The 72,089-nt window shown below is 39.4% G+C and overlaps 1 protein-coding gene across 1 annotated transcript; it reads right to left on the bottom strand.

The window, feature by feature from the left end:
- Positions 1–21,984: 21,984 nt before the first annotated feature.
- On the bottom strand, positions 21,985–51,967 carry PPP1CB (protein phosphatase 1 catalytic subunit beta). The gene is made up of 8 exons (XM_027681801.1): positions 51,699–51,967; positions 39,133–39,264; positions 35,592–35,822; positions 35,136–35,240; positions 30,217–30,288; positions 26,655–26,806; positions 24,951–25,085; positions 21,985–24,329 (listed from the first exon to the last, which is right to left on the bottom strand). The coding sequence occupies exons 1-8, from the start codon at positions 51,748–51,750 to the stop codon at positions 24,225–24,227; spliced, it is 984 nt and encodes a 327-aa protein (XP_027537602.1). The 5' UTR covers positions 51,751–51,967; the 3' UTR covers positions 21,985–24,224.
- Positions 51,968–72,089: the final 20,122 nt, after the last annotated feature.

Raw genomic sequence — 72,089 nt, 5'->3', positions numbered from 1 at the left:
CTATAAGATAATACAGCGCTTCTCTCCTTTTGTAGAAACAGGATTATTTCCTCTAGCTTACTATATTTTAAGCTTATATAATGAAGCCAATACCATCATACTATCTGATGCTCAACAGTTGGGTGCTCTACTTCATCAAGTGCTTTTCCCTGTGTAGTGAATCAATCTTGTCTTTTTTGAAACCACTTTGAATCTTTCCTCAAATTTCTGTATTAGTAAAATCTGATCAAAACTTCCATAATGCAGAGAAGTCCAATGATGATAGAGTCCTAAGACCCTACACTAGGAATTTTAACATTTCTAACATCCTTCTGGTTCAGATGCAGCTAGAAGTAGTCACATTCAAACAGCCACCCATTAAAATCTAACCAAGCTTAAAATAGACAGGCTATGCAGCTTCGAAGTGAATATTTGTTTCTCTATTTTCTCTTAAGTCCTGCAATCTAATTCCTCCACCCAACTATGTAGGGTGCTTATCTCACATCTGCATAAGAGATACTGACCAACCTCAGGCAGTATCAACTTCAAAAATAGACTTTCCATCCTCTCTGGAAGATGTCAAAACATTCAAGTTTGCTTTATAATTAAAAATACAAAAAATGGCAAAATAAAATACTGAAATTGTTATTCAAAGTGCTTTGTACCAACTTAGATTGTATGCAACATCTAATATTATAATTGCAATGAGATGCTTTTGGCTTGTCAAATTAAAAAAAGGTTCAAAAGCTTTCCTTGAAATTTTAAACAGAATGTGTCTGTGTATGTGAAATACTTCTATTTTACTAAAACTGCAACTTCTAACACCAAACCTGTTTGCGTGAAAATTTTCAGCTGTTTTGCTTTAGTACTTTTTCTCCTGTCCTCCGAACAGCTGATTGTTTTCACAATTTTCAGTATAAGCAGCACATAATTAAACCTAAACAAGTTAACCACTGCAGCATGATTTGATGGGAGAGGAGTTACCTCACTGGTATCATACAGCATATTCAGGGCTCTGAATTTGATAAGAATAGTGTGGTTTAGCTTCTCCACCCAGAGTTTCAGTGATTCTGGTTTCTCCCAAAAAGACATGAACTGGTGCAAGAGTTCACATTAAAAATCACATTGACAAAACAGCACGTTCAAATTTAAAGGGAAGTTTTATATTTAACCAGCTATGCTTCTTGTCTTTGTGGTCCTGGTACATTTTACACGACAAATCATCCAGCCTTCTGATGCCCACAGAATAAAACAGCCTTTTGACACCCATCTGCCCAAGAGGCTGGGTTGAGAACAGAGGTTCAAGCTGCATTCTTCACATTTCATGGTGAAACTGTGATACTATACCACACAAGGCCTATTTAAGGACTTAATAAAACTGCACAGGTCTGTTTTATGCCCTTTGATGTTCCTTCAGGTTTAAGTACTGAAATTTAAAATTACATATATTTTCAATACATGTTTATCTGTCCACCTGATTAAATTTTAGGGGAACAATCATTAAATGAGTATCTATGTTACAATAATTTCAATGATTGTGTGTAGGTCAATTTTGAGTGCTTTTTTTTAATATAGTTTTGTAAAAGCAATCTCTACAGATATACATATTGAAACAAGTTTCTAAAAGGAATTTTGCAGGAATATTAAGCTTTGAAAGCATAGATAGCCTAGAGAGAAGAGTGTTCCCCACCCAGTACCTAGGGGACATTTCCTGTACCAGAGCAGGGCACAACTCTCTGAACATGGAGCTGCAATAATGCAATGCTAGAGTTAATGTGACAAGCTGCAGACATCACTAAAGCGAAATACTTTAATAACTCATTTCCCTGTCTCCCCTTCTGCTGCTTATCCTACAAGACAGTTCTCTGCCCAGAATGGGTCTTTACCTGGTATGGGCTTAATCTGAGTAATAGGGAAAGAAAAGCACCAGAACAAGACATAACAGATCTTTGGAAGTTGCAGCTCACCTCTATGATTTCTTGTGTTTTCCATCCTTGAATGGCTCTGAACAACCATGCTGTGAGCAGCCTTTGTCCTTTACAGATGGGACTGGTCTGGCCTCAGAAGCAACCCACTTTGTGAATAGCTCTGCTACGTGAGTCCTGATTTCAACCTGTCCTTTACAGCATACAGGCAAACAAAGGAAGAGAAAAAAGGCAAAAAAGAAACCCAACTATCTAATATTGTCTCAGTTGAAAAAATGCGAATGACTGCAAAAGCTAGGTACTTTTACAGCCAGCCACATTCCTAGTATCCCTATGCACAGTCTGTGTAATTCGTAGTATGTTTTATCCATCCTTCAGTATATCTATCTGTACGCATGCTATAGTTACCACAGGAAAGTTAAAAATACATCTAGGTGTAGCAATACATAAGGCAGATCCTCACCAGTAAAACTAGGAAATGAGTAATCCCCCACTCTCCTGAACAATTCTTCACAATGACAACTCCCTCCTTCCCACACACCTACACTCTCACACGCCTGGAGAAGCCGGGGGCGGGGGAAAGCTGAGCTTTGCAATGTTGTCTGGAAGCTCATCGGATCCAGGCTACTTCCAAATAAAGGAGGGAGCAAGTTCAAAGCCTCTGCTGATCTCTGCTATGAACTGGCATTATGCTCAGAGATGACTGTGCTTGCTGCCAAGACACGAGTCTGCTGAGCCAGAGAAGAAGGTGTACGAGCATGCCCCCCTTCAGGAAATAAAAACAAGATGGGAGGGAACCCCCAAACCTACTCAGATGGCTTGCAGTACTGGAACACTAACTTGAACTGACAGGAGACAATGGCAACCAAGCCCAAGCGAACTGCAGTGGCTTCCAAGCACTGGCAGAAGATGCTGAGGGGGAGCAAAGACTGAAGGAGGAGATGCACAGAGAGGAGGTAATCCTGGCACTGCTGTTGACATCATCATGCTTTGTGGATCTGAAAGCTGCCAAGCGGAAGCTGCTTTGCAGCATTGGCTTTTTCCCCCTCCCTAAATGTGTGCACTTTTAAAGTCTCTGGTATTCAGATCCTAGATATCATACTGGGAAATTAAGAAAGAGCCTTCCAGGAGAAGATTAGGATATTTCAGCAACTATCAGGAAAACAGAGTTGAGGATAAGCTGTATAGTTTGCCACATCATTTCTCTTCTACAAACTGTTAGAGGATTCTGAATTGATACAAAAACTGCCCAGTTTCTGCCACCAGCTTGGGCCTGAATTCTTTGCAGCATCCATCGAATGTAGAGAATCAGTTCACTGACTAGAAATGGATCTACAAACACAGACCTTGCATTTGCTGTGACAACTACAGTGACAACAGTTGAGGCAGGTCCCCTCTGTAAGCTTTATCTGGTCCTTGAACATCATTACAGCAGGGAAGAGGAATGAGGAGAAAACAGGTACTTGCATGCTTGAGATCAAAAACAACTTTAAGCAGAGATAGGTTCCTACCGCCCTCTGCTGTAACATGCTTGTAGAACTCCTGAGAAGGAAGCATCAAGCACGACAGCTTTGACGTGCACACTGGGCGTTACATTCAGACCGTATTAAAACTGTGGTGAGTGGAACAAGACAGCCAGAAACCATAGGCTTTGGTTTCTTTTTGCTGCTTTTAATTCTTTAAGTGGATACACACTGCCAATACACATACAGAAAATGGACCACAGGCTGATCAGTTCTTGGTATAATTTTATGAGGCTCTGTATTCTGGATTATTATATACCCATAATTTGCAGTTCCAATGGATAGCCCTCTCTATACAATTTTTGGGTTTTTTTTTCTTCTACTTTAGGACTTCCCAGATGTTGACCTGAACTGTACCAAATTACCGGTAAGTCTCCCTAACAAAATGCTCCAGTGAAGCTGCCTGGAGCCTCTTTTGCACTGTACAATCACTACAGCACCAGAAACACACCAAATTTTTCTAGCAGCAAAAGGGTTTGCTTTGACTGTACAACCCAAGTGGTTTATATATATTTAAAAAGGAAAAAACAAAAATAGTCTTAATTCATCATCTCAATGTAAGACAGCAATATCACTTAGGTAACAGATAAAGAATGCCGGTCACAATGCAATACTGATGTCTCTTTGCAAGTTGATCCATATATACAGAATTGCTTTCAGCTATTTTTCCAGTAGTTCTTGATGTTCCTTTAAAGCTTTGTAACTTACAGATACTTTTACAGAGCTACAGGCTTATACAGCAAAACTTGAACATTTTCCTTCATTCATTTTCTTCTGTGTTCTTTACTACTCAAACATCAAAAAGACTAAATTTACTGAAGCTGGCTAAGATATACTGTGTTTCTTCTCTTGACTCTACTGTTGATGCAAACAAAATCACTTACTATAGAAAACAAGATATTTTCAGGGGCAATAAACAAGATGCATCTATTTAGTTTGATACCACAGCCCTCCCCCCTCCCAAAATAAAAAAGACATCACAATGATGGGAGGGAACAGTACCACAATGTGACAATTTTAGCTTGGCAACACACACATGTGAAAGACTGCATATGTAACACATATTGTTGCACATACAGAGGCTACACATAAATATAAACAGAGGCTGAGATTCTCAATGCCACTTGGGTATACATGTACTTCCCATTAGAAGGGAGAATTGGACATTCAAATCACTCCAAAGGACTTGAAAGCCTCTTCTGCGAATGGTTTGTGACACCAGCATTTACTATTGCTTCTAATTTCATTCTTGAAGTTTCTTCAATACCTCTGCATGCAGTTATATTTAAGGGAGAGTAAAATTCTATGTCAAGGCTGCAACACACGGACACTGCATGGGCAAGGTACTGACCCAGAGATAAATCCGCACCTGCACATATCTCATACAATGCTAACAAGATTCCTTGCCTTTCTACCACCCTCTCTAAACTTTGGATCAAGTTTCCTGCATGAGCTGCTATCCCTTCAAAGAAAGGAGAACATAATTACAGCTCTCAAATGGCCTAAGGCATTCAATTTCTTTTCTTTTTTTTTTTTTTAAGGTCTGCATTCAACTTATGAAACTCATGAAAATGACAAACAGCAACTTAATGAAGCATTTGAGCTATGGGAAATCCTGGGAAAAAAACTGCAGAACAGAGCCTGCAGGCAACTGCACAAAAGCTAGTGAGAACTGTGATTCTGTGAGATTTTCAGTATAATACCAAATTACTGGAGTAAATATGTTCAAGAAATGGTATAGGTATTTTTTAAGACCTGCTTCTGATCTTAAACTGCGTCTACAGTATACAGTCATGCAGGTGGATGCCTGCTACTTACCCCAGTGTTAACTCTTAAATCTTGGTTGAGTTTAGGTTTTTGCAGGGTGATGTTTTTTGCCTTCTTAGCAAACAATCCCACTTCAACAATTTTTCTGGATGATGTTAAAAATGTATTTTGCCCACATAAAAAAATCCTGCGAATAAGAACAGGCTTTGAAAATTGAAGAAAGTTCCTCTGGAGTCTGGGATGTGGCTCTGGGGAAAGAGTGCCCTAGCATGGGCGATTCCCCATGTCTTTGTGGAGGATTTGTCGCCTTGGCCCCAGGAGCTGGAGTTGGTGCCTGGATGGGCTGGCCACAGCTGCTTGGGCTCTGACATACCGTGGGACCATCTCTGCCATCTTCTTCCTTCCAATCACAACTTGTAAAAATGTGGGAAATTATGTCAAAAGTCAGCATTAGGAAAGATTAAAAGATTGATCAGTCAGACAGATAATGGTCAGAAATGCACAGGGGTTACCCTCGTTCGTGTAAACTTATTTGGGGCACAGCAAAACATCCTGTCTTCAAATGCAGCATGGGATACACGATGCCAGACCACATCTGTTTAAAGGCTGGTCATCTTTGACGCAATGGTGTTAGGTCTGTTTGGACCCCAGAGACCCACAACCACTTTGGGAACAGTAGCTAAAGTTAACAGTATGTGATTCCAGGGGCTCTCTGCTAACCATGACCTATGCTTCACCGGCAGCCAGGGCTCTACATGTGCCAGCACTGCAAGAAGCCCATGTGAGAGCTGCAGTATTCTACTCCTTTCTGAAAGTGTTCAAGGCCAGGCTGAATGGGGCTTTGAGCAACCTGGACTACTAGAAGGTGTCTCTGCCCATGGCAAGAGGGTTGGAACTAGATCATCTTTAAGGTCCCTTCCAACCCAAACCATTCTGTGATTCTGAGAATATATGGGAAAGGACTGGGGAAACTTGTCTATAGAACACAGACGTCATAAGCTTTGGTGAACATCTGGTTCCTATTTGGTGTTGATTCATAACTAGGGGTACACCAGATGGAAGAGCTTTCTATTCCTCTAGCACAGTATATACATGAAATTAAAACTAATGGCATAACTTGGGGGATGAAATAGTAGGTCAAAAGCCACATTCTGCTTTGAAATGCAACCATGTAATTTTGCTGAGGTCAAAGAACACTGGAAAAAAGATGGTTATTTACTTTTAATAGGAAGAGATGTGTGGAATGTGTGACAAAACACTGCTTTGCTAACCCTAAGGGACCAGGAAACTTCTCAAGATCAGACATGTAGAGGCTCTAGTTACTAACTGGAGAAAGCATGTGAAACAGTCAAGGCAAGATTAGAGCTGGCATTAATGTACTTTGTTCCTGTTTATGATCCTGATCTGGATAAGTGATTGAACACTTCCATAAAGTTCAGTACACAAACAGTCCTAATGACTGAAAGGGAAGTAGCTCTGCGTTTAATTAAATATACACTTAGGTTCTCCACAGAATCAGTGTTTAAAAGGATTAAGGAATGCTAATCCATACAAAAGCTTCCTTCTAGGTTATATACTTGAAGAATGTGATTGAATAAATTGATGTGAAAGGCTAATTTCTATACTGTTCTACACTACTTTTCAATAGTGCAAAACTACCAAAAGATAAAGCAAAACCAACTGAACCCTAACATGAGCAAGGCCTATTGGCTTTAAAAGCAGTACTCACATCACAGGATGGTAGTACCATGTGAAATTACACGTTTCTGGTTTCACTTTCATCTCCAGTTAATTCTCACATTTGCACAAAGCCTTCTCTTTTGTAACATCTTACACACTAGAGAAGAATACATACACAGCAAATCCTTAATTATATACTATTTCAAATCTTAAATTATATACTATTCCTCTTGGCATACAAATTATTTCATAGAGGTTGATTATCCAAGTGGAAGGAAAGGCCTGTCCTCTTGCTTGCACAAGCTAATCTGATTAAACAAATCTATCTGAACAAGTCTAACAAATCTATCTGAACAAAGCTAAGGTCCATATGTGGAAAAGGCTACAATACTTCTTCACAAACAGTTACAAAGTTCCAAAACCTGTGATTAGCGAAAGGCAGATGAAGAAGATCTGCTCTCCACTGGAAACATCATAAAGAGAGAGGAAGCAATATCACCTTATTACATCTTCAGCATAATAAAGCATCTTCCTGGGACAGGTCAGCAACTTGAAGGCAGTCAGGTTTATCATGAGGTTTTTTACTCCTCCTTAGAGAGCAATCTCACAAGGGAGTAGCCAGTTGACTGCTTGAGTGAGAATTCAGTTTCTTAAGGCTGTGTTGATGTGGAGCTCCCATGGCATAATATTCCTCTTCCTCATACACCTTACACAGGCTCCAGCATCTAACACGGTCCCTGGGAATGCGAGTAGCTTATCTCAAACACTTCCAAGCCACTTTCCTGAGAGGTAAAGAGGCAGAGACTGCTCTTCCCGTACTAGCAGAGGGTTACAGAACATCATATACACAATCTCCAAGTGCAGCTCCTACTTCCACTAGCTCAGCTCTATTGCATGTCACCTGTCCAAAGCCATTTTCCCTTTAATGAAGACCTTTTCCTCTCAGAAGGCAGCTGTCTCTGCCTTATTAACAGTCTTGAGATAAACCTAAATGAAACTTCAGGTTTCTGAGGTTTCCAGGTCACCTTTTTTCCATAAATATAGCATTAGGCTTTGGAGCAACTTTCCTGGAATTCAAGTTGTACAGTCATTAGATACCAAACAGGATGACTACAATGAGAGGAGCAATTGGAAAGGGCTTCATTGAGGTTGCAACTTATTGACAATTTATGACTAAAGAGGTTGCATAGGTCACATTATGCAGCTTCCTTCTGGATGCATTCATTAGTCTTGCAGAACTCGCAGATATGTCTGTAGGAGTAAACAAGAGAGGGCCTGAGATTGGGTCCAAACACTGTCATACAGCTGCTGTATTATTCAATTTTTAGCACAAATTTTGACACACCCATGTCAAAATGCCATTTACACACAACATCCAAGTGTACCATTTCCACACTGCAGAAGAAAGATCTGGCAATGCACAAGAACTTTTATTATAAGAGTGAGAGGGCAGAAGATATCTGGACTTGCTACATCTCACTACAGACATTCTTGTGTAAATACTTAGCAAGACACCTAAGACAACAGAAACAGACTGAGGCAAGTGCTTGATCTGAAGAGACTTATTATGTACACATACATATTACAGGAACCAGCTAGTAAATTTAGTTTCTTATTTCATGGTTATGTGGAATCATAGAATCATTTAGATTGGAAAAGACCTCCAAGATCACCAAATCCAATCCTTAAGTAGTGTTAGCTCTTCTCTTGGATATGCTGTCTCACCAGAATGAGTGGGAGGTGAATATATGCAAGAGGACACTGACCTTTTCACCAGCAAGGTTATGTCTTGCATAACCTGGTTTGCATCACTGGAAACACAGACAGAAAGAACATAGCAAGAGGTGGCTGCAGCCTTGGGGTATGCAACAGTAGCTGTGGCAGAGAGGCAGCTCAGAAAGGAAGATGCTATTACCAGGGCAACAACAGAGTGAGAAGGTTCTGGGCATCATCTCCTGGACTCCCACAGAGCTGGGATTTGCTCTGGCTGAGCCAGGAGGAGGACAGGAGGCGCTACCACCGTGTGCCCTCCCACAGGGTGGAACTCTTCCTCTGGGACATGAGGCTCAGCTGGCATGGGCAGTACAACACACATCTCATCAGCTGAAGCCAGCCAGACGTTGTTTCTGTTTAACAGAAGTTCCAGCTGCTTTCAGAAATCCCAATGTTAAAGTACAAGCCAAAAAAAAAGAAATCCAGATCCTATCTTTTAGTTTAGTTTCGAATTAGCAACTGTAGCACTTTACATTGTTGCTTTTTTGCCATTATCCATGAGAAAAAACAGTTGTTTGTCATGCTTCAATTAATACATGACCTGACAGGTTTTTCGTTGGGATCCAAGAAAAGACAATTTGCAGATATTAATCATCAGACAAGCTTCAAATGAGACATTTATGCTCAATAAAAGGCTGATTCCATGCAGTAGTAGATAAAACTTGAGCCCAAATAAATGGCTTTTGTATAATGTGAGATGAAACCTTTGCTCTCCTGGCTTTTTTTGTATATTACTTGCTAATGATCCATGCAGGATTCTGGCCAGAAAAGCTGACTCACCAGGGCTGGCCTGCCTCAAAATATAACTATCACAACAATGAAAGCTTCACACTGGGAATGGCTGACATTGAAAACAAGCATTTTTCAGTGCCCAGGGCACCCTGTGCAGCATTCATTTCTCTTTAGCTACTTTTCCAAGGCTTTCCATGTCCTTTCAATAATACACTTGGCTGTATGGTAAGGATAAAGAAGAGTTAACAAGTTATATTTACTGCCATTCCTTTTCATGGAAGTGAGACTGATTTCTCATAACTGCAAGACTGCTGTGCCTGGGGCTTCTGAAATGGGCTGGACATGTATGTTCCATCTGCTTAAAAAGTAATTACAGGGATCAACATAAGCTCCTTGCTTTTTATGGAACAACATTTGCTCTTATTAATGAAATACCATTTCAAAAAAGTCATAAACTACAGAAATACATTGGTTGTGGATACAGCTATATTCTCTAACTATTTGAGTTTTACGAATTTGAAATCAATGAACATTTAACATGCCTGGCAAAATACAAGTTTTTTCTCCAAAATATCTACTGTAACAATGGTTTGAGATAAAGCAGCATGTGATACAGGGAGATCTCCTTTTAATGCAAGACAATCACTCGCTTTAAAAAGATATTAATATACTAATGCTTTGTCAACAAACAGTTAAATCTCTCTACCTATCATACATGGGATATTGACACTGGGGACATTCAGGAACACGCTCATATGCGCGTATGGCCGTGAGACAACAACAGATGGTACATGACTGCAGTTAATGTTCCAATCTGTGACAGTTTGGAGTTCTTAAAAAAAGACAGTCTCGCATTACCTTGTGTCATAAATAGAGTGTGAACTGTTCCAGTAGAAGCATGAGCGGTTAACATCCTAAAGAGTTCAACTCTTTGGAAGTCAAGGAGGTTTAGAAATACACTAGGTTCAGGACACACAGACAGAACTCTAGGTGTTTAGGCTTGTGGTTCAATCCTCCAATCTCCCTGCAGCATCTCCATAGTCCTTATGAACATCATGTCAGGAGGAAGAAAAGTGTTCGATATATAGATGCCCTGCCACTGAAAACAGTCATTTTTCCATTTTTTTTCTGTTTCTAGACATTCTTATACAAGTGACTATCGCTGAAGGACACTGAATTCTTGGGAAGTTCTAATTGGTAGTATAAGAGGTCATCATTTTGCCAGATAAAGTCTTTCCCTGTGGTAAATGACCAATGAGGCATGATATAAATTCTATCACTATCTTTGCTGGTGATTACAGAACTCAAATGGAGAATTCTTTTAGGTAGCAACAGAAACATCCAGATGCTTTTTTCCTAAATAACTGCAGATCAAATTCAAGAGAGTAAATGCATATCTCTAACTTTGTATGAAAGGCCACTTTGTCTACTCTTTTGGCCAGCAGCATCACACATTTCAAAGATGTATTTGTTCTTAGAGTTGTTCACACTGAGCTGTACTGTTTATAAAACAGTATTACCAATCATAACCACCTGCAGCTGAAGAGTCATAAAATAGGTAGCTTGGATACCAGGAAAACATTTGCTAAAGCAGCACAGAACATGTGTCCTTCGGGACCGTTCAAGCACAGAGGGTTAGAGCGAAAGGGGTGATAGCAGACTGGCAACCTGTCACTACTGGGGTTCCACAGAGGTCCATCTTAGGCCCTGTGCTCTTCAACACCTTTATAAATGACTTGGATGCATGACTGGAAGGGACAGTAAGCAAGTTTAGAGATGACACAAAACTGGGAGGAGTTTTTGACTCCCTCGAGAGGCCACAACAAATCAGAGAGCTGGGCAATCACCAACCATACGAAGTTCAACAAGGGAAAGTGCCGGATTCTGCACCTGCGAGGGGGCAACCCTGGATATACGGACAGGCTGGGGAATGAGATGCTGGAAAGCAGTGCCACAGAAAGGGACCTGGGGGTCCTGGCCCCTGGCAAGTTGAATATGAGTCAGCAGTGCCCTGGCTGCCAGGAGGAACAACCGTGTCCTGGGGGGCATCAGGCAAAGCATCACCAGCCAGTCAATGGGGAGGGATTGTCACACTCTACTCTGCACTGGGGTGACCTCACCTTGAATATTGTGTGCAGTTTTGGGTACCACAATATAAGAAAGATATTAAGCTATCACAGAGCGTCTAAAGAAGGGCTACAAAAATGGTGAAGGGCCTTGAGGGAAAGCTGTATGAGGAGTGGCTGAGGTCACTTGGTCTGTTCGGCCTGGAGGAGACTGAGGGGAGACCTCATCACAGGCTACAACTTCCTTGTGAGGGGAAGAGGAGGGGCAGGCACTGATCTCTTCTATGGACAGGATCCAAGGGAAGGGTCTGAAGTTGTGTCAGGGGTGGTTTAGGTTGGATATAAGAAAAAGGTTCTTCACCAGTGGGTGGCTGGGCACTGGAACAGGCTCCCCAGGGCAGTGGTCACAGCACCAAGCCTGAAAGAGTTCAAGAAGTGTTTGGATGATACTCTCAGGCACATGGTGGGAATCTTGGGGATGGTTCTGTGCAGGGCCTGGAGTTAGACTCGATGATCCTTGTGGGTCCCTTCCAACGCAGTATGTTCTGTGATATAAACACCTCAGCAGAGTATATTACCTTTACTTTTTGCAACTACAATTAAACTGCTTATTTTAACTGTTTTTAATGAGCTTGGGTGTCTAGGGGGATTCAGGGGTAACAAACTCTCAAGCTGGCCATTCCAATTTTCTACTCCAGCCAAAGAAGGCAGAAGATGACCCTGAGATTAGCTCAGTTAGTTAGAGTCTGGTGTTAATAACACCTAGGTTTGTGGGTTCAATCCCCATACAGGCCATTCACTTAAGAGTTGGACTCAATGATCCTTGTGGGTCCCTTCCAACTCAGAATATTCTGTGATTATGTGATCTTACAATCTTCTGTGGTAATTGAAAATGTATATATACACACACACACAAACACCTACCTATAAGAAAGGATATCAGCAGAAGCTACAAACTAATAAACATGGAGCAGAGGTAACAGAAATACAGGCAGATTTTCAGACAGGAGAAAGTGTATACATAAAAATAAAGACCACCATAAGTGGGTAAGAAACTATACAAGTACCTTATTTCCCACCAGGCCTACAATGCTTAGTACTCCCAGAAAGGAGATACTGAAGCTGGATGCAGTCATATGTGGACAATTTTCTTGGAAAATAAAAAAGGCAGTCTTACTGAAACGAGAGGTAAACATCAATTGCAGCACACCACTTTTGTTTTTCCTATAGGAAAATGTATAAAACCAGTTGACTTCCAAATATTATTTCAGAGAAGCTAGCAGTAGGCTCAGATGCCTATTTCAAATCAGCATATGTATCACTCCAATGGTCTCCCTTTGTTTCACTTGCTCTTGTTTCTCTTGTAAATTGTACCCAGCAATGTGTACTGTCTCCTACATGGACAGATGTACAATAACGTGATATCACAGGCTAATACCATGTAAATTTAAGTATACATGCTGGTTTTCTAAGAAATGGGGACATATGCAAAACAAATGCAAAACTGGGTTTTACAGAATTACAGACACTTGAAGTTTGTGGACAGAAACACCGAGAAGCGTCTCATGAAGTTGCAAAGTCCAACTCCTACATCATTGACAGCGCAATGACATGGAATCTTCCACAGGAACCAACATATGGTTCCAATGGGAAGAATGGAGACAGATGCTTTCTTCCCCAGTCTTTGTAGTAATTATCTATCAAAGCCACATGCAAGATCACTGAAGTGCCAAACAATCAGCCTGGCATCCTCTAAGATGTGCTAGTAATAAAGCTGAGCAAGGATCACGATTTTTTTTCCTTTTGTCTCACAACGCTTCTTCCTCTGTTGAACTGATTCTAAGAATTGCAGGCATCAGTTCCAAGTACGAACTAGCAGCAATCAGCATAGGCAGATGAGCAGACAACAATCTAAGGCAATTAGAACATTGCACATTAACACTGCAGCAGGTCAGTCCTACTGTCAATACGATAACACTTGTGAAGGAGGAACTATAGTGTTTGCTTCAGCTTCTGCTTAGAAGTGCTATTTGTGGGATAGCAAAAAGACAAGAACACAGCAGTGTCTGATATGGGTGGAGAAGATTTGTCTGCTTTCTTTGAATAGGTAAAAATGAAGAAAGAAATAAAAAGATAAAACAAAGACTGAGGAAGAACCAAAGTGTTGGTTTTGTTCCGAGCAAAAAACCACAACCCTTTATTAGGAAATGGTGGTTAGCATTGCCAGTACTGTACACAGGACACTATTGCTGTCTTTAAGCAGAAATCTAACCCTGACTGCAGGCCAGAGTCAAGAACTCTCACATCTTCACTCTAATCCTACACTCTACTGTAAAAAAATCCTTTGATATTTCTGGTTTCTACCATCATACTTATCTACCTTAAAGGTTGTTAAGCAGATCTGAGCATCTTGCTCAGATGCTTGTGGATTATAGACTACTTTAACATGAAAGAGGGATAGGAATGAATTATGTTTGCAGCAGAGAGCAAACATTCTTTGTTCATAAAGTATTAATATTACAAACTTCAGCCACCCACATCTTCTTCAGTTTGAAGACTAGGACACCTTAAACCAGTGACTGAAGAAATCACTATAATAAACCTACATGCACAAATTGGTAACCACACAAATACAGTTTGAGTAACTGTGTACAAAAATTACATCCAAACACCCTAAAAACAGCTGACCATAAACTCCTGCAAATAATTAGTTAAGTTACATAAAAATGCTGCACCTCACCTACCTAACAAAGCCTACTTGTACAGACGTGGGTGACTAAGCAAGCCCTGGTCTCTCTTTAAGTGAGGTTCAAATGCTTATTTGCAGTGCACTAATGCCACCACCTGGCCATTTAATAACTCCAATTCCTGCATCTACTACTGAATTTTGTTTAGTTGGTTTTTTTTTAAGCAGTTCATTTGAGTGCAGAAATACTTAAAATTTCTCTATTTTCACCTAAAAAAAGAATATGCAGCCCTGTATGGGAACAAACTGATGCCTGACAAGTATTTCACAGACAAGCTCTTGCACGATTACCAGAAGTGCCCAGTGAGGCATGTTCAATCCCATCTCCACATGCAGGCCACAAGCTTCAGAGCTTCTTCATTTCCTCAGTTCAACAGTGCAGAGCCCTGAGGGCATAAGTTATTTGTTGTTCTCAACTACCACATACTACTAGAAGAGCTGAACATATTTTATAGCCAAAACAAGTACATGCTATACCCATCCCGTGCAGAAGGCTGAAGGCATCCAGTTATTCTGAGCCTAGTCTTTGCTGAAGCATCCTTTCTGAAGTTATCACGTCCTTCCAGCTTTATACATGGCTCAGCCCACACTCTAGAAAACCACAAGTCAGCAAGTCAGGTAATTTGAGGTGGAAACACAAAAATAGGAGTGGTCAGAAGGGATAGGGAAAGTACAGATAGGAATGAGTGGATCAATACAAACTTCTCTTAGGGGTTCAATATGGGGACTAACAGCCTAAACTTAACAGTGTAGCTTAATGTAAGGGGCAAGTATCACATTCCCAGTTTTGAGGAAGATTGAAGGACCAGTAAGCATTCTGTATAGAGTGCACTTCCACGCCACATTATCTCATGCTCACCTACATGAGTGGATAGGGTATCTGATGATCAGAAGTGTATGAAAGCTTCTTGAATGATCAGGTTGACCTTCACTTTCCTTTCTTTCTGTAGCTGGCCCGTGACTCGCTATCAAAGAGCTAGATGTCCAAACTCTGGATGGAAATCAAATGCTTCCTGAAGATACTGGTCTTCCTACCACCTTTCTAGAGTCTCTTGCTCCTGAACTTCAGCGTCTGGCACACAGGCTGCCCAAGAATTGCTGTCAGGCCTGCTACAAGTTCTAGGTAGATGGGACCATGGCTGTCTACAAGTTCTTCCTTCTCTATTCCCTTCTCACTTTTGCCTTAGACTGCAGCTGTGAACAGCACACCTTCCAGCATGGCCTCCCCTTCATAACCAATCATCTGAAATTCTTGTGACACCAGCTTGTCTGTCTCCCACTGGACTGCTACATATCTGGAGCAAAATCGTGTCAGCAAGCAGGACAACACATCCTTTTTCTCCTGCCACCCCAGAGGCAGTTGGACAAAACCAATCCATGACTGCAGGCTGCCTACTGAAATAACAGCTCTGTACCTGATATCCAAGTCTCTGATCCTGAAGCGACCACACAGCAGTACAAGGCATCTCCTCTAGAACAAACTTCATGCTGTTGCTCCCAGGGCCTGACTAAGGAAGGGCAGCCATGAAACTCTTCAGGAATGTGGAAGAGAAAAAACATTACTACAGGGTCAGCCTTTCATTCTAAGTAAACTGATACCTCGTCAGTATTTGTCACTGCTACTGCACATAGGGTTGTGTGCTGTGTCATCTGCTCATACCCTTCAGCATTTATAGAGGGGAAAATGCTGTATTGTCTCTTGAAGTCGAGGAAAGTTACACAAAACACCTTATCCTTGTGTGCAGTTGGTGCAGTTCATTGGACAGACCTCACACGGCAGGAAACCAGCACTTTGAGACAAAACTGTTTCATGGCAGATTTCTCCTACAGCTCTCAGCCATATCAAATTGCTTTTACAGGCCTAAACAGCACTCCTGTTCAGATTAGAAACTCATTGCCTCTCCACACACTCAGGCCCATGTACTAGTTCCACCTGAAGCCTCATGTGCCTGTCTCCCTCGTCCATCTTAACAAGGTATATAGGAAAACAGTAAGTTTACCTGGGTTGAATATTAGTAGCAACAAGTACAAAAGGCTGAATACTTCCAAAGAGATCTCTTCAGAATTGTTGTAGTAGACACGTGCTATGACACCTTGAAATGTTTGTTGCCCTGGTCTTCAAGAAGACTTTTTCAACCTTTCTGAACTGTACACATCCCCCAGTTGCTGCTCTTCTGGTAGTTGGTGACTATTGAGGGGCATAGCCTCTGCCTACTGCTGAGAGGTTATCCAGGCACCAAAAATTTCAGTCCTCACAACAGACTGAAAAATGAGTATTTCCTTGCAGCCTAAGGCACCACCGTATTGGAGCACCTGGGAAGCCAAAGAGACTTTGTCACCATTGGGTAGAAAAAGTCAGAAGAAAGACAATAAAGAAAAAATCAGAGCAACAGAAAGTACGACAGAAGGAATGGAAAGGCTTCTGAGGGAAATGTTGGGTATATTGTAGAACAGCAGTGTGACTCCTGACAGTGTCAGAAGTGCAGATGTCAATTTGATGTTACACAGCACTGTGACACTTCTGTCTCACATAAGCTCTTCACACTTTGATTCCATTCTATCTGTTGATGGACCCAAGTGACATCCATCCTTGTTGAGGGATTTCACAGCCATATGGCCCTTTCATTAGTTTGGATCCCTGACACCACGGCCACACAGTAAGAACAAATTTCCGCTTAATGAAACTGAAGTGAAAAATCTAATTTGCATACAACAGCATGAGCTCCGCAATCAACACCAGTACATGGAGACAATCAGAAGGAATCACTTCAACACCACATCACTGCTCTGAACTAACACACTAGTGTAGATACAGCTTTTCAAGAGCAACTCATTGTAGACAGCTAGTGAAATGTGGCTAAACAATGATTCCCTCAAATCGAGTCTGAACTGTACAAATCTCTTTTCAATAGTACATGTCTGTAATACCAAGCCCATAAGTAGAGCAGAGAACTGTCTAATCAAAGACAACAAAAATCATGCAATATTTGGTTAGATATTAAAATTTAATACCAGCCCTATTCTGATAGCATCTCCCCATCTCAGCCAAAATAATTTTTTTCCTTTTATGTAGTTTTGATTTATACCAGATCTAAACATACTTCATATTTTTTCTTACATATTTGCCACCAGTCCTCATCTAATCACTGGAAATTAATACAAATAATCCCACCTTACTTGGTTAAACTTGGAAACAGAAGATTCTAGCCTAGGGAAGAAACCCAGAAACCTTCACCAAAGACAAAGTTTAACTTTTTCTACACTTTTCATGGCAGCTCTGATTTTCGCTCCCCCCCCCACCCCGGCCCTTCAGAATCCTCAGATAAGTCAAGACACTTCACAAAGTCTGCAAAACTTAAGGGAAATAAATTTGTACATCTAACTGGGGTAAGCCTAGTTTCAAAGGAGCAAGATCTGAGTCGTTATGAAGTCATGCACTATGGATATATTTCAGTACTCACCAAGGAATAAAGTTTCCATGTAAGACAAGTGCAGGATAAACATGCAATAAAATGTCAATTCTGCAGCTGCAGGAACAGCTTTCCATTCACTGCACTTCGACCACTAGATGGCATCTGCATGCCAGACTAATTCTAACACAAAAAAATTATGTCAACTGGATTGCATCTTTTTTATTAACTATGTTAAATCCTCGTATAGTATTGTTTTAAACAAGTCAGACCAAGGAAAAGAATATCTGTCTTCTTACTCTAGGTGGTAAAGGCAAAGAGAGAGCCTCTAAGCCTAGCAAGTCAATTGTTTGTTGTACCTTTAGGTAAAGAGCCTTAGTAGGAAAGAAATAAATAAGATGTTTGTTCTCCTTTATTGATTCAACAGAAAGGGGCCTTACATCTTTTAGCTCATTTTCTTAACTTAGCCTCATGGAAACTAGATGCAATTAAGGCGCAGTTAAGGTATCTATAAAAATGTAGTTTCCTAACATGTTCCCTCTCCCAGCATTCCACAGTAATGATATACATTCTGTTTTTGGGGAAGTTGCAAGAAGCCACTGAGGAACAGAATCTGAAATATAAATATTCCAGCTAGTGGAAAATTACTAATTTATACATGCCCAGAAATTTGACAAGACAATGAGGAACTGCAGAAATGCTGCTTGGAAGCAGCCAGAAGGAATAATGTGAAATACTTAGGATTATTTTCACATTACGTTTGTTGGGACTTCAAAACAATGGAGAAAAAACTTACACTGGAATATATTTACTAGCTACACTTATCCTCCGCATTCATCTATGTTGTGAGCTCCTCTGCGTCATGTCATGAGCTGCACCAGTTTTGTTCTCAAGATACCAGGATCTTTTTCTGGCTAAGCTTTTTCAGTAATTAATTGGATCCATCCACAGCATTCTCTCTTGCACCCTGAAAAATCAAACCTTTAAAACAACAGGAGCAGGCAGAACTCTCTACCAAGGAGAAAAATCAGTTGCTTAATATTTTGGTCTCTGCAAATACAATTTTGAATTTTTGAAAACCAGCTCTCTGTAAGAGTAGACAAACTGTTATCCTGCCTACTTCCTCCATTTAACAGTAACTCGGGTGAAGTTAAAGCACTGAAACTCAATATCTAGGCATGTCTATCCTATTTAAAGAGGATTTGGTGGTACTCATTTATAGAGCTCTGCCTAGGAGCTTTTCTCATCTTTAACATAAAACTTACTTGAAGATACAAAATAGCTTCTGCTGTTCTTTGCAGCTGGATCTAGTTATTACCTGTTTTCTGTTATGGTTGCTTCTAAGACTGTCTGCAGCAGACTAAAAGGAAGCTTGGGCACAGATTCTGCTAACTAAGGCAGCAGAACCCAGAAAAGGAGTTGTGCTAGGCCACATGCAATATGTATTCCCTGTTGAAAGCTCCACCTGTTTTGACTGTTTCAGGTGGCAGTAAGTTTTTCTTGGAAAAGATTAGAGCCACATCGGCAAGAATTTGTGGCAAACAGTTATTCTGAATTGTTCTTAAATTCTCACTTCTTGGGACATACAGATGCAGAGATTAATATGAGCTGAAATAGGATATTGGGGAAGAGAATGAGATGTCCTTATTACCAATTAACATTATTATTTATTTTAACAAGGCACACTAAGATACATAACAAGTAACCAGACAGTTTTGCTGGTTTCCCAACAGATCAAGGGATCTGCAGGGAAGATGCTCAGGTACTACCAGTTCCAGAAGTCCATGGAAGATGAGAATCTGGCAAGCCCAAAACAAGTACCCAATCCTGTGTCTTACCTGCATAAAACTTAATTGCTGTCCCAACACTGACTTACTGCCACATGGTTTTCCAATATTCAGTCCAATGTGGCCTGAGGTTCCTTCAGCTTTCATCATCTGGTACATGCAACATGAGTTGCATGCAGCCACCTGGTTAGATGCTGCCCCCAAAAACCTTGATAAGCCTTTGGAACAAGGCAAGCAAATCAGTGTATGATCCAGGAGCAAAAAGTATACAGCTGCACTGAGAGTGAGCTTGAGAGCTTCTATTCCTAATCAGCAGAAACAGATGACAGTAGAGAAAAAACATCCAGGGCTTAGCCTAAATATTCCAACCCTGGGATTGACTGAGTTCCTTTTTATTGACAAGAATGGCTATGTGCATGAACTTCACTGCAACTCTGGTTTGTATTAAAAACCCCTCACTGTTCTTTAAAGAATATTAGCCCTCGTGGACTCAGAGACATTTGACTGTGCTGTAGTCATCTCTGCTCCAGAATAAGGAGATATTCTTTTGTCCTTGCTTTTTTCACAGTTCATTTGAAGTCAAATGTTCATTTTTATCCTAATGTACATTACAAAGCAGATGGATGCCAATCATGGAATCAAGCTACAACTCAAACAAGTTCAAAAGCAATAACACATTGACGGTATTGCTGTCTCTGCTCTTTACTAAGCTGTCATGTTACCTGTCAGGTTTGTTTAAGGCATCTTCATCTCCAACAAACCTGACATTAAGGACAGTCCCAGAAACACCAGCCATGGATACAACATTAACAGTCTGCCAGGAAGAAGTTCAGCACCTGGTTAAAGACTAGGTTTTTACAACTATCATGTCCATAAGCCTCTACAAAGCAGATTTCCTTTTCTGTTAACCTCTGAGCTTTACACTAAAGGCCAAGCATGGAATATTTGTGTTTGTCATCTACATATTCTGATAATTCCAGCTATCCATAACAGTTACTCTCAGGTCACCTTCAGTTTAACCATACTCAACAGCAATATTGTCTTTTATACTTCTATTACAACAAAGGAAAAATGTGTCTTCCAACCCCAAACTGACCACACAGAGCTCCAGCAATTAAATCTAACAGTTTCCACAGTATGATGGCAAGATCCTCTTGCACTTATCAAAAGATAAGCCACAGAGAGGAACACTTCTTCATATAAGAGATACCTTTTTGCTCATCAACTCCAACTTTGGTAGAAACATGGCAAGGTGGATCTCTATGTTCAAACAACTTTACTACAGAGATGTAGGTTATTGACAACAAAAGCAATTTCCTTCCACAGATCTGAAGAATTTCCATCTCTTTCCCAGGCAAGTAAGTACACAGCACCGACAGCACTAGGGCGTTACAAGCTGTGTCACACCTACCTAGGTGTGGCACATCTGTTGAGAAGCTCCTCTCTCAGAGAGCACAGTACAAATGCAGATTACCTTCACAACAGGATCGTGAAGCTTACTGATGCCTGGCAGCAGCACACTTGCACTCTAAACTCAGAAGCAAAAAGATCAACTCAGACTTCAGTGGCCACAAGTATTTCTATGGGCCTAGATGTAGCAAACCAAATACAGTCCACTAGTGTAAGACCCCTTACAGTGTTTTCAGTGAGACTATTTCTACAGCATCTTTTGGAAATACATCAGCTCAGTACAAACAATGCTACCTAAACAGAAGTAGTGTTAAAGGTATTAGAACAGCACAACCACAACTGTATGAAACACTTTTTCCTCCTTTAAAGCATCAATCATAAATATTCCATGCATAAAAAACTATGAAGCATACAAAAAAAAAAGTGCTGTAAAACAAGAATCTCAGATCAATCAACAGAGAATAGACCAAGGAAGCACTGCTTGCAGCACACTTTAAATTAGTGTTTGGGAATCACAAAATACTCAGCAACCAGAAGGAAACAAGTGCCATGGTGTATTCTATGATGAGTAGAACGAGTATTACTGTCAGATAAAGGGATATGTAGGGGGGGAGAACATGCAAAAATGTATCTCAAATGGTGTAATGTTTTATATGCCTCTCAACAGCTCATTTGAGAATCCTCCTGTTGATTCCTAGGCACACCACACTGTGCTATTTAACAGCATTTAAGGTTTGTATAGACAAGATGTTTACGTGGACAAAAACTCTTAGCAACCAGACTACTAGCAATTTCCATGGAAGAAAGTTGATTTTATCTGAGTAGAATTAGATTCAGGTTCTCTTTTCTACCTCTTTCAGAAGGGACAATATTAGACATCTATATTAACACTGTAAACCTAAGCTGAAGTGGCGAGTTCTATTATGTATCTGACTTGCTTTTAGTATGGAATATCTATCATATCTGTAGGGGTAAGATTATTAAATCATGTATATTTTCCACAATATAGGGTGATGAAGGATGTTAGCAGATGTCTCAGACCTCCAGAAACCAAAACACCATTCAAATACTTTTCAACTGATTGCTGCTACATAAAAATACCAATTCTTCAGAATACCACCACCAGATCTGGCTTTCTAGTGCCATAAAATAAACTGAAAATTTCCTATTTCTTTAGGACACAGAAGAAGGCCCAAAGACTTTATTTTTTTTTTTGACATAGCATCTGTAACACAAGCGAGCATGTTAGGTACTCACACAACATACAGTTTTACACCTGGACATTTCATGATACAGAAGACATTGCTCCAGAAACTAAAGAAAAAACGTGAAAGTGTTAATCCATATGTTTGGTAACATAAAGGCTGGTGCTTGGTAAAACCCAGCATTTTCAAAACTTGTAGAATTAAACCTCAAGTAAGCGATGACTTAGAGCAGGAAGTTACCATGTCAAGGCTTACAGATTAGATTTCATTAATTGCCTTGTCACAAACTGAAGTTACTCTCACACAGCTCTCATCACTGACTTTCAAGAACAAGTGTCTTCAAACAGCATCAAAAGAAATCTACTTCTACATTTTATTCTAAGCATTGAAACTGGTGTTTGCTTTAAAGTGGGGTAAAATAAATCATTGTTCAAACCACAGACCAATCCAATATAAATCAGTAACAGATATATATTTTGTAAGTTTTCCTTTTTTTAAAAAACAACCAACTCCACACTTTTTGAGTAACAGTAAAGTATGTTCAAATAACCAGTCAGACTTCATTCAAATGAATTAGACAACTTTTACTAAATGAAAAAACCTACATTTAAAATATGCATTTAAAACAAAATGGAATTAGAAAAGAGACTGAAATCCATTTTAAAGAACTTGCTCAGTGTCAGAAATCAATATATCTCTTGCACTATATAATGTGCCAGTTCATAAAACGGAAGTTACCAGAATCCTCAATTTAACATTTTCAAAGACAATACTGAAGTCAAGAGTTTTACATCTACTGATGCACATTTAGAATGGTATAAATCTGCAGCCTTCCCCCAAAGAATCTTACAAATTTGACAATATTCAGTAAAAGCTTTTGTAGTTATGTCCAATAAGTATTGCACCCTAAAGCATCACAAATCTGCGCCTTTCATTTATTCTACTACGGTTTGTATCTCCTTTATATCTTGCCATTTGCCAATGTTAACTCTTTTAAGAAAGGAGAGAAGTGAAAAGAAATACTGCGTAACTCTTGATCACGTACAGAAATTATTGCTACTATAGTACACTACAAAGCAGAAGTCTATACAATAGTACATGAAATTTGATCATGAAAATCCAAATGATATAATCTTTAGTGACGTAAGCCTTACTATGAAGTTGGACATTCCTGTAGCATTTTCAGCTCACCACTCATCATCTAGCCTATTTTACAGTGATGAACATCCATTTAAACACACACTCTTTATGAAAAAGAATGTCAGCTTTTAAAGGCTTAGCAAATAAGGATCTTCATGTTCTGTGGAACTATGTAAAATGAATTTCGATGCAGGTAGGGAATTACCTGGAAGCTAAGCATGCCAAAGGTGTTTCATGCTAATAAAACTAAAGCCAAGGTACCACTTAATCAAGTTACCAACTAATAGGCAATACCATTTTTGTCCTATCTAAGTTAAATGAAGTGCCATCGCACAGTGTAACGTCAATAATTTAAAATAGTGTAGTGCACAAATTCATTGTGTGGCAGTTTAAGTTAAAATGTCAGGACAGGTTTTTCTGTCTCAGTGTATGTTGGCTGTCAAGCTGTCCAGTCTGGGCATTTAGGATTTAGTTTGTCTTTCAATCACTACTGTACTATAAACTTTGCCTTATAACGGGGCACACATTTGGGTGACATTATTATGAAAAACGAGGGATTAGGGGGAGGATAAGAGATCAATGTCTGTTTTAAAAAGCTTCTTCCTCATTTCAATTTCATAGAGCCAGGAAATAAGACTAGATACTGTATTTGCATCATTCTAGCTACAAAATAACCAAAGTAAAAGCAATCAAGCAACAATAAGACCACATTACACAAATGGAACATCATGCTCTCAGCTGGTTTAACTATTACATCAAGTTTTAACTGGGATGTTGGTCAACTTTAAAAACCGTGGTAAATGTGAATATGTAAGTTGCAATAGTTTTCCTCCTAATTTTTCTTTTCACTCTATGCTGGATATTAGAACTTGGAGCTATGCTTGTTACAATACAGTGTCGCACATCTTTCTACTAGAAAAAATTAATAAAGATCCTTTACCCGTCTCTTTAAGTTAAACGTGTGACATCATAAAGGGTGTCAAATGGCTGGATGGTTTTACAGTGCACACTTATTATATACTGTAATATGGAGTTTTGTCCTTGACAGATCTGATGGTGTTTTCTACATTATTTCCTTTCTTCACCTCTTCTTCGGTGGATTAGCTGTGCGAGGTGGAGTGACTGGACGCCCAGAATTCAGTCCACCATACTGGTACTTGGCTTTCTTTTCAGATGGTTTCAATATCTTAGAGAAAATAAAGAAGTTCCTTTGAGTCAGCAACAACTAAGAACATTTCAAATACTGTTAAGCCAACACGAAACCTTGTTCTGCAGGAACAAGAGAGTTGAGGATGGTGGGGGGGAAAATCACACCACAATCCTACAGATTTCTTAATTCTGCATAAAACAATAATACTACTTCTACATCCTTCCAGTGCTACCACTACAATCGGGTGGGAACGGGAAAGAAAAGGGGCTGAAAACATGCCCAAGAGGGAATTGGGACTAAAATCTGATCAGAGTAACCATACTAAAAGAGTCCCTTATAGTCTATTAGTTCGCATAATCGGGTCGCATACCAATCACTAGGTATGACTAAAAATAATCACCCAGTTAAACTTTGAAATGAGTATCTGAATAGAGTGAATAACTTAATATGCAGCAGTTTGGAAAACATCAAATCCCAGTTGTCTGGAGAACAGTTGATTTGCAGTTCAGTTGTTCACTAACACCAGCCTCCTGCACAGTCCGTTCTGTAGCTCAAGTATATTGCTCTACACTAACCATGAGTGCAGCAACAAGAAGACTAACTTGGTCCATACAGCCCAACACCTACAGTAATACTTAATGCACAAATATATCATACCTGAAAGGAACACATCAGAGTTTCATCCACACTCATCATGCCCCCTGCATTGTCAAACTCTCCACAATAATTCGGAGCTGAAAATAGGGTGACCAACTGCCGTTTTGCAAAGAATTCATATCCATCTTCAACCACCTGTCAACATCAGAGAAATCAATATAGCTTACATAAGAAAAGATAAATTTTGAAGAAAAAAAGCTAATCTTGAGGCCAACAGGACTTTATATTAGAAAGATGACAAGAACTCATCAAAACAGTATTTTATATCTTGACTTTCAGACAGGCAGGACAGGTTCATTCATTCTGTCTTACCTGACACTGAATGCCAAGCCAAGTAGCATACCCTGTGTCTGACACTTCCAGTGTTAAACATTCATCAGCTTGACTGTTCAGTATTTCCATAGCTGAAGTCCAATTATGCACTGCTAGTTTAAGTATTCCCAGCATTTTATGGTTTACACATAGCATGTGGATGTTTGACCTAATTAGTGTGGAGCCCACAAAACCTGGATACCACTTCATTGCAACTTGTCACAATCAAGTTTCACTTACACTGGTGCTGATCCTACAAATCTCAAGTGTAGGATTTTTTTATAATTTTGATGCTCCAAAAGTGAAGTGGGTCTGACATATTTTGCCTAAGAGCATAACGCACCTTTAAAGTCATGCAAGTAGTACGATGCATCAGCTAAGGATGTTCCCTCTTCCCCAAAACAAAAGCCTCATGTTACAACACAGTGAAACTAGTGCATCAATTGCTCACTTCGGTGAAATCACCACGATCTTTTAAAAGACATACTTCTTTTACAAAGAACTGAAGTGACTATATGAATACAGGAAATTGGTAGCAATTTTGATCAGCAGTTAAGAAATCTAGCCAGTCAGTGGAATGAATATTAAATCTTCTGTAATGTTTTAGCAGTAAAATTACAAAGATAAATATTTAAGTGTCCTGATAGTGTACCCAAGCCTAACAGTCACACAGAATAAAGAGCCTATTTTTGTTTCACAGCACGAAAGAGCTTTTAAAATTGACTAAATAATAAAATTGAAATATTATACAGGAAATTGAAACCTGATGTCCACCTAGGTAGGACTCTTGCTTAAAATAACTTGATAAAAAAAGTGCACTAAAAATGGACAATGCTAAAACCAACCTGATTTACTGAAATGTGCAGAAAGCAGAACAGTCTATGCCAAAGTATTCTAAACAGTTGAAACAAAGGCAAGACTGAAAGATTTTATGTACGGACTTGTTTGCAGAAATATTCAAAATGCATTTAATACTTTGACAAAGTGAAGCAGAAGTAGTGTAAGCCACAACTACCAGGGAACTGTCTACTACTGAAATGAAAGAACTCTGAAACTTCAGTGTGCATCTCAAATTCAAGTCACTTTGCCGCTTTAAGCTGGACATTATACCTCTGATGTTTACATACATCAATCTAACATTTAGCAGACAGTACAAAAGGAAAAGATCAATGGAGAAATCTAGTGTTAGTACTCTACTTCACTGACATTAGACACGCAGTTCAACATGAGTCAATAGACACAGCCTTACAGTCCCTTTATTAGGAAGATCTTTTTTTCTCTAGAAGTAACACAATGCAAATTAAGTTTCAAATATATCCTACTTATAAGGAGCACCAAAGAGGCAGAAAGACTAGGAGAGGTTTTAAGAAGCGACAGTAGCAAAGTTCATACCTGATGAGCTCGACAGATCAAATCCAGATCATGACGATTCAGAAATTTACTGACCACATCAGCACCAAAAGTGAAAGAGACCCCACGATCATTTTCACCCCAACCTTGCACATCTTTGTCTGGGTCAGACCACAGCAAGTCACAGAGCAAACCTTTGAAAGATAACACAAGTGAAGATGCTAGTCTTCAGAGGTATCACTTTATAATGTAAAACAGTTCTACTGTAATTAACAGAGCAACTCTCCTAAAGAAAATAAGTTTTAACAACAAATGCAGCAATACTTTACACTGCAACTCAAAGGGTATGATGTGTGTAAATCTGGAGATTGTTCCCCCTCACCAATGACAACACCTTGAAATTAAAAAAGTCAGAGCCAAACAGTTCTCTGAAATAATATTTAATTGTAACACTCACTGTGTTTAGTGAACATTTGAGGAGTTTAAAAATACTGAAATGCACAGGTATTAAAAGGCAACTATCAATTTTGCAGCACACCAAGAAAGCTTAGTTTGAAAGCTGCAGTAAATTAAAACATGCTATGCAAGGCCTGTCATAAATACAGCAAGTAGACTTGTACCATAAGCTTCTGAACATGGAACAGCTTTGATTCTTACCTTTCTTACCATACATGAAGAACCTTAGGTGACTAAATCAAAACGTAACAGTGAAATGCTGATAATACTGTTTCAGGTAGCACTGTCAGTTTGTTCCGACCACTGTTGACTTTTCAAAAAGCCTCATGACAACCACTCTGGAATCTAAGCTGGAACAATAAGCCTCTCTGGTGTTTTAGCAAGATCTTTTTTTCTCCTGCCAACAAAAGGTCAGCTAACTCTGGAGTTAAAACTGGGTACTAAAAAAAGATTTCTCTAGATCAACTGCAATGCCTTTATACATAGAATTTTCAATGAGTTTTCACATGGGAAAGAACCAGGCCAATTTAACTACAACACAGACAAACCCAGAAACATTCAAAAGGCATTTCATAGCTTTCCATGAAATTGTACTTTCTTTACCTGTGATGACTAACCCATAGATATTTAAATACTTAAGATAATTGTCACAATCTGAAAGATGTGCCAACAGGTTCCTTTATCCTTCATTCAGGCACTCAGAAGTTTGATTTACATCTGGTTATTTGCTGAATATTGAAGATATTATTTCTTAAACAGGAGATCCTTCAAGCTGTAGTCAAGCAAACCAATGTCTGAAACCTATTGCACAACTAGACCATTTTATATTTACATACAGTTATCAAATGGTCTTTGGCGCCAGACACAGTTGCTGTCTAAGAGAAGCTAAAATTTTATTTGCTTTTAGAAGACAAAGAACAGAACAAGCACAACTGCATCTTAGATACAATTTCTACCTAGAAATACACTACTGAATACAGACAGCACATGAAAAAAGCTTAGTTTTACTGAAATTTAGTTCTGTATTGAGTAACTTGTTTTTCAAAACAACAGTTGCACTGCAATCCCCAATGGTTTCTTACCATGAATTTCCAGCAAGTGACAGAAGCTGCTTGTCTCAGCTGGTTAGGAAGTGCTTCCTCTTCTATTGTCTCCCCAAAATCAAACAATCTTTAGGCTTATACAAAGCAATAGGCTAGAATCATTAGCAGTGGTATAAAAGAACCCTGCAACAAGTTTGTCTAAACTGTGCTGCCCAGGTAGGTTTATATTTTAATATGTAACATCTACCATTGCAATAGCTTAGGCTGACCAAGAGCACACCATAATTTGGCTGATACAAGGCATTCAAGGTTACACAAAAGAGGGAATTACAATCTCCTAATAAGCAAACGGTTGGCAATGCTGATGAAAACACATAACTTATGTCCCAGCCTTCACAAAATGCAAATAGTCTAGCATTTATCAAAGGTAAGTGATTTAAGTTGGAATTTGAGAAAACAGCTTCCAAACCACACAAAAATGCCACCTAAGTAATAGGTCTTTAAATTGCAGTTCAAGTTGAAAAGGCTTTTTTTCCATCAGGCTAAAAGAAACCCTCATGATGATCTAATCTTTGCACAGCCTCACAAACATCTACCAAAAACTTCTATATCTACACATTCATCAAGTGACACCTCTCCACAAAGGGATAGCTTTTAAGAGCTTGTGACTTTCATGGAAGTGAGACTACTTCAGTTTATTTTTCATTTTCCACAAGATTTACTTCCCTTACGTAATACTGGTTTCCTTAAGTACATCCAAAAGGCCAAGACCTTCTATGTCACTGTACCATATGCACACATGCATCTGATGGGACATTTCATTTTCCCTCTGACAGTGCACATAATTTTGCTTTCACAAGCAATAGCATTAAGACTACAGAACACTAAATAAAACAAAAGCCTTTTAAAAAAAAACCTCTACACTTATTTTTAGGAGGTATTAAGAAGACATGACTACAGTGGAGTGTCCATGGAAACCAGAATTACATTCTGAAAGGGCATTCCTGAAGTGGGGGTGGCTAAAGCAGTACTAATCGTCTGTTGAACAGAACTATCTTTCCTGAGAGCTCTGATAAACGTAAAGATTGACTCATTTGTACTGACATTTATTTGGTTATGCACTGAGTGAATAAGTAGCATAAAAGGAAGAACAATGTAGTAATTTATACTACAGAAACACTCATTCACTAGTCTATAACACTTCTCAGTGTCAAGTGTGTATATACTAGCTTGCACACAAGTGTGGTTGTTTAAGGGACAGTAGATATATTAATAATAGTCCCTTAATTATTGCCATGCATCAGCACTGAGGAAAATTACATGAAGCAGAATTCTTCTATTCCAAGGTTTAACTGTAATTGTAGTTTACGTTTTAAAAAAGGTTTAGATCTCGTATTTCCTCTGAAAGTTAATTCAGACCACTGTTGAAATCAACACTAAAAACTATCCCATTGTACTGCTAGAGAGTCTTTTCAATCCACTAGTAAAAAAATTTTTAATAAATGGGACACTGAGCATTATTAGTTGAACCATTCAAAAGAATATTGTACAGAAAGCACTGGCAACTTGCATCCAAAATTTCTAAACATTAGAAGAAAATTTCACAACTATGACATTGATAGATGCAATTGAAATCCCAACTGCAGTGAAGTAGGAGCTGTATTTTCAAATTTAAAGGAGACAAGGTCTCAAGTAGAGAGAAGCTCAAATACTTTAACACTCAGCAAACTTTGAACAGTTATGTTCTTTGATAGACTAAAAGATTTGTTTGTGTGTGCCTAACCAAGGCAAGAACTCGCTGTTCAGTTTCCTTTATCTTTCATTAGATTTCCCAGTTGTTTAAGGGCAACTTGTGAATAATGTATCCAAACTTGAATAATGTATCCTACTCTGTTATAACAGGTAATAACAATCTTGGTCAAAGTGCAATAACCTCTAACATATCAGATAAAGTAGCCATCGGGAGGAACAAGACTCACACCTTACACAGGCACCAAGAATATTGTACTGTGAACAAAGGTTAAGTCACCATATTGCCTGCACACAAACTGATTAAACCTATTCCATCATTAAGATCTATTTACAGTAAATTCCATGTCACTCACCTGTGTCAGGAACATCTGTAGGTCTCATAATTCTCCGGATCTGCTCCATTGACTGGAGATCTGGAGACAGTCCTGTAAAAGTACAAGAAAACAAGTGACTTATATATGTATTTTACCTGCAAAAAAGTTCCAGAGAACACAAAATTTCAGGTTCAAAATCGTACAGCATCCATTGTTTCCACTGCAATATAAACAAAAGGCAGTTTGCTGTAAGACAAGTTGTTGAAAAGAGGGACAGAGACTAACACAAGTGAAATTAGCAAGGGGTTTTAATTACCATCCTTTTAGCCACACAGCACAGACCTCTACAGTTAAGGACATTATCTTAAACAGCTTACAACCATAAAAATCAGTTAGGTCAGGAAAGACCTCTGAAATCACTGAGTCCAATCATTAACCTAACACTGCCAAGGACACTACAGAGAACCAGTGAAGGATAGCATTCCCATTATTGAACACAAACTGGGTGCAGACAGCTTTCCTTACAACCACCTTCCTTTATAAAAGCTAAAGGAAAATCCCCTGCCAAGGTCTGAAAGACTACAAGACAAAGCAGCCTGGAGGTGTAACTAGAATCATAAGTCACATCTGAATAGCACATTTTTACCACACAACAGCCAAGCAGCAGTCACTGGATTCTGTAAGCAAACACTAGGCTGTGCAACTGCAATAGTTAAGGACCACAGAGGTAGTCATCTACTATAGCCCAGCTGCTCAGTCATTTGTAAAACCATACTACTTCAATTACTCAAAAAAATCACTTACAATAATGCCACAGTTATTCTTCTGAAGTTTTGCCATTAACATGCAATTACAATCTAAGCATGGGATTCCAGAACCACCCTTTGAGCAGTTTACACAGTTTAAAGTTTCTCTACTGGAGGAACACAGGCAGGAAAGATAACACTCTAGAATCTTATCAAGTCACTTAGGACCCTTACTTAAGGACATAAGTGACTTAGGACAAATTAGCTAAGTAAGAGAATTGCAAACTTAAGAACATCAAGACCCAATCTGTGATGAAACATATTTCATATTAACAAACCATATCCATTTGAGTCAGTCCAGAACTCTGAACAGGACAGAAGAAAACCTGTCATTGGAAAGGAGTCACCACATACAATAATTTCACGTAACAGAGTTTGCACAGTGGCAATGCGTGTGTTACAGGAGCAACGACTCCAACGCTCTTCAGTTGGATACAAAGACTTGAGGCACTTTTCCTCCAAGTGGTAAGATTTTAGATTATTTTTGTTGAAGCGCTCTTGTAATAAAAGCCTTTTATCATCAGCAGCAGCTTGTTAAAGCTGTCTTCACGATATTACCTTGAGGTTGTAAGGGAAAGCAGAAGTCTTACATTAAACAGCTTACAAAAGGAGTTTTAGGCAAGTCTACTTAAAAAACAACACAGGAATACTAATATAAATTCAAGTAGATAATCAGCTTTTAAACTGACCAACCTACCACTTCCTCAGATCTGCTCTATTTGCATACACATTACATTAGCATTCAGCACCACACCCTGAGAGAGCAATGGGCAAGCTCGGTGAAATAAGCACAACCAGTTTGTGACCTTCTATGAAGTTACAGCTCTCAGTATTTCAGGTTGCACCCAAAACATCTTTCACCCCTGGAAGTGTTCAAGGCCAGGCTGGATGGGGCTCTGAGCATCCTGATCTAGTGGAAGGTTCCTAGCTCACAGACAGGGAGTTGAAACTAGGTGATCTTTAAGATCCCTTCCAACTCAAACCATTCTATGATTCTTTAAAAGAAAATCTTAATAAAAACCTGAACCCAATGGCTGTTAATTTTTGTGCTATTTTACACTAGTGTAAAATAGTAAAATCCCACAAAACTGCCTACACATTTGTAGACCTCTTTGTAACCACCCAAGAGGTTTTCTTTTCCCAAGTATTTTCCTAACTCCCCCTGCACAAAAAGAAATAGCTCATGTCTCAAATTCCTATCTATAGATAAAAGTTGTACATGATCATTATTAAGTAAAGGAAATAAGAATGCAAACACAGGCTAAAGCTCACTGTCAAGCTGCTGCCACCTACAATGTACTAAAAGTACACAATTAAGCTTTCTTGTCACATACAGCTAAGCAAAGAAAAAGTATCTTTCAGTACGCTATCTTTTTGAAGTGTAAGACCTCCTCTCTCATAAGAGAAGACAGGGAAAGAATTGTCATTATTGCTGGCAGACTTACAGTTCAACATACATTTCATTGTCATCAATGTCACTAGAAAAACAGAATTCCAGAGCCTGAAAATACTATATAAATGCAGTATTCTACTAAACTAACACAACTCCCATCTCAGAGCTTAAATCCAACATCAGATGAGTATATTTCATCAACATGACACTACAACATGGACTTATAAAATTTATAAAAACTTGAAAGTAATCATGTAAATTCTCCAAAGATTAGAACTAGACACTGGTGTCACAGATAAAAGGGGAAAACCGTAGAGAATACAAAGCAGAGAAAAAAGAAAAAGTTGGAAAGTTACAGAATAAGCTTTAATGAAGTGAGATAAAGAGCAAAGTGAGAAGTCAGTTGAGAGGACAGCCAAAAAAAGGACAAATTATGACAGGTATGAGCAATGTATAAAGAATGGGAACAGAGAGGGAGGTGATGGGAAGGATACAATATAAGATCCTTTCAGCAGCATGAACATTTAAAAACAGGGATAGCAAGAGTGGTTTGACTTATATTGCGAGATAAGAAACTCAAAACACATGCCCAGAAAAGTCTAGATAAAAAACATAACTCAGGATCTTAAGTTATTGTAGATAGCCTACTGGGGTTAACTTAGGTGCCTTTTGTTTTACTATGTTATGCGGTTTTGCAAAGTTTTATTATATATCCCAGAGGACAATATTTTAAAAATAAACTATGCAAAAATGCGCAATATAGTAAAAAAGGCACCTACCTGATATCTACATGCTAGCTTCAACCTCCAGCAGAGTTGAATGGTTTGTGTTGCTGCCTCAGTGTTTATTATAGTAGTATCATCATGAAAAGGCGTTGACAGTCCATTACTTCACTGGATCTGGAATGCAGTTTGGATAGGACTGGAGAAGAGTGGAAAAAGGGCAAAACTTATTCACGTGCTGAACGTCCACTTCCATTTATTAGGAGCACACAGCACATTAGTAATCTTTTTGCTTTATTTCACAGCTGCAGATCAGTTGTGAGTGATAGTAATTTTGGTAACAGATGAAGCCCATACAAGTTTAAGGGGCAATTAGCAATCAGTAAAGTAAATACTGCGAGGATCCTTAAAGCACACTACATACAAAATAACCTCTTGTTTAATCAAGTAGGAAAATTTTAATTCTCTCCCTCCCCATTTACGATAAAACTTTAAATCTCTTTTCTTGTCACATACAGCTAAGCTGTATGTAAAGAAGCTTTCTAGGCTTCTTTCTCATAATTTGGGTCTCAAGTGCACACACAAAACTACCAGTTTTGTCACAGCATTCCACTCCACCTCCTAAACTGCTTTGATTACCCTCCACCTAAGCTTAATTGTTTGCTTGAAACACTCCAGTATTTTTGTCACCATTCATTCCCAAAAAACCCAAAATTAAAAAAGTAGGATGATAGTAAGAGAGTAATTCTTTCACATCCTTTCTTTGGAAACAAATTTATTACAAGTGTTTTTAGACACTGATAATTGGCTACCTCAGTGCAGAAGTGATCTTTGTATCTCACATTTTTAAAACTTGATCCAGCTCGTAAGATAGTTCTTGAAAAAAAAAAAGCACCATACTGCTTGAGAACAAGATTAAAAGATGACCTGTAAGAAAACAAGATGCAAGAACACCCTGCATCATCTTAACAGCACATTCTATATAGGCAGAGCTCTTGCAGAGATACCTGTAACTAATAAAGGCAGGATGGAAGCCAGCAATACAACCTCAAAGATTCTGCTCAGGAGTTCTGGATCACACAGTTCTTAACTCCAAATGGAGCTGTTCCAACTAGAGGTTTCTGCAGCACATTCACTAATTTCCATCTCACTGACAACACAGGTGTGACACCTACCAAAACATTTCTAGATCACTCAGTGCAAGGCATCAAGTTGCTTATTAATGGAGGCAGTTGCAAAGACAGCTGCAAAAGGCAGGATGGCTCTTATTACAAGTAATTTTAAATTCTTGTCAACTGTTTTGACACTGCAAGCTCCTGGAAATCTGTTAAGCATCACTGCCTGTAAAGTCATGGGGAGGCCCATTCTACAAAGAAGAGAGCCCAGGTAAGTTCCCCGATTCAGACAAGTCACAACGCTCAGTCAGATCAACACCAAGCATTTTTTTCAGTACAAGAACAGAGCAACACTGGGACAGGTGCCCACAGAATGTAGAATTTCTAATAACAAAGGCTTTTTGGAGTCCATGCAAGCCATGGCTGACCTGCTCCAATGTTAACAAATGTCTTGCTTAAAGCCCCAGGCTTGACTGTGTAACCTTAGAAGTCCCTTCCACCAACATGTTATGAAAACAGCTAAAGAGACCAAGACTATAGAGCTCTCTTTGCTTGTGAAAGTTATTCTTCACTGCTAAGGATGTTAACGTTAGCTAAGGCTAATAGTAACAGCAAAAAGTCATGTGGCAAATTAGGCAATAATTCTAGCATTCAGTATTCTTCAGAGAGGGATACACTGATGGGAATACTTACAGAGGCACTTCCCCCTCAGGCATGAGAGGGCCATGAGTATCAGGTAAGAATGACATCTGTCTACTGCCAAGTGCACAGGAAGGCTTGAGGCATAAAAGTGACCTTTACAGACAATACAAGGTTAAACATCTCCAGCTGAATATCAGGCATGCTCATCCACACCCCATTTGGTATAGCATTAACCCAAAGATCAGAGTAGACCCAGTTTTAAAAGCAGCCATCAGCTTACCTCCATGACAACAGAAGATCTTCTCATCCACAATGGCTGCAATAGGCAGACAGTTAAAACAGTCTGTGAAGGTCTTCCACAGCTTGATGTTAAATCTCCGCTTGCCTGCGAGAACAGTGTGTGGCATTAGGAAGAGAAGGCTGGTTTTTTTAAAGCCAATCAGTAATACATATCACAACCTGACTGAAAATGTTAGCAAACTGTCTTCATAGGGCTTTATTTCTGTTAGCATAGTTAAGTCTCAATCTCTTACAACAGCATTTCAAGGACAGTAAAAGAGAAAACAGTAATGCTCTTGAGTGACTTTAACCTTGGTTCGAAATGTATTTTTAGAAAGTTTCAAAGTAGCTTCACAGAATGTTGAAACCCTTGCAGCATGAGAGTCAGTACTAGAAGGATCTTCAAAACACAATATTAGTCTGTTACAGTCTTTCAAAAGTAATGGGTTTTGCTTACATTCATCATAAAATCCATAGATCCGATTGATGCTAGCACACTCGTGATTTCCTCTGAGGAGAAAGAAGTTTTCTGGATACTTGATTTTATATGCCAGTAATAGGCAAATTGTTTCCAGAGACTGTTTGCCTCTGTCTACGTAATCTCCAAGGAAAAGATAATTAGCTTCTGGTGGGAATCCTCCATATTCAAATAATCGAAGTAAGTCTGTATACTGACCGTGAATATCACCTGAATAAAAAAATGTTTACCAAGGATTAGTGTGACAACAAAAGACTACACAAGTCAAGAACTTAAGCCAATTAGTTTCTATTCATTGATTTCAAAAAAGGCATTAATATTGCCTTTTAAAACTGGCAATATTTATCAGAAAAGTAAGAACTATGCTAATATTAAAAACTGAAGTTCTCACTAAATATAAATAACTCACACTATCTGCAGAACTATGTCAGGTATGAATCCAATATGAAAACCAAAAGCTACAGAAGTCCTCACAATTAAGCATAAGCTTTCCAACCAACCTTTTAATTTGTTCAAATTACAACAAGGTCAGAAAGACAACCTCTAATTAAACAGGTATATAACCAGGAAGCAAATGTATTAAGAAAAAGTCACATTATTTACCGCAAAAACAGATCAGTCAAGAATTCAAACAGACTGGAGAGAAACTGAACATTGTGTTGGCAAAGAGAACTTACTTTAAAGGTCAGCTCCCTGTACTAAGATTCCCACCCCCCAGCATTTAGACTAACTCCTCCTTTGATGCAATTACTCATGTAAAAACAATACAAAGACTCAAAGACTGATATCCCTTACAAGATATTCAATGCTGCAGGTTGTTCTTAGGAAAAATAACTGTCATGTTACTCATCACACTGCCAGCTTTAAAATTAAGCAGGTTTTCCATGGAACAGCTCTGTGCAGCAATTACATCACCATTTACTAGTCAAAGCCAACTATCCGTGAGTTGTCCATACGGTTGAAGATATCAAAGCTGCTCTACGGTAACTTTTAGTACACATGCACTGTACTCCAGTTGACTGCAGAACTCATCACCAGAGTGACTGAATGCAAAAAAGATATGCAAAAAGCCTTCAGTGCAAGCTGTATGCTATTTAAATTTAGTACCTCCTGGTCCCATACACGAAGCATTACATAAATGCATTTTCACTTTTGCTGCTTGTTCAGTGGCAAAATACTGACTTTGCTCAGCACAGTTATTCTCTAGTAGATCACTAGCTACTATGGCCTCAAAAGAGGAAAAAAACCCCCACACAACTTTTTCCATCTTACAAAAGGTTCCCAAACCTGTATGCTCTCCAGTTCAATTCTTCAAGCATACACTGGAAAGAATACGTGTTATATTACATTCCCCTTTACAATTTCCATGAGAAATGCAATATTTCCTTCTTCAGGTAGCATTCTTCCATAACTATTTCTCACTTAGGGAGAAGAATAACCTTCCAATTTTCATCTAATAAACATGACTATTATCCACTACCCAATTCCGGACACAACCTGAAGTTTCACTGGCTAAAATCTTTTTTGTGTATGTTGCAACAAGAATGATTTCTATTTTAAATAATATTTAGAAGTCTCCAGGTCACAGTGGATAGAAAACAGACTCCCCAAAAAGTCATTTCTATGCTAAGTCTAGTATTCCAGAATCACATTATCAATACATTCCCCAGACTTCAACACTAACAGAATTAACTACCAAGTAAGCATACTGAGAAAATATTATTATTGTGCTCATTGTCTTGAACGACTTTCAGTTACATACGAGCCCACACATGAGGAACCAATGCACTTAGTAGGTAAAAGAACATTTTATAGAAACGATTTTGTAAAGGGACCAAAGCATTTACTATTCCATTCAAGGTACTCAGCATTTAAAAATACAGCTTAATATGAGCACAAGTTGAAGTCTACCAGATACAAAGCCTTAGAGTAAAAGCCACATCTATTTTAAAATGGACATTTACATAAGAGTGTCTTTCATCTTCCATTATAAAACAGCCATTCAAGATGTAAGAGCTGATTTTGAACTGACTTGATTGTAAGACGAGACAATCCTATAATGGTTCCTCAGGCATTGCCTGAGCACACTAAAATAATAGTTCAAAGCTGTACCAGCTGCATATTTTGCTTTTGGTGAAAGTGATAATCTTCCTTTCACTTTTATCTAAATGCATCTTTGACAATTGCTCTAATATTAAATTTAGATGCACCTGACACTTCCTGGTGCTTTCACTGTGTTTGGAATCAGATTTAAAAATAACAAATGCTTTAGTTAACTGTGCATTAGCTGCCCTATTACTGTTCATCTAACCGTGCTTTCAACTATCTCAATTTAAGCTAACGAGAAAAAACTAACTTTGAAGTAGGCTAATTATTCTTTGCAGACCTTGACTTATGCTCAATCTACCTGAGCTTCTGTGTTTTCTTTATCTTGGAATACGATGAGACTGTACTACACTGAAAAGACTAAAGTGAACACAATGTGATAAAGCTGGATTTACCTTCAACTTTATGTCAGTAGGAAAGCTAGTCTGGTTTTTCCTCCCCACCCTACCAAGCAATTAGTCATTTAAAAATGACTTTGCCATTAGTGGTTTGTCTGTGGGTTTGGCTGTTTCGTCAAGTGTTTTTTAAATTGGTAATATCCTCTCAACGTAAGAAACACTGCTACATTAGGTCTGCCAGGAAGACTAATGTATCTTTTGAGCATGCAAGTAATAACAGTCAGAGACTGCTTCCACTTTAATACTATGACACTTTAGCAAGCCTAACTCAAGGAATTTTATGCATTTCAAGACAATGTCTATTGTTAATAAATAAGTTGAAGGATGATTACAATCCAGTATTTACAATACTTCAGTTAAGTTTTTTTACAAGCTTGCATACCTATTAACAACAGCGTACTTTGGAAGAAGTCTAGCATCTTATACAGGCTTAGAGAGGTAAAAAACACACACAGTTTTATTCGTGTTTCACAGTAATAATGATGTTTGTCAAAACTTGTTGTAAAGCTCAAGGAATTTGTTACACGGCAACTAAGCCTAATTTAACAGTCTGCATTTTACTTTCTCAGTTGAAAGATTACCAATGCTTTCTGTTTTTCAAGTGTTCCATTTCACAAGGTCTTTCTTTTGCTTATGCTTTGAAGTGAGCAACTACAACATGCAACATGTGTTTTTTTTAAAAGCAGCTAAATTCTTTCTAAAATAGTGATCTAAAGAGTAGCAGCTCTGTGCAAGCAAGGGACAGGTCGCAAAATTTACACTAGATGAAGGTACAAGGAGCCCTTTTCACCAAGGGAACTTGCTCCCAAATAGTCCCAGGAGCATCAGCAATCTACCAGCTGCTAGCTGCTTTTTCTTCACTTAATCCAATCTAAATTGAAAATTACATTTAAGATTTTGAAGACCTCACTCTAATGCCAACTCATGCTCACTTGCCCATCTCAGTATTCTTCCAACCCACCTAGCACACAACTAGATTAAAACACCTACATAAAACACATATCAATTTTACATACCACAAATTTTCAGAGGTGCCTCTAGTTCCAAGAGAATAGGCTGGCTAAGAAATATTTCTCGTGATTTTATGCACAAGCCCCGAACTTCTGCTTCGGTCATCTGAACGATCTTCCCAGGACGACATCCTCGTACTGAAATGAGATATTTAACATTTGAAGGTAACTATCACACAGATATACAACAATAGGCAAGTCCAAATGATCTGTATTTGAAACCTCTATTTGACAAAAAGCCAGCAGCACATTCCACATATTTACCAAATGCCCTGGAAGTATGTAGTCCAATGAATTCTAAAATTAATCTCTGACACTGTGGTATTCCGTGCTTTAAAGTCTGTATGCATTCCTGTTAAATCAGGTTCTCAGAATAAAACTATTTAATTCTTGGTTTTGTCCATATTTGAATAAATAGCAACTTCAAAAAGTTTTTAATTTAACAATCCCATTATGCTAGAGTATTCACCATAGAAAAAAAATATCCTGGGAATCCCAAATCTGGAAACACTTCCTTATTAGCACAAAATAAATTTCTTCAGGATTGTTACGTTTAACAGGCCAGTTAAATACCATGGAAAAACCATAGGTATGTTTTCTTACACTTTTGGCAGCTGAAACTGCCATATTAGAAACATCACAAAAAAAACTATGATAGTTTGATGAAATTTTTAATCATACATAATGGCTCTTAAGTTACTGAAACCTTTACAGCCAAGGATATTCTAATTAGAATGAAATTGAATTCACGAAACCTGTAAGTCAGGTACTCAGACCTATATTTAGCACTAAGTTTTCAAAAGCATTTGCATGTCATTGCACTCCAACCAACATCCTCTGGCAAGTTTATCTGCAGCTGCTTCTTTCTACAAATATCTGCATGATTCTCCTGTCAGAGGCTTTAATGTGTCTTTAATGAGGCAGCAAAATAGAACAAATGTGTCTGCACTTTGGCTGATCCAGTTCAGTCTTGCATCTCAGCATAAACCAAACTTCAGAGTTCAAACTAATAAGCCAGAATGTATCAGTGTGTACAACAGGCGAACATCCTGTCCTGCCATCTGTTTTCAATGAAAGCAATGTTCAGCACTGAACCACAGCAGTACCTACAAGGAAAGGTGGTATGAAACTTTAGCAGCTCAAATCCAAATGCTTTCAAATTCAAACATCGTAACAGACTACTTTGTAAACTTTTAGCTGCAACTTCACTAAGTTTAATAAGATTTGTGAACAGAAGAGCAGAAACTAGTTCTTCACACTTCCTAGGTCACCTGCTTCCCCCCTCCAAAACAGAAGAGAAAGCCTGCAACTTTTTAAAAATTAATTATTAATTCCTTTTATTTCTGCTTATTTCCTAGAAAACCTACTTTATAAAGGAGATCAGTATCATTACATCTAGTATTAACTACACTGTGCAATAGGGAAAAAAAGGATGTGAGGGATAAAAGTTTGTCCTATGTCACCTAGTACTACAGTCCAAAGTGTTAAGCTCAAAAAAGCTCTGCTCTGGTTATCACTGCATATTTGTCCCAGTGTAACTGCATATCTGACCATTCCAACACTGTGCTATGAATATCTATTTTTAATAAACACCAGACACTTGTTAAACTGAGGTTAGGAAGCAATCACAGGAATACATGAGAAGGCAGAACTTAAAAGCGGTTTTCAAAAATAGGGAAGAAATAGGAAACTAGATCCTGGGACAGCCAGTTTGAGAGCCAAAATAGCAAGAAGGATAGCCTATATGCAGTTGAGGATACATTGGAATTACTTAGCTCATTAGAACCCAACGAGAAAAAGGCAGCCGCATACAGGACTTCTTTCAGTGAAGCTCTGAATCAGTACCAGGTGATACTTACCATATGGTAAGTCACATTCCTTTTGCTAATTAAGATTTCAACTATACTTGAGAAAGCAAACGCTTTTTAGGAACACTTTTTGTGTTGTTATTCTTCAGGCATTAAGATGTTGGTTTACCTACTAGAAGAATACAAAGGCAGACACTAGACACAATCAAGGTGACTAGCAAACAATATATGCCTGCGGGCTTCCACTTCATCCCATCACAAACATCTAAGTGACGTTCTTACAGATATATCTTCAGCCCTGTTATTACAAAAAAAAAAAAATCTCAGGCTTCACAGCTTTGCACAGGACTATCCAACTTGTGAGGTACCAAGATGTTCTAATAATCTCAGTTTCAAATGCTTGCATTCCAATAGATTATATAATGATGCTTTTCGGAGACTAAGAACTCCTTCTGATGGGCACAATAAACTGTGATTATACAAAAGAAAGCTCCCACCCACAGAAGCAGTCTTCATATTACAATGGCTATAATTTTATTTAAACAATTTATGTATTTTAAACCCATAGCTTGCAATAAAGTCACACCAAAGCTCCACGCAGCACAACTGTATCTCCAGTGCCGTTTTCCCACTAAAAACTGTGCATTCTTTTAACCTGTTCTGCTTAGCAATGAAATTCCCCTCTGTATTTACCTACTTTCATGGAATTTTGCAACACCAGAGTTAAGCCATTTCATAGAGAGCAAACCCAAGAAGTGGCTTAACTGCACACTTATTACATACACTCTAGTTTTGGAACTCAAACCCAGGAAAGTCCACCATATGCAGCATTCATGTTATGAGAAGCAGCCCCAGACCAAGCATAGAGGCCAAAATTGAGATACCAGTTCAAGGAGGGCACCCATAACAGTCAAAATAACTTGGATCCAATCAATATTTCTTAAAACACTAGCCTTTAACTCCTTTTGAAACTCACATGGAGGTTTAAACTTGGAACATTTGCTTTATAGGATTGATGCTTTAAGTGTTGCTGGATTCTTGCACGAGAAGATGCGATGAACATACAGCTCCTGACTTCATAGTTAACCAGCCAGAGCCAGTGACTCCAGTGCCTTGATATTAGCTCTTTACTTTTTCGAGTAAAGCCCTAAATGCTGCAAGTTCTTAACAGAGAAACCAGGCAGTAACTTATTACCACACTGCAGATTTTCCAGGTAGGACATTTCTACAACTGTGGCAAGTATATCACTCTCAGATGAGGAGACAACACACACCTCATGATTGCAGTCACTTCCAGCCCCTGGGAAGGGTACGTATCCGAGCCATTGCACCTTTGCAAATGTACCTTCCACCCTCCATCCAAACAGTCCACAGCTCCGCGTAGTAAACACGGAAGTTCAGTTACATTTGAAGTAGTACAAAGCCTAGAGTTTCATGAGGAATAATCATCAGTAATAGAGTTAAGAGAAAAACAGTTTCCTCCCACAGTTCCCTGATCATCAATAAGGGTAGTACATATGGAAAAATGAGAAGCTATTGTGACCCACCCTGAAAGCCTCAGCACTTCACTGGATTCACAAAGGCACTGAAAGGTTTGCCAACTAGTCATCCGGAACAGATGTGCCACAGCTGTGGTACAAGTATACAAGCAAGACTAAGCACTTATTTCACCAGCTTACAACTAGAATTTTGTTCAAGTTCTCTTGACTCAGCTGAGCCCTATATGGATCGTAAACAACACTGCATTTAGTTTTTCAAAAGCCAAATCCTCAAGGACAGATTGAAGAGGAGGTTATAAAAATGAGATCAAGAGTGTGATTTTTCCAGACTCATTTATGAATTACTATAGCTAACCACTGTTAAAACATGCAAGTCATAGCTTCATGCATTGCAAAATCTTTCGCTCACAAAAAGCCTTTAACAGTATTGGGAAAACCATCATTTTTAATGGCTGTCATTTACCCAGAGCAGAAACAGCATCTTGACATTGGAGGTAAATTAATTCTCTTTCATCTAAAATGCAGATGCTGTAAACAATCTTTGATTTACATAAATTAGCCTTTCGGTAGGGACAGCAATTCCTGTTGTATACACAATCATACATGCATAGTGCTTTAACAGAACAAGCCTTTGCTGCAAGGAGTTTCAAGCAGAGTGATGTAGCAGGGAATAAGGAGAAATAAAAGCAAATATATATGTGGTACACTGAGAAGGACAACAGAGCTGATAGTAATCCATAAGCTGCTCTAATCGATATTAAAATGGTCTCCGCATCTACACAATCTTGGGTAAGCAACTTTAACGAGTTTACTAATGGTAACTAGTAATCTAAGACATGAGCTGCACAGTGGCAGGTAAGAATAATAATTTTTTTTTATTCCCTCCAAGCTCATGCCAAAGAGTAGCAGACAGCACAGGGCAATAGTGGAAAGGAAGAAAATAAGTAACACTAAGGAAAGTGTGTCAAGAATTGGCTGTTGGAAGTTCTGTGTGCATCCCTTTTTGCCACAGTCTTTCATGAAATGGAGAAAATACATTTAACCTCTTCTGTCACACTGCTTCTGGTGTGCCTCTCTAAGCAACTAAGCTGCTCATTTTGTGGCATCACTAATACAAGTTTCTTCAATTACTAAGTCAGCTGTGGTATGCACAGCCGTCCTAAGCATTTACATAGTGTTGCTCTCCAACATCACACATGTCCTGTTTACTGGACTTAACACTCATGGTTTTATCATAACATTAAAACCCAGACAGACTTCACCCAAGTCTCATAAAAAATTAGGTCAGCATTACTGCTAAGAAGCACTCTTTTCCCTACACTCTTTTTTTGCAGACATATGCATTTATGTGGCCACACAGTAAACTGTGTCAGCAAACTGGTATCTTCTTTCTAGTACAAAGATAAATCAAAAACATATTCTAAATAGCTCCCCAAGCCGAAGAATGCATCCTCTGTGAGCTTGGGCTAGGACTAGTGAAAGAATAAGCAGCTGTTTCTGCTTCTTTTCAAAGTAGCTCCAGCCAAGCTTATTTCTGAAATTATGGCTTTACAGATCTATTTTGCCAGAGTATATCTAAAAAAATTCCAAAACTACAACACAAGACTGCAAGCATGCAATTTTACAAATTGCACATAAGCAATTTCTACAAGCTTACACTCCCCCCACACTCTGTGGGATGTTTAATCACTGGTGATTAAACACTACTACATTTAACTATTTCAGAGTATTTGGTGAAACCTGAACAGCCTGTCACAAGTATGAGCAGAATGGATTTGAAAGCCAAAGGTGGTGTCACCTATGACCTGGAAAAAAACCCCAACAATCCTTACACTGATTTTGGAAATATGTTCTGAAGTTATCTGCTCTCAGTATTTTTTAAATCCAAGTTACATATTTTCATGAGCTTAAGTCAGGAATCCTACATTGGATTTTAAAAGCATCTTTCATTTTGGAAAGCAGAATTTCTACTCCCTCAAAGTACTTTCTGTTATTTAACTTGTTCAGCTGCCATCCAGAAGCAACCACTCCCTATCTTGCAGCAAAACAGAGTTAAGCCAGCAACATAAATTTTCAAAGTTTCAGAACTGCTGTAACAGAACTAAGCTTAGAATGGCTTTCATCCATGTGTTACACTGGTGGACAACAATAATATAAGTGAACCCCTGCTAGAGCTTCGCTCAATTCAGCAAGAACACATTGCTGAGTGTACAGCTCTTCTGCACAGTGTACACAGCAAAGACCTGTACCTTCCCAAGTGTACCTCACCCAAACTTCTCACTAAAAATAGAAGAATCGGTCTCCCAAGGAGGTTTTTCCAGAAGAACTGTGCTTTTATATCCAAGTAACCTTAAAATCTTTTTTAAATTTCTTCATTGGATAACCTTGATATTAAGTATTTTGCTGAAGAACAGTGATTGCTTGTGAACTCATTTTAGCAGGACTCACTACCATCAAACACAAATCCACTGCAGAGTAACGGACTGCCCAAACCTTTAATTTTTAACCAGGAAAAAACCCCAAATAAGGAAGTGGTGTTCTTTTACCCAAACTTGAATTTATGTTCTTAAAATATACGCTATCCAGCAGAATCAATGCTTGTGGAAGAGGAGCTTTTTTAGAAAATAGTACATAAAGCTGCTTCAGGGGATATTCAAACAAGCCCAGGAAAACATGCATGTCTACCTACACCAACTTTTAGGGACCACTTGCTTCCTTATACAGAGTTCTATAAAGTAACTGATGTCTCAGTCATTCTGTATCATACATGGTTCCAAGAATTGCTGAATTCAAGGTTCAAGGACAAGATCACACGAATTACTCCATTCCATAAACAAAATGTATAACTCTAATGTCTGTTATTGTTCTATATTTACTGGTTGCTTAATTACACCTGAAGCCAAAACTCAAGCAACCAGCAGAGTAAAGGTAGAAGCCTTTCATCATGCTGTATATACAGACCAGTAACAATTCCTGTTCTAGTCTACTTGGAAGATTAACCTAGCATAAAAATTCCATGAAACAAAGAATTTCAGCTTATTTCTCAAAAGCTGACTTTCTTTTCCTCTACAGCAGTGCTAATAAAATTCCTCAAACTCAAGGAAGGCAAAAGCAAACTACGAAGTTATGAAGTAACTCCTAAGAAGTACCAAGGAGAGAAGTTACTGAAGTTCTAATACAAAAAGCTGGGTTTAACATGACTTCTGCACATCAGTGTCTCAGGTACTTAACTAATATAGCTATGTGGGATATACACAAAAAAGTTTTGTATGGAGCTTGGTATTAAAAAAACCCAACATGACACAGAAAAGATGGTGCTGTGACACTAAGATAACTTAGCTGATGTACTAAGACAAATCACAACAGGAAGAGAAGGCAGTAAACAGGTTAATTTCAATGTTCAAGTTAGGAACTAGATACAGGTCGCATTAGAAGTGCCTCAGGCTGCAGTTAAGAGTGGATTCTCCTACACACCCCCCTTCACCAAGTACAGCATCTGACCTTACTGAGTAATAGCCAAATATAGTATGCTTGCCTTCACAGTGCTAGACCACAGACCGTGGTGGGGTTTTACTTCTTAAAAAAGTTTATACCTACATTTAGTGGTAACTAATGAGTACTTAACAGTAACTATAAAGTATTAAAAATCCTCTTATCTACATTAAATAAGAACAGCATTTTTCTCCTTTTATACCATGATTTAGCTGTATTATACGCAAGACATTGAATGACTCAAGCAAAGCCTGTGCCACAGAGTATCTAAATGAAACAGTTACTGAATCATGTAACCTTCAAGTGGCCAAAGAGACAGCCAGAACAAAGGAACACCAGTACACGCTACCTGATGCCGGGCTCTTGGCCTTCAGTGCAATTTTTTCAACTATTTCATTTGTCACGCACTTATAAAGCTAAAGATGAACTGGCTGATATCTGCCCTGCCATACAAACCCAGAAACAAACTTCACTCTTCTATCCCTTCTCCTAGAAACATATAAAAACTGCCTATTTTTTTTCTCTTTTTAAAGACTATTTAAAGAAAAAAAAATTCATTCGATCTTTGGCAAAAAACTCCTCTTAGAATTCTCCTTGTTTATTTTTCTAATAGCAGATTATCCAGTGATTTCACACCAAACCAGGTAACAACTCTTGTTTATTCAAGATTCACCTCCATGGTTTGTTTGTACTGTTTTGCAACAGATCATTAGGGTCTATTTTTCTTCGCTACAACCGCCTCTCTTTTTCAGCATCAGTTACAGAGCCTGGAACTGCAGGCACTACTACCATATCCTAATACCACCCAGCCGGCTGGATATGTTAATTAGTTAAGACACTAACCAAACAAGAAATACATTATTGACCATAATACATTAGACCAGTAGCTCTATACCATTTAAAACTAATAAAGAAAATTTCAATTATTTCATAAGCATTTAAAATCCAACTTTCATTTGAAAAATCAAGTAATAGTGAAATTCCTATCTTTATCTCAACCTGTAAGACCTTTGAAACTAGAAGAAAACGAAGCTTGTAGCTTTCTTAGAAGACATCACACAACACAGCAAGAACAATACGCAACCAGCTTTAAGGCAGCAATCAAAAAAAAAAAAATCACACTTTGAGGTGAACATGAAAGCAGTAACCTTTCTCCACAACTACTGGCAGCCTGACACTTATCTTCTTGGATAACTATTTCCCAGCTTTCTCAGTGGATTGGTACCATCAGAACCAGTAGCCCTCAGCCTCACCAAATACAATTTTGTTTTAGAGAAGATCCACATTAAGCTCCATCAAATTAATTTAAATTGTTAATTTTAAATAGGTTAGCCAATTTAGGCAAGCAAGGAGTCTTCCCTAGACAAGGCAAATTTTTTTGAACAGCAATAGACATGAACCCAAACCCCAGAAAGCCATCTTGTATTTAAGGTTACTATATGTCTGTGTTTCCCTAAGTACATGCTCTCTGCCATGCAGTAAACTTCTTAGTATTCACCAAGACACCTATACATTTAAAAGAGCAGAAATCCAGTCCAGCTGGGCTGCCTTATATCCAGAAATTTTAAGAGACTGCACAGAAACAGGAAGCCCAACACCTGGACAGTAATATAGCAGTCTTACTTAACACCTCTCACAGCACTTTCTACTAGTAAGGTTACCCTATTCCAGTCTCCTTGCTTTGATATTGAGGGAACTTTTTCCACACATCGCCAAAGCTTAAATTGGCTTAGAATCTGGCTTAAATGTAAGACTGACGTACCCACTTAGCTCAGCATTGTTGCAAATATCAGGGCATTTCCTACATAGGGATACATGGTGTTCCAAGATGAGGCAAAACATAAGAAGCAGCTGCAGGGACTAGGAAGAAAAACTATGTTAAAAGCAGAAAAACTCTGTTCACACTGGAAAAAAGAAGGCTTTGGGGAGACACTACTGCTGCCTTCCAGTGCTTAAAGGAGCTTATAAAGACAGATGAGGACAGACGTTTTAGTAAGGCCTGTTGCAATAGGACAAGGAATAACAGTTTTAAACTAAAAAAAGGTAGATTCAGACTAGATATGAGGATGAAATTTTTTAAAATGACAGTGGTGATACACCAGAACAGGTTCCCCAGAGAGGTGGTGGATGCCCCATCCCTGGAAACATTCAAGGTCAAGTGGACAGGGCTCTGAGCAACCTGATCTAGTTGAAGATGACCCTGCTCACTGGAGAGGGGTTGGACTACGTGACCTTTAATAGTTCCTTCCAACCCAAATCATTCCATGATTCTGTATTCCACATCTGCTGTACTCATGGCAGCCTCGTGTGTGTGCATACTCCTGTGTTGTCCACAGCTAGAATGGGCTGGGAAAAATCTATCCACCAGATGGCATAGCTGGGAAGGTAGGAAGAAAAAAATAAAAACATGCAAAAAGCACACACACTGAAGCAAAAATAAGGCTATTACCTTTGTGTCCCATAACATAGCTAAGTCTGACCCAAGATTCTGACTACCAGGGCAAGAAGGATTTGGCTTACTCACTTTCATGGTCACATACCAGTACAAACGGATTTTAGCAAAGCCATGGAATTTTGTATTTAAATGACCTGCAAATCTTTGCAGATTTACTCGTGTGAGAAATCCCACAATAAAACTCAAAGTAGCTCCAAGACAGTGAGGTACATGTGTAAGAGCACCAGCATCTTCCTCACTCTTCTAGTAAAGAAACAAGAATGACAGAAGGTACCTGGCAGAGGTCGAACAAGTAAGAGAAAGCCTTGTTATGTTGAGACTTTATGCCTACAGCATACACTTAAGTTTTACTTTCCTTCAAACAGAAGTTATTTATAAGGTATCACTAATCAGTGACAAAGTACTAGACACATTTCAAGAGTGAGTTAGTTCAAAATGAACTCTTACCATTCCTAAATTCACCACTTGACCCATGAGTAGAGGATAAGAACTTAGTATATGCAGAAGAACATGGAAATTAAAAGCTAATGTCCTGGAAGACTATCAACATACATTACACCATGGTTCAGTTGAGTCGTTATGAAAACTATCTCCAATTTAACTCAAGAGTTAATCAATCTGGCTTTCAGCACTCAGAAGATCTCCAGAATAAGTATACATTAAAGATAAGCAGGCGCGCACACTCGCCGAGGACTGGGAAGATGTTCTTGATGAATCCTCCCAACAGCCCGGTATAGGCCATGTCATACTGGTATCTCAGAAAAACCCCACAATGGAACACGTGGAAAGTGAGACTATCTAAGTAGGTAAACCCAGTTAAAAGGTAAGTTAACGTGTCATATAACGCAAAACCAATAACAATAAAACCAGGTAGAGTAGCCTAATTAAAGTAAGAGCAAGAACTCCTGACAACTAATATCACAGCCTGGAAACAGATGTCACCACCCAGCAACCCAATGACAGCAGGGAAGTTTCCTTTTGCTGCAGATTTTGATACGTATTTGCTACCCTTGAAAAATTTGTGCAGCACCTACTGAGAGATAATTGTAGACTATTATTCAAACTTAAAGCCATCCATTTCACTTAAAGCAACCAAAAGGACTAAATATATACTGCACAACAACATTTCATGAAAGTGTCTTTTTATTATTTCACTGTGCTTACACTGAAAGCTCAAAAGCCACATTTCCTTATCCTTTAAATCAAAGTTGAAGAGGGAGCAATGGAGCCAAAAAACTTGCTTTAAACAATTTAACTGCAGATAAGAGTCAACAGAATTTTTTCTGCGCAACCAGCGTGGGGAGGATTCATACTCACTTTACCAGAGCAGGTCAGCTAAGCAACAGCATGAGCTCCAGAATGTGAGCTGCCAATTGTACACAAAAAAAAGCTTCATTGTGAAACACTACTATTGGAACCACAGCTTAGAATACCATAGCTAGCAGTGCTATAAATAAAGGATGTTAAATGGAAGGAAAGATAATGCATACACAATGCAATCTTTTTTTGTGTTTTTTTCAAATAAAACCCTTAAGATTCTATTACCTTTCAGGTACAAGATGTTGTATAAGGCATTTCTGTTAGTAGATGACAAGCAGAGAGAAAACACATTTCCCTTAATCTTCCTAACCTCTGCTCAGAGGGAAAAACAGACTGAGAAACAGAGATGAAAAATTATACACAAGGCTTGGTTCAGAAGTTGCACATCATGTCCCCAAAGATTAAAGTAGTACAGAAGACAAAAAGCATAGGTTAGGTTGCTCCAAAACAAGGTACCCAATCATAACCCAAAAAGCTACAAAGTTGCAACACAAGTATTTATGGTTTATGTAAAAAGCATGGAACATGTATTTTAAAAGACTTTGTGAAAAAAAAGATAAGCAGAGTAATATTTAAGAGGGAACAGAACAATCTAAGTTGCATACCAAAACACTGCAGAATCCCCTTCTCTTGAGGCAATCTATTTTTAAATAGCTACACTGATGAGCAACAAGTATCCTTCAAATATATTATTTAAAGCATTTCTCAAAAAAACCCTCCACCACAATTATATCTGCATTTTGATGTCCAAAAAGAAAATTTGCCGTACAGAGTAAACATTTACTATGTTACTATGTGGTCTGTCTTAACATCCTACTTAATAATCTGTTTCAACATCCAGAAAAGGGGAGTTTTATCTGAAATAGTGATCAACTGATAATACTTGTTTCTTCATACTATACTAAACTGCATGCCTTAAATCACAAACATAAACACAACTGCCCAAAGCCTTTTTGTATTTTAAAATACTGATTTTTCTGTTCATAATTTTCACAATGAAAGAAGAACAGATCGCAGGTATTAAAATAGCCTCAAAGACCTAAAAACTCTGCTTTGTAGTTACAAAAAACTTTCAGCCTTACAAAACTCGTTTCACTTCTAAAACTCTACATACTCCATGAATTCCTTTCTATAAGCCTTCTGCAATGTGATCCAACTATCTGAGGAGTACAGCAACCAAATAAATGAACACAACATACCCATGCAAGTACTCTCAATTCCAGCATACCAAGTATTTGTTGAATAGGGAATGCAAGATTAATGGGAGAAGAGACCCAGGAAGACTAAACATTCAGGATGTAACTTAAATAAAAAGAAAATGCTCGCAATAGTTCCTCGACTTCTCCAAAAGGAGCTTCTTCCTGATTTTAAAGGAAAGAATTGCTATTTAACAGACACAAAACCCTTCCTAGCCTTCATCAGCCACCCCTGAGAGCCACTTCTGGAGACTGCCCCGTAGGCAGGCTGAGGAATGTCAGCGCACTAAATCCCCCTGCTCCCGCCGACACTCACGTACACACAACTCCACACCTAGCGCTGCTCGCAGACGTAATTTTACACACGGACCACTGCGACTACCAACGCGACCAGAGGGAGGGGGGGAAAAGGCCGCCCTCAGCTCAGCTAGAGGTGGGTCCCCAGCTCGCCCCTTAGCCAGGCAGCTGCAGCCAGGTGAAGAAGGTGAAGATGGAAAATGAGGCTTTTCTTGAATTTTTTTTTCTTTTAAGTAGGAAGGCAGCCCCTTCACCCCGACAAGGTGGTTGCACCTCTATGCACACCAGCACATCCTCCCTCCGTGGGGCTGCGGGGCCGGGCCGGGGCTCGGGGCACCGGTGGGACGCGCCGAGCCTGCTCCCGGTCGCCACCCCGGGCCCGGCGGAGCGGGCAGGGCGCTGCCCTCGCTCCCCCCACACCCCGCCAGCAGCCCCGGCTTGCCCCAGGGGGCGGCGGCCGTGCCCTCTGCGGCGGGCGGGAGGGGCTGCCCGGCGCCCCGCTCACCTTCCAGCAGCCGGGTGATGAGGCTGTCCACGTTCAGCTCCCCGTCCGCCATTTTGTGGCCACCAGACTCGGTCCCGGGCGGGGAGAGGGCGGGGTGGAGGGCGCTCCGCGGAGGAGGAGGAGGCGGAGGAGGAGCAGGGAGCGGCGGCCGCAGCGACAGTGGCACTCCCCCCACCCCCCTCCGGCGGTCCCCAGCGGCCGCCCGGCTTCTCCTGCGCCCGCTGTCTCGCAGCTACAAGGGGGGAAGTGCCGCCGCTCCTCCCCGCCCCAGGAGCCGCCAGGGCGCATGTGCCGCCTCGCCCGCCGCCGCCGCTCCGTGCTCCGCCACCGCGCAGGCGCCGCGGAGCCCGCCCGAGAGCGCGGCGCGTGCGCGGAGCCGGCGCTCCTTCCCTGCTTCCCACAGTGCCCCGTCCCCGCGGGTGTCCCGGGAACCCCCGGGATCGGGGTCGTTGGTAGCCTCAGTTATGGGCAAAAGGCAGGGAAACCGGTCCGAGGAGGCTTCGTGTCACCCGCGTGTCACCCCTTCCTGTGCTAAGACTGCACCTGTGAAATCTCGCAGTTGATTAAAAAAATTCTGTCATGACCGGAGTGATGAGTTGTGCTTTTTCTCGCGCAGTTGTCAGAAAAAACTCCTAACCGCTGTGTTTCATCGCGGCTAGATCTGCTAAGAGTACTTTTTTTGTGATTTCTGAACCTTTTTTTTTTTTTTCTTAAGATGAGCTCTCTAAAGACGTGTTTACATACTTCTGTCAACAGATGCTTGCCTTGGATAGACAGAGAAGTGCTTTAAAATGGAGGTGGTGAAAACTTACTGTGAGCTGGGACAGCACACAAATACATGTACGTTGACAAAATAACAAAATGCAGATGTTCTAGAAAAAAACAGACCACTTCTTTATATGCCTAAATATAGATGTCAATGGAGAAACTTATCTCTGTGAGCTTGAACTTGAATTTTTTCCATCAGTTCATACAGGCCAGCAAAATCCTGTCACCTTACATAATTTCAAAACCTAGTTTTTTATCTCTTGATTAGAATAAAAGGAGTATGAGCAAAACAAAAGCAATTAGGACAAGGTGGGGCTATGATTAGACATCAGATGATGCCAGGTGTCCAGACAGTTGAATAAAAGAACACCCTTTTGAAATACTTACACAGGTAGGCAGGATATATGGGAATATAATTTCATCTGCTGAAAGCACATACAACTATTCTTTCTTATTTTTCAAAATCTGTGATCTAAATTAAAAAAAAAATCTTAAAATGTTTTTCTTTCATTTTTTATTAAGTAAGAAAAATAATTATTCATCTTTTAAAAGATTCTTTTTTATCCCAGCTACTTTATTGCTGCCAAAGCTAATAGATCTGCAGTCCCTCTTGAGCATTTAGGAATTGTCCCAATTTTGTTTCACACAACCGAAGTGCCCTGAGGGTTATTATAAGCCATCACAACATCAGGTTCAGACATAATTATATCATATTATCACAGAACATTCTGCATTGACAATTAAATGGGGATATGAAATTATCTTTTACTGTGGCATAACAATACAATTAATATGTCTTCCAAAACTCCAGAAGATGCTAAAGTTTCAGATACACTGAGCAAAACATAATTCCCTAAGAACTGTTTTTACTAGGCATGTCAGCATGTTCCAGAAACAATTCAGCAGCATATCAAAACAACAGAATAATTTAATTAGCAGAGATGCTCTGAAAGAGAACAAGCTACAAAAAATTTCCTCACTAATTTCCTTGTAGATTCTGTGCCAGAAAATTCTTATTTTATTGGGAACATGGCTGGGTGACTGTTACTCCCCAGCTCTATGTGGGTTGTCAAGCGGTTGGAAGGTCACCTCACTGTGCTGCATAACCCTGTAAAGTTAGCCTCCCCTTTCTTCATAGCTTGAACAGGGAAACAAGTACATGAGTTTCTCCCTCAGTGGGTAAAACTTGACAGGTCCCGTTTTTCATGTTGGCATAATCCAAGTACAGTAAACAGAATTAAAAGATCAGAGAATGAGGCTCATTGTCTTCTGTGATTCAGAAAGAAACAGTTAATGTGGAATGAATGAATTTTCTTTGATCAAGGGGAGATGTTTAGTAATTTTTGGCATTATATGGTACACAGATACAGGCCAAAGATACCCAACTGGCAATTCAAGTAGCAAGGGCAGCTGAGCGTCACTGATGCCTCTGTCAAAATCCCATTAGTAATGCTCACCTTTCTAAATTGCCTTTCAGTCATTTTGAAGTTTCCTCTCATATCCACCAACATGGCTTTGCTTTTAACTTTGCTCTACATGGTCTCAGCCTCATTTACCGTTAATACCCTGTATGTCACTTTTCCTCTCCTTGTCCACATGCTGTCTCAAGGTGTCCTTTAACTTGTAGTGTTCTTCTGCTGAGTTTGTCAGCTGTGCAGGACAGAAATTTCCAAAGAGGATGGCAAAACAATTATATGTTAGTTAATGTCATTCCCTAAACTGTGGCTCTCTAGACATGAGTTCTCTCTTTGCCTGCTGCTGCAAATTTGAAACGGTTGCTTCCCCAGCTACAGAGCACTGACTCAGCATCTCTCTGTTACCTACTTTTTCCTAGTAACCTTACATTGGTTTAAACTGTACCTCTGTTATTTGCTGCACTTTAAATTTAGTGCACTACATGCACTTTTAAGTTATTTACTATGCCATTGTAACTTTCAAAAACCGTGGCCTCAGCTACATTGCCCTTCTAGGTCTGTCATCAGTTACCTACTAGATAGTACATGGCAGTATTTTACAACATTATCATGTCACTACAGCTTGTGTCTAATGTACTTTATAACCTTTGCAAACTGTAACTTAGGGCTGTCTGCAGTTCTGGTGTGGATGGGAGGGAAAGGCCAGTAGGAGCCATGTGGTTAGTTTTCCAGCATGCAATTAGGAGCAGTTTCTCCCTGGGAGGCAATAGCTGAACCACAGCTGCCTCCTCAGTGTTGTTCTCCAGTTTCTTACTTGAAGCAGAAATTACTGATCCCAATCACCAATGTATGTTCTTAGGAGAGTTTGTTTACAAAAATACTTACAGATCCTGTTTCTTTAGTCAGAAATGGCAGGAAACTGTATCAAGGTAATCTCAAAATTTAACAAAGAGTGCAGATAAATTATCCCTATTTTGTCCCAAAAGTTTAGATTCATAGATAGGTGGAGAATACCCAACAGATCCCACTGCATAGTACTTTATGACTCTTTATCATTTGTCAGTATTTGCACTAAAACTGGGTAAATAGTTGGTTTGGGTTATATTATTTTAATATGTAAAAATAAATAATTATCTTCTACACTGGGATAAAACCAAGACTTTCTCAACATTCCTGAGAAATAAAAGAAGGAGAAGAGTCCCAAACTAGCCAGTGGTTTGGATTTGAAGGCACATACCTAAGATAGACAGAGAAGAGTATATCTTCTTCTGAACTGCTGTATCCATACTGGCTCTCTTGGTATCACTGTTTGGAGCTGAAACACTTTGTATAAACAATTAAATATCCACTGGGCCAGGGACTCAGTAAGGATCTGTGCCACCTGAATGCCCCAATCATTCAGCGGTAGTGCTGGTCCGTCTCTCTTGATGTAGCTATTATTTGAAACACATTATGAGATCTTTGGTTGATACACAAATATGCATGCTGTACTCATCAAAGCTTTGTTAATAGTATTTTCTGAAGAACAAGATTTTTTTGTAGATCACTACTGACCCTTGATTCCTGTAAATGTAGTTATGCTATCATTGCCTTTTATGCATCCTTAAAAGGCAGGGCAGGACAAGGCAGGTCTAGATGTTCCTGTATTTGGAATTAAAACAAGAAAACAGATTGTTGATGTCAAGAACCAGTGCTGAAACAGTTAAAAAAATAGAATAAATATTTCAATCCAGTAAGTGTGACTTGAAAATCTTATTTTTTTTTAAAAGAGCAGCTCCCCCTGCCCTATCTTGACAGCTCCCAGCTGAGTTAGAGACCCTGGGCGAGATAGGCACTGCCTGGAAGGCAGGAGAGAGCCCTCCAGGAGCCACATGCAAAATAAGGACAAGGTGAGACATAATCAGGGGTTTGTATCACAGGTTACTTCATCTCTCCATACCAGAAGTATTTAAAAGTGTGAGAAGAGTTGTTTTTTTTCTTTAGATTATATTTGTTGGCATGTGATACAATCACAGTTCCCCTGACAGCCTGTCCTACTGCCCACAAACTATCAGAAATACACAACACCTGCTGAGGTGTTACACCCAAGCGAGGAAGGGGGAAGGACTTCTGAAGCAAAACAAGGTAAATAATTTGGCCCTGCAGGATCTGCAGTTTGCAGAATGTCAATCAAGCTTACTATTCCTCTGCTTTGGAGAGAAAAAAATCTTCTCCTCCTGTTTGTCAGGAAGGAACAGCTGCAAGAACTGAAAGTGTCCGCATCTATTTTCCTCAGTAAACATGGGAATATTTAGTTTCAGCAAAACCAGATGGTTTACGCCCTGTGAATATGCTGGCATTTGACACCAGCAGTCAGTTTCACAAAGTGCATGCAGAGCATTAGAAAGAACTTCTCTAAATTGAGGGACCTGACACAAGAAATTAAAGCTCTGAAGGCAGTGATGACAAATTAACAAAATTCCCTAACCTCCATCCAGGGATCTCCATATCTAAATATCAGTAATCAGACTACATAAAAGCCCATGAAGTGATTACATTTTGATATACATTTATCACAGAAGCTTACACTTAAAATGAGAAGGTAAATAAGTTCCTCAGGGTTATGTGGTGAGTCATGGTCTGGTCTCCTCTGTGCTCTGACCCTCCGTATCTCTTCTTGCTAACTCATCTCTAGTGTGCTATGTCCTCAGCCATATTCCCAGGACACAATTTTTAAATGTGAAACTCTTACAGTTAATAGTACAGGGGCAGTATTGGAGTGTGTGCACCATTTATCACCATAGCTGGGGCACCTGAGTGCTCTCTGGGGAAATTATAATATGCTAAAGAGATTTATGAACAGCCCTTAAACCTCTTGCTAATGGCAGTTGCAATGGGTGTTAAGTGACTGAAGATTCTTAATTATTTAATGGTTTTTATTGATTTGTGTTGTTATTGCTTAACATGACTGTAGTAACAAGGCATCTATCAATCTGAAAGTGGTTTTCAACCAATGAATTATTAAAGTATGTGATTCTGATAGGTAAAGTGTCTTGTTGGACTACTGGGAGGTTGATGAGGTACTCAGCTTGGAGGGCAAGGCTACAGGGGCTTCAGGCCTTGCAGTCACTGATGTCTGCAGCACATATTCCAAAGCCAAATCGGACCCTGCTGACTCCTTGTCATCTGCAGCATATAAAAGTAGGCTTGGGAAGGATCTCTATTTACTTGCAATTTCAGAGTGAACCTTCCCACAGAAGCACATCAATTTTCTGGATCATTTAGTGAAATGTATTATTTACTGTGAATCACTAGGTATTTCTTCTTCTAAGACCTACAAACATAAGTCCTAAAGCACCTCTAGTCCTGGTTGCAGGACACAGCAGAGGCCTGCAATATCTCCTTCAGTTTCCCAGAGAAGAGCTGTGTCGTGCTCTGGTTTATCCCATCGTCTGCATGATGGAGGGTGTGCCACTGAGCACACCTGCCCTGCAGTTGAGGCAATGCTATAATTTAATATACTTCATGATCAGCATTTTAAGAGTTTGAATTTGCTATTTCTTCATTATGTAATTACATAATAATAATAATTTAACTAACACAACGTACGTGGAGTTTTGCTGTTGCTTCTTATGTAAATTAGAGAGATTTAGCAACACATTGCAAAATGGATACATGTATTTCAGACTGAGATGTAAGATGTTACTTTGATTCAGAATAAAATAAAAAGGAGCTGTTGCGAACACCTATTTTGTAAAAGAAAGAACTACTTATAACTTTTCATCTCATGGCTTATTCACTAACATGGAAACTGCAGAGCTTCAATGTGTTTAAATTAAAGAAACCTCAACAAAATATCAAACAACTCCCCCCCAAAAACCCAAAAGATCAATACCAAAACACCATCTCTGCCTTTTTAGAGAAATTCAGATACTTAAATTTAGATTAAGAAACTGAAATGATATACAAATGTGGAATTTGAGCTTGAATTTAGATAAAGTAGCAAGAACAACTAACTAAATGTTAAGGAAATAGCTAATCTTTAGGGAGAAAAGAACATTTATTTTAGTTGTTACTCTGCTCATAAGAAACAGAGACACTATATATTTACAGTACACTCCAGAAGAATGAAAAAGAAATTTAAAGTCAAATTTAGATATCAAAACATGTCAGACAGCTTGACTTCCACCAAATTGTAACAAGTGCTGCTCATTCCTTTTAACTTATGTGGTATTTTTATTATCTATCAAGTAATCTAATTTATCCCTCTTGTTCCAAAAATAGTTCATTTGCATACAGTATGGCTCAGAAGAGCAGGAGCTGGGAGAAACCACATCACTGTGACTGGTAGCAATGAGTCACACTGACAGGTTTAAGTCTTGAGTCAGCAAAACCTAGACTTACTCTCAAAACCTCAGTGGGCTTGGCTCAGAGGAGGCCATTAGCTGTTGTTTCAGTTTGGGGGATGTACACCATGGCCCCCCAAAAGTGTGTCACAGGTCTGTAGAAACACATGTGGCCCTGGCTGGCTACACAGCGCTTTCTTTGGTGGCAGCACTGGCTGAAGGTCGTCATTCCAACTTCCCACTGTCCCTCCGCTCCATGATAATGCCATCCTTGCCATCGTGCTGATGTGTTTGTGGGACTGCCCTGCAAGTCAGATATCCGCAGTCATCCATGTGAATAACGATTCCCTCTGGCTCTCCAGAAAGCACAAGCTTTAACCCATGTTGCTTTGAGTGATATGACATACAGCACATCTCCCAAAGACATGTGTCTCAGTTCAGCTGAAGACTGCAGTATGAGGCTGAAACTGGCAGCGGCCACTGGTGGAGGGGGCTGTCTGAGCCTCTAAAGCCATGGTGTGGTGTAACTGTACCCGTCAGCGAGGAGGCTGCAGCCACCCAGCTGTGGCACTCGCATCCTCCTGAGTCATCGCATGACTCCAGATAAGCCATGTGCTTTTTCGTGCCTCAGCCTGCCACCTGCAAATCGGCGATAACAAAACTGAAATAATTCAGAAGAACATAGCAAGGCTTAATCGTAATTGTAAGGCTTAATTGTAATATGTTTTGGACTCCTTACATACAGTAGTGCAGAATTTAAGGTATAGCTGTTACAGAGTGTGCTGCTAGTAGTGCCATCTCCCTTTAATATTCCCTGCAAACTCACTATCTTCCTACTTTCATTATCAGCACTCAGCTTTGGTGTCATTGTGTTGCTTGGACACCTCCTAATTTAAATTTCGTGTTTTGATTTCTAGGTGATAACTTCAAACACCAATTTTCCTCTGCTATGCTATACAGCCTTTTGCTCATTTTAATGAAACCTAGCAACCATAATGTAAATTCAAAATAACTACAGCCCATTAGACTATTGAAATCCCTGAAGATTTGAATTATTCACTATTAAAAGAACTTGTATAATTATAGGTTAAGATATCACTTAAGCATTTAGCATACATCAGTTCCACAGTTCATTTTTAGCTCTTGATCTGTATTAGTAACCTCAGCTTGCTAAATTAAAGGATATGCCTCCAATTAGCCTAAATTTAACATTCAAGAACACATCTCTAGTGGGATGATGCTTATAAGTTTAGAACATGCAGGCAATTTCAGCTCATCTACCAAGGCTCTATCACAACTGGAAACGAAAACATTTTCTTACAAACACTTCCGTGACTTTCACAGGAGCAGAAGTAAAAGGACAAGGCTGGATTTTGTGTACGGTCCAAAGTCAAAAGGGTGACAGGCATTGCAGTCCTCTGCCCCTGTAGGGATCTCCAAAAGAGCACTTTCTGATCAGAGCAAACTGTAATTGGCTGTTTTCAGCTACCACCAGGTAGTTTTAACTCTTTCCCGAGGGTCAGAAATATTTCTGCAATATCTTTGATAAGACTCAACATTTGTCTTTTTTCTTCAGACAGTAGTGATATGACTTGCTGTTTGCTAACATATAAATTAGCTCTTCTGTTCCACCAGGAAAGAAAAATTCCTGGTAACCATCTGTGTGTTTTTCATACCATTTGATACCTGCTTTAGTTGATTAGCTTTCACTACATAGTCCTAGGTAATCACACTTCCACTTGTGGAAAGCCTTTTAAAATAATGAGCTAGGAAATGGTTTAGGCTTCTGTGCAGATGATGATGAATCTGTTCCCACATGCTGGTGAGAAGCTGGAACAGAATCCTAAAGCTTTGGCTTGGCCAGCACTGGGAAAAGACAGAGCTTTTGACAGTGTCCTCTCTTACATAAACCAAATGAAACAAATTTTAGTAAATGAGGAGAAATGCAGTGCACTTGGTAGCTGTATAATTGTGTCAAAAGTATAATTCAAAAAATAGTTGCTAATATTGATGAGTGTCTCGGTAGGAAATCTCTGAGTGGTAAGAAATCCTCTTGTTGGGAAATCTGCATATAATCTTATAATGATAACCATTACAGAGAAGGGAGAAGGTACTAAACTGGAAAATGCTATTAAAAATCGTATTAGAATCCAACTTACTGAAAGCTTAGTCATGACTTTCATTCAGCAAAACTTGTTGTGAAGTATGGATTTTATTGGAAACAATTGGAATCAAAAGATTATGCTATTAATACCTGACTTTGTGGTACCCATAACAAATGAAAAAGAAAAAAGAACATTTTCAGCACACTGACGATTTTTCCTAGGATTTTGTTTGGTTGGTTGGTTTTTTCACTTAGGAGATTGAACCTTATAATCTAAAACCTTTTGTCATGTAAAACAGTCACTGTACTGTGTATATCTTGATAGTTAGACTTCCAAAATTATGGAGGTGTCTCACTCCTAAACAGTTCCTTCTGACAATGCCAAATTTCAAAACTGTGATGCCCATAATTGCCCTATCAACCTCCAAATGAAGGCTTTGGTTGGTAAATCTCAGATTTGAGATGTCCTCCATGTGCTTGCAGTCCTATTTCTGAGCGTGTCCAGGGGTGGTCCTGCACGGTCAGTACTGATACCTCAGCATCTCTGTTTCATGAGAATCCTTGAGCTTACCATTCCTTTGGCTGCATTAGTTTTCCCTGATGCCAGGATTATTTGTGTCCTGTGTAAAGAAGATGCCACCTAATATAAAATCCATTAATAGCTCTGAGAGTAAGGACTGCCCAACTAGTTCAAGGCAGCTCCCTCGTCAGCATGTGGGATTTTTCATCACACTTTGGAGGCTGCTTATTCTACTCTGTGGTTGTCAGGAATGCCTATGAGCGTGATTGGAGTGTTTTGAATCACCCTATATGGGCAGGGACTGACTTCTCAGCCCTTGCAAGGTCTCAGCAGAGCTGCCTAAGCAGGCAGTCTGGCCTCCTCCTCTACCTCTACTTTTGCGGGTTTATGCCTGAACCCTTGCAGATTTCTCTTTAAAACTGTCAAATGTTTAAGGAGTTTGGATTTCTCTCATCTACTGTGGAATTTTACCTTTAATTACTTAGAACAAAGACTTTTCCCACTCTAATTAAACACCTTTTGCCTCAAGAATGGATTATCTGTGCCTTGCATGATCATTTACTTTCAAGATTTTGAAAGCATTTTTCGCTTCCATGTTCCAGATGGCTTGCCAGTGACAACATTCATGCATTTAGTTCTTTTCTCTCATTAAGCCTGTGGATTTCCAAAATATTTCTGGAACGTGATCTTACACTTTTCTCTCTCTCTCCGTCTCTCTCTTTTTTTTTTTTTTCCTTTACCCTTTTCAACCCAAATGCAAGAAAAAGTACAAAACAGATGTTTCCACATCTGACTTGGTGTTGGATTCTTTTGGTTAGGGGAGAGTGGAAAAGGTAAATGCAGAGCTTATTGAAATAGTGATGACAACAGTCAAAAAAACAAAAGGCAGGTACAGTAACATCCAGTTGCTGTACTCCTTTAAAACTGACCTCCTGCCCAGCCTTCCTGGGCAAATTTGCACTGTGAATTGGAAGTATGAGCCAAGCTCTCAACAACCTGTGCTGGTAAGGCTTCCTTCCACAGCATCACACAGATGCAGTCTAGTCCAGCAGCCCATCCACAGACAAGAAAAAAGTCTCCTGTGGCTGGTTATGGCAGCCAGAGCTGGCGGCTCTGTGGTGTGAGGTAGAACCTGCTCTCTGCACTCTCTGCAGTGTGCAGCCTGCCTGGTGTCCAGGTAACATCTCACAAACTTTTCTTAAATCCCTTTTGTCCCAGGTGCACCCATACACTGATTAGTAAGGAAGTTAGAGCTGGCAGAGTTATGCAGAGAAGAGTGTAGGACAAGGACTAATTTTCTGCATGTTTTTGTATTTCCCAGGATGTTGCTTTTCTTGTTATACCACCGTCTGCTAGTGGGGGAATGCCAATAGTGCAGCCTTTCTCTAAAGGAGTAGGCCTGATCCTCCCTCTCAGATGGGCTGGCATCCTCCTGCTGACTTTTGAACTGGGTAAGAGTCACACCCAGTGCATGGCTGGGGAAGGGGAGGTTTTGGAAAACAAATTATACTTTGTTAAGTGGTTAGAAGACACAGTGAATTAAATAAGCACCTAGCTCCCATATACATTTGAAAATTTTGTCATGTAGAGTTCTGCCAGTAAACTCCTCCTACATAATTAGAGTGCTTTTTGCCTGTGAAATGCATTCCAGTCTGGCAAGCAATATAAGCCATAACATCAAAATCACTTCGCCCCTCTCCAGTGTAATTGTGTCTACTGCAGGGCTTTTGTTGAAGTAGTTGTGTCATAAAAATCACCCTACACAACACAAAGCCTTCAAGTGCAAACTGAAACCTTGTCTACCCAGCCAGATGTTACTGTGCTTTAAATATAGTTATGGAAAATCAAGGTAGATTTGTTAAAACATGCTGACCACAACTGAATAGTCATCAGAGACAAAGTTAAATCCCATTTAACAACATATTAACTAACCATGTATGTGGAGTGGTATAATCTAATTTGACTTTTGCATAGCTGTGGTTGGACAAGGATCATTCAACTTGCCTATATCTAATTTTAATAGTGGCAGAGTGAAATTTGCTTTATTTCAGTTGATTTTTCACTGGTTTTTCGACATACTTATTCTGACACCTGTTACTTTGGTTGTCATCTCAATTAAGTGTGTTGAGTGATTCTTCCTTTAGGCTTTCATATATGTTTTCCATTTTTTTTTGATACCATGAACTATAAACCTATCTGAGATACCAGTGAGAAAGAAATGTCTGTCACTTTGATGGATACTCCACTGGATCTTTAAATGCAGACTCCCTACAATTTTTTAATTGTTTAATTTAAACTATTTTCAAACATTAACATAGTAGATTATCAATACAAATGACAATATATCTTTTCAGCTGAGTGTCATTTGCTAAAGGATGTCATCAGGCACACTCAGATAAATTTCCCCCAAAGGACAGTAATTCAATCTTGCATTTATAATAGTCTACCGTGTTTTAATTGTCTTCCACATGAATGTTGCTAGCTTTCCTCAAAAATGAAAATGCTGCTCCTCAGAAAACTATGACATAAGGTTTTATAATTGGCAAGGCTAGGACCTGAAGAAGTCACAGAAAGTTGTTTATTAGATCCATCAAAAAGACAATACTATCTTGCATATACAGTGCCAATTTCACTCACTGATATACAAAGTCCATCTGCTAATGAAGGATTGGAACCAGATTTGCCCTGGAATTACTCACAGTTTGTTACTGAATTCAGAGGAAGTAGATTCAGGCCTATACTAAATAAAGGAGAAACCTAATTTTTCTCTGAGATGCAATTAATTCTGCAGTGTGATATGAACTTGTTCAATCAGCTCTACTTATTTTTCAGATATGTGAATGTCCATGATCATCCTAGCTAACAGTGTGACAGCTAACCAATATGTTAGCAACAGTCAAAGCGGTAAATGCACACTGCTACATCCTGGTGATGGCACTGGCAAATGCGACTAGACAATGTAATCAGCCAAGATGGAATTAAATTAGGGCATTGCATCTTTATTATAGAAAATACCAGGGGATTCCTGCTTGCCACAGATAGGACTTGTGCTTCATCCCAGTCAGGTACTATGGCTCGTGATACATTTGTACTGTGTCAGGCAAAGAAAGTCTGTCGTGTTACTGTGACCTCTGTAGGACTTTATATAAAGATAATCCTTGGAGAGATCCCGCCAGCACTGAAAGCTATGGAAAGGACAAACTGAATGGCCAAACCAGTAACCAGGAGTGCAGTGGAGCCTTGGCACATGCTTTTGGTCATGGGATACTCAACAGACAAGTGGCTGACATTTTCAGAGGACCAGGGGAGAGGTCAGACAGTTTGATATATTTTAGTATTGTTTTTTGCCTGCAAAAACAGAGAACTAGCAGCTGCTATTCCACTTCAGGCCAGAGTCTCACATTGAAATAATGAAATTCTTGCTTCACTACTCAAGCAAACAGACCCAAGAGCATTTTTTCTAAACACAAACAAAAGCGATGCCAATGCAATATTGATGCTGTCATGCAGCCTCCATGTCTACTGCACCCATTGCTTTTGCTTTGGTGGCAGACTGAAAGCAAAATGTATATGAGCCTACGTAACTGTTTAAGGTCAATCCTGCCAAGCTAACAGTAGGGTTTCTCTGACCATCTATTTACCATCTATCAGTGTCATCAGTATCACCACAGGAGAATATCATCTCCTCTTTGCTTTAAGTGTTTGCTATTATCCTCTGCAGCACCAATTGATTTCCCAGTGGAGATAATAATAAATAACACCCATAGCAGTTATATAATGCACCTGCAATTTTCCAAGAGAGGGCATAAGGAATGATGCCTGTGAAAAGCAGAAATTTTTGTCCTCAAAGAATACTGTGTAATTTTGGTAAATAGCCTTAAGAAGTATAATTGAACTGTAGAAGTGGGAACTAGGCAATTCCAGATTCATTAGTGGTTACGTATCTTTTATCTCCAGGCTACTGCGTGAATCTAGACCAGGCGAGTAGTGCCTAAAAGTTGTTGTTACCTGGCAGCCAAGAGGAGAAGAGGTGGTGTGTCCCACTCTGGTTTTTGATGGGCTGCTGACCCCAATACAAAGACCCTGGACTAAACAATGTGCACAGATTAATCATCTCTTTTGACTCTGTTGTGGGAATAATCCCTTTTGATCAGGGTGGAGAATCAATTGCCCTGCATGGGAAGTAGTCTTACCATTGCCCATTCTGTACCTATGGTATGACAAATAAGCTCAGGCAGACCTGCAGCCAGTGCGAATTGTCAGAGTTTGGGTCATTGATTTCAGAGCGATTACCACTGCTTACACTGCAGAGGAGGTATCCCAACAGGTTTATATACATTGATGGAAGCCTGATATATACATTGATGAAGATTTTTATGAGCACTACATATATTTCTTAAATATGACTACTGTAGATTAAATTTTCCATCTTTTAAAGTTAAAAATATGCTTCTCAAATTAATTGCGCTGGATTTTTTCCCCCATTTTACAACACCAGATTTCAAACTTCTACATTAAATTTACAGCACATTGGAGTAAAACACATGAGTTTGGATTTTTTTATAGTGCTTTATGGTGTTTTTGCTGGGAAAGTGCTTTCAAAGTTGGGTGGAGTTTTTCTTTTTTTTTCTTCTGTGCGTGAATTCATTAATCCAGTCTCAAATTCAGATATTTCTGTCCTTCTTAACCTTTGATAGATAAGAACAGGGTATACCACAGTAGTCACAGAATTTCCATTTCACTGCAAACTTTTAACTTGCCTCTATAAATCACATAACACATTCTCCTGCTAGTGTAAGGTATGTGTCCCCAACAAATGATATACCAGATATTAATGATGTTAAACTGTAAGACAAAAAACTAATAAAAAGTACACCTGTCATTACATATTACGAGACATGGACAGAGCACCTTTTTTAATTTTTTCCTTGAAGGAAAAAGTACAGGTGCAGTCTCATTGCTAAGAACAGCCATTTTTACTCCTCCTCAGCTCACAAACAGCAACAGGCTGTGTGATTAATGAAATTAATTAATTAAAACATTCTGCAACTCGATTTGAGTATTTAGGTTGTCCAGGCAGTTTACTTCCCATATGACAAAGGAATGGGAATTATTTATTAATAAAAAGTAATAATAAATAATTTTGAGAGTATGAGCTTTATGAATGTTCACTGAATGTTTAAACAACAGATTAAAAAACCCCAAACTCCTCCAAATGTGAATAAAACTCCATGTTTCCCTGCCCTGAGTTTCTGGATGTGAGCCGTCATGCCCCAGTGGTTCAGGTCTGCTCCAGTGTGGGCAGGAGGAGAGGACACAAAACCCACATGAATGAGGCTGCTGGCCAAACTCCCCACTTGTGGCACACCTCTGGAGCATGAATGCCAACAGAGGTGTGGGTGTGTTTTCAGCGCTGTAAGACACCCAAGGACAAGCTGGGGAAAGAGCCTGGGCAAGCAGAGGATTTGCCTCTCCCCCTGGAGAATGTGGGGTGACGACAGATCCAGTGTGGAGGCATGGCTCAGGGCTGGCTTGTGGGCTGTGCTGGGATCAACCTGAACAGCAGAAGTCAGAGTGGTAAACAGCACCATGTTTGACTTTTGATATTCTTAAACAAGACGTTCCAGTGTCCCTTTTCCATCACTGCACCTGCCATTACTATTTCATATTAATGTGGTGCCACACATCTTCTCACCCACCTAGAGCCTTTAACACACAAAACATAAAATAAAACCACAAAGCATCTCATCCCAGGCACAGCAGTATGCAGTTTCTCACCATTTACTTGTTATTTTTTCAGCAAAGAACTGTTTCTTTGGGGAAGAGGTTCAGGGACCTATTGATCTACTGACTTTAGTGTCAAATAGACTGATTACAGTTAGCCTCCCAAAAGCTTTTCTGTTGCTGAGTACCCTGCTTTTCCAGTGGCTTAGCAGCCTGACCTCCTGATGGGGGATTTACTCAAGTAAAACACAACTTTTCCAAATAGTGCTTTCTCTTGCAAACACCCTTCTTGTCAATGAGCAATTCCATGATCATTAGTGACTCTGGTTTCACACTGGAACAAATATATGTTCTGTGTACTTTAAGAAGACTTGGTGCTTTTGACTGGAGTTGAGAATAAAATGAGCTGAACCACAGAAACAACTCTGGCTTCAAGGAAGAAAGTTTACTGAAGTAAAAGTTTGATGATCATAATGTAATATTTCACCTGGGTTGAATTTGAGCTTGGAAGAAGGGCAAATTGAAAACATGCCAAGACCTGAAGAACAATTCCAGAAACAGAAAAGTACTTTATCAGATAAGATTCACATTAATTTTTATTCAGTCTCATTCAAAAGAAGTTAATTTATTTGGTGCCAACATATTATGTTAAGATTCGTTGTGAATTCATGGAGAAAGTGGTTGTGGTTGGCTTTCTCTGTTTCTGAGCCACAATGAATTTGCAACGAGAAGAGGACAAAAGGGGGATTTTGCAGCACAACAGCACATGAATGAAGAGCCTACAATCCTGGGAGGGGACTGACAGAGGAGCAGGTCCCAAGAGAAGCAAAGGCCCGTCAAGGGCAGTCTGAGGTAGGGGAAAAGGAGATCTTTCTTTCAAGGTTTGGTATCAACAAAAGAACCTTACTACCCGACAAACACTTCAGGGAGCTTCTCTTCCAGAAACAGGGTTCTAGCTGTGGCCTTACCATAGAGAATATATGAAGAAATAATATAAATAGTGGCAAACATACAGGGGCATTAATGAGGAAGAGCTGTGACATAATGCTGATTAGCCCATCCCTTTATTCTGTTTTTTTCCTTTGTTCTTCTTTTCCCAAAGTTCTCCACTATTTTTCCTTCTCCCTTTCTCTCATTCAAGTTGTGTTTGAGAAACCATTCCTCTCCATGGACTTCAGTGGGCTTTGGATCAAACCTTAAAATACATTTACAGCTTGTTAAATTATTAAACATACTGGCTTCACAATCTTGGTGCTATATTTTGCTTCATCAAATGAAACAACAAAAAAATTTGATCATATGGTCTAATTCCAAAGAAGGGCTAATAGTCTACCCTTGTCAAAGCTAGCATGCCAGCTCAGCTTTTTAGTCCTTTAGAAAGCTAGGTTACTCTAAGCACAGGTTTTCACTGCTGGTAGGTGGCCAGATTTACAGTACAATAAATTACTTGCTCCTGGAGAGAATGGTGATCAGAGAAATACAATGAATCCTTTATATTGTCTGGAGACTGTCTCTGAACAAAAACCAAACCATTTTATAGAGCCTGATGTAACTGATTTAGTGTTATTTCATAGGAATATATGCATTCTGTATGATGACTCACTTTTTAGAATGTTTATTTTTTGAATAGTGATCTTTATATTACTTTCACTATTAATCCAGGCAAAGGAAACTTGTGGCTCACAGTCCCAAGCCCATATGAGTCCTCACTCCCAATACATTGAAAGCATGAGGTGAGTGTAAATTTATGGCTCATTGAAGTCCATTAAGTATGGAAGAGATTTTTTCTCTTATGATTTAACTTTTATAAGGTTAAAAAACCAATTTAATAAATAACCATATAGAAGCCAACAAGTAGAAAGAATGGTTCAGAATAAGTTTCTCTGCAGCAAACACTCAAAGATTGTGAAGAGAGTATGTCAGGATTATTATCTGAAGATAAAGTTGGCATAAAGAAACAATATGTCTTTCAATGGGGTGAACATAGAGGTCAAAAAATTCTTTCAAGAACCTTGACTGTATACACAAAATTGTGGGCTAGTCTAGACTCAAACTCCTAAGTGTGAAAAAGATTTGAGGTTTTAAGTGGATAACGAGTCCCTGAGCTGGTGCTTTGGACAAAGACATTTAATCAACAATTAAATTAGAAAAATCCCAAGTTTAGTTGTTTTTTGGTTTTTTTTTTTCTTTCTTTGTTTGTTTGTTTTGTTAAATTGCTAAAATACTGTATGTGCCTTTAGACAGCAAAAACTGCCTGAGTCTCAGAGAAACTAAGTGCCCACAACCATATCGTGTTGGCTGCTTCTGTAGCTCTGTCAAGGAAATCTCTCTGACAAGGTTTAGAGAAGGCTTCAGTTCAGTGGTTCTCAAGCTAGGATTAGAATAAGTAAATGGAGACTTGGATACCCCCTTCTTGCTTTTCTTCCTCCTTCCTTTTCTTATTAGCTTTGGTATCAAAGACCTTCACCCTGTAACACTTGTTAGTAGGACTGCAGAATAAATGCATCCAGCCCCCATGGAACCCGAGGGAACAGGATGCATTCCCTCCTCAAAAACAACACTCCTAAAGCAGGATTCTCTAGGACATTGCCAGAAAAACAAAACCACAGAACAGCAAATACCTTACAAAGGGCACACTGCAAGTGGGGTGAGTGAGCAGGGGAGCACATGCCAGCAACAAACAATTCATGCCTGTAACAATTCCTCCTAACTGCATCTGCACATCTGTTGTTCATCTCTATATTTGCTAGCAGCTTTATGAATATCTGGGCCACTAAGCAGATTTTCTTTTCAAAACCAGTGGCCCACATTCTTAAGAACACACATTATGCTCCCTAAAAGGACAGAGAACATGTTTATGTTTGTTTAAAAAGCAGAGTTGATAAGCTAAATTATGATGTATTTGCATAAGAAACAGTGGAAATCTGCCTGAGTAAGAGCACGAGTACCAACAGATTTCTGTTTTTTCTTATCAGTACCTTCCCTGCATTCAACACACCTTATGTTGGTTAATTCTGTCAAAAGTATGAATATTACAAGCTAGGGGGTCCAGCCTAGAAGCCAGCAGCTGTGTCCCCTGCCTCCTCAGGTCCAGAATGCGTCATGTTACAGAAGACTGCATTTCAGGTACTTAATTGTTCAGTCACATAAAGAACCAAAAACAGTCAAGCATTTCTGAACCCTAGTCTTACTTTGGCTGTCAGTTTTCTGAAGAGCATCTTTTCGCCTTAGAACACAGTTCAAAACAGTAAGAGATCCCACAGCAGAATCTCACCTACAGGAGCACTAATGAAACAAACACCTGATGGTTTTAGAAGGACAAATTGTGTATTTCAATTTGACTGAGAACATCCTATGGATGTTGGAGTGGAAGGATTTCTTATACTGATGGCATGGGCTGGGAGCGCACTCAGCCGGTTCTGTTCCTTGGCCTTAGCTAGCAACTTTCAGCATCACGCTGAGCAGATCACCCTGGCTACATTTAGGAAAATCCAGTGAATGGCTTGCCAAGGTTTTTTTGCAGAATTCTCCATTATGTGAAATGATTAAATCAGGATTAATGGTGTTTCTAAAAATACAAACTCGTACAGTCACAGGTTGTTTGGTCCAATGCAGGAATTACAAGGTTAAATTGTACAACACAAGCAGTTCAGTGTAGGGGATCTTAACAGTCCTTGATGGACATAATATCACAGAATCACCGAATATGCTGAGTTGGAAGGGACCCACAAGGATCACTGAGTCCAACTGTAGCCCTGCACAGGACCATCCCCAAGAGGCACACCAGACGCCCAAGAGTATCCATGAATTAAGGTAGGAGAAGGGATAAATGCAGTGGGACAGCTCATGTGATTACTGATTCCATCTCCTGCCCCCTCTTATGAAGCACCTCCCAAGCTATAGCAGTTTACTGCCCACATTGCATCCCTGATAAAATATACCATCAATACATTGATGCTGTGGTACAGGGCACTGAAAAGCAACAGAAGAGGCTACATGATTTTATTATTCAAGAATATTTGCATTTTGGTCATGAATGCAGGGATAAGCAAATCTTCAAGAAGGAAGCTGAAAATCAAGGGGGCCAGAACAGATGTTTCCTGTCCCTATCATTACGTAAATAGCAGACGTTTGGGTTTTCTTGTGCTATCTTTTTTTCCTAATGTTTTTCCTTCTTTGCTTCGAAGCCTCAGACATTGACTGTTATTCAAGTCTGAATCACAGAATGGTTTGGGTTGGAAGGGACTTTAAATATCACCTATTTCCAACCCCCCTGCTATGGGAAGGGACACCTTGCACTAGACCAGATTGCTCAGAGCCCCATCTGACCCTCCCCTGAACACTTCCAGGAATGGGACAACCACACCTTCTCTGGTCAACCTGTTCCAGTGCCTCACCTCCCTCACAGTAAAACACTTCCTCCTAATATCTAATGTAAATCTATCCTGTTTCAGTTTAAAGCCATTCCCCCTTGTCCTGTTGCTAAAAAGATGAAAATCTTAAGTGACTAATGGCTTGATCCAGAAAGGCAAACCCTAATTTTTAAACTATGGTACATTAGAAGATATTTGTCAGCAACACACAGAGTAGCTGACTTTGAAAAAAGAAAATTTTTTCAGTGTGAGCTTTTAGGTTCAACTGTTTATCAAAAGTAGATCACCCGAAGTTGGCTTAAGGCAGTGGTAAAACTTCCACACAACTTCAATGACCCAACTCACTGGCATTGCTCTTATTCCATCCACCCAGCACGAGTCAACTGACTGCATTTAGGAATTTGCTGTATGCCTATAATTTATTGTGCTGTCATCTCAGAAAGAAGTATCATTGAAGAATGACATACTCCTTCCTTTAAAATCTATTGTCCCAATAAAATTAATCACCCAACTTCCTGCTCCTAGAAAACTCCACAGAGGAAATCGAATTCTAAAGACGATCCATTCTTAGCAGTGGCAATGTAGTAAAAAGTGAATCATTGTACAGGCCTCAATGAGAAATACAAATGGCCCTGGAGTGGCAATCAAAGTTTAAAGGTCAATGTTTCACAGAAAACATCGAGATGGGTAGTTGGAAAAGGTTGTATTGATTTGGAAGTGCTCCCACACTTTGAAGTATTTTTTGTTTTAATGTAGTTTGCAGTTGCTTCAGGGTGCAGCAAGGAGCCTACCCAGGGCAACTGTGATTTAAATAAGGGTGATGCACAGCTGCATGCCTATGACTGCTGTCATGTGAATGGTGGAAAAGCTCTCAAAAACACATCAGGGCATGCAATTACTCTGCAACTCAGGGCACCACAGCTATTGCAAGGAACCAGATAAAAATGCAAGGTTCTTAGGCTTGTGGGCAGAGCCATGAATGAATGCTAAGCTGGTTTGTCCTAAGCCCTTCCATCCATGAAGCTCAGTGTATAGGAGTAGGTTTGCCAGGCCTGAGGAGGACCATACTCCCCTTCCCATGCTGTTAGCACCACCTGGCACAGCACACACACTGTGTGACTCAACGGCAAAGCGGCCACAGCACTGGGCAGCTTCCTCCATG

This window comes from Neopelma chrysocephalum, unplaced genomic scaffold, assembly GCF_003984885.1.
Source record: "Neopelma chrysocephalum unplaced genomic scaffold, ASM398488v2 Primary Assembly neopelma1_61b, whole genome shotgun sequence".
NCBI classification, from domain to species: Eukaryota; Metazoa; Chordata; class Aves; order Passeriformes; family Pipridae; genus Neopelma; species Neopelma chrysocephalum.
The sequence above is the reverse complement of the archived record's forward strand: the minus strand, read 5'-3'. Positions and strand labels throughout refer to the sequence as shown.

Coding starts and splice junctions, on each gene's coding strand:
- PPP1CB (XM_027681801.1), bottom strand. CDS start 51,750: ATGGCGGACGGGGAGCTGAACGTGGACAGCCTCATCACCCGGCTGCTG. Junction 39,265..51,698: donor CATCACCCGGCTGCTGGAAG/GTGAGCGGGGCG, acceptor ATCTCATTTCAG/TACGAGGATGTCGTCCTGGG. Junction 35,823..39,132: donor GGCACCTCTGAAAATTTGTG/GTATGTAAAATT, acceptor TTTTTTATTCAG/GTGATATTCACGGTCAGTAT.